Consider the following 72,089-nt stretch of genomic DNA (forward strand, 5'->3'; position numbering starts at 1 on the left):
CTCTTCATGTTTGTATTGAGTTCAGATCAGAGTGGGAAAGGTGCCACTGCAAGAAGTAATTCTAAAGTAAGATGAAATATAAATGGACTGCACTTATATAGCGCCTTATTCCGAAGCGCTTTACAACGGCCTCTCATTCACCCATTCACACACACATTCACACATCAATGGCGGCAAGCTACCATGCAAGGCGCCGACCGGCCCGCTCACTGGGAGCAATTTGGGGTTCAGTGTCTTGCCCAAGGACACTTTGACATGTGGCCAGCCGGGGTTCGAACCGCTGATCTGCCGACATTGTGATCATTAGACGCCGGCTCTACCTTCTGCACCACAGCCGCCCCAACTATCTTAAATCAAGGCAATATAGGCTTCTTTTTTGTCTGACTGCACTAGTTTTAAGTTATATTTGACTTGTTTTAAGGACATCTTGGAACATGAAATGTTCCTGTTCTGTTGGCAGATAATCTTGCTTATTCTAAGTAATATTTCCCCCATTTTATAGCTTTTTTTCTTGTTTTTGAGAGCTGACTTCGCAGTGTGTAATGGTTATGTATTGGCAATATGTGTGAAAGAGGGAACTACCCTGTCATACCGAGAATGTCAGTGCTGGAAGGAAAGTTGAGTATACAGGCGGGAATATATTGAAACCACAAACTTTACCCGGAGAAGAGCTTTGAATAGTGTGCTTACTTACACTTGTGAAGCTCACTGATTGATGGCTTATGAATTGTAACATGAGGTGCGTATGATACATGGTTAGTTTGTTACCATTTGATTTAAATGTTGTCGTTTTTTAAATAAAAACGAATTCTAGTCTCTCGTTTCTGCATTGGTGCCTTGGTGTCATCGTCTATCAGGTTGCCTGATCCTATTTTTGAATCGTCAGCTCCACCCAGAGGCCAATGGCTGTAACTGATTAGTTCTAAATGGTAAATGGACTGACTTACATAGACTGACTTATATAGATTGACTTATATAGACTGACTTACATAGACTGACTTACATAGACTGACTTATATAGACTGACTTATATAGCTCCTTATTCCAAAGCGCTTTGCAACGGCCTCTCATTCACCCATTCACACACCCATTCACACACCAATGGCGGCTAAGCTACCATGCATGGCGCCGGCCTGCTCACTGGGAGCAATTTGGGGTTTAGTGTCTTGCCCAAGGACACCTCGACATGTGCCCAGCCGAGGCTCGAACCGCCGATCTGCCGACCTTGCGATCATTAGACTCCAGCTCTACCTCCTGAGACACAGCCTGAGACACAGGGCCGGCGCCTTGCATGGTAGCTTGGCCGCCATTGGTGTGTGAATGGGTGTGTGAATGGGTGAATGAGAGGCCGTTGTAAAGCGCTTTGGAATAAGGAGCTATATAAGTAAATCTATATAAGTCAGTCTATATAAGTAAATCTATATAAGTCAATCTATATAAGTCAGTCTATATAAGTCAGTCTATATAAGTAAGTCTATATAAGTCAGTCTATATAAGTCAGTCTATATAAGTAAATCTATATAAGTCAGTCTATATAAGTAAATCTATATAAGTCAGTCTATATAAGTACATCTATATAAGTCAGTCTATATAAGTAAATATATATAAGTAAATATATAAGTCAGTCTATATAAGTACATCTATATAAGTCAGTCTATATAAGTCAGTCTATATAAGTAAATCTATATAAGTCAGTCTATATACGTCAGTCTATATAAGTAAATCTATATAAGTCAGTCTATATAAGTAAATCCATATAAGTCAGTCCATATAAGTCAGTCTATATACGTCAGTCTATATAAGTAAATCTATATAAGTCAGTCTATATAAGTCAGTCTATATAAGTAAATCTATATAAGTCAGTCTATATAAGTCAGTCTATATAAGTAAATCTATATAAGTCAGTCTATATAACTCAGTCTATATAAGTAAATCTATATAAGTCAGTCTATATAAGTCATCTATATAAGTCAGTCTATATAAGTAAATCTATATAAGTCAGTCTATATAAGTCAGTCTCTATAAGTCAGTCTCTATAAGTCAGTCTATATAAGTCAGTCTATATAAGTCAGTCCATTTACCATGTAGATGGCTCTGGCTGAGGAGGGGTGGCCAGTGGGGTCAGAGGTTAACCACTTGGACGCGGGCCGAGCTCTGGTCACCTGGTCTGTTGCAAGACCCGAAACACCCTGTGACTCCAGAATGAGCGGATCATCGGCTGCCCCCTGCCTCCCATCACAGACCTCCACAGCTCCAGATCACTGAAGAGAGCACGCAAGATTGTGTCTGACCCCTCACATCACATCCAGCTCACAGCTTGTTTGAGTGACTCCCTTCTGGACAGCGGTACAGGGCCACCAGGTCAAAAACATCACAACACTTGAACAGTTTCTTCCCCAAAGCCACAGCCCTCCTCAATAACTCCTGATCATTGCACCTTGCACTTTACATGTTCTTGCACTTAGTTGTACAGTAAGTAAGTAAGGAAGTAAAGCTTTATTTATATAGCACCTTTCATACAAGAAATGCAGTTCAAAGTGCTTTACAACAGGAATAAGAACATAAAGTGAATATAAAAACATATATAAAAACATATACATGCATAGAATTAATATAAAAGCAGGGGGAAACACTAAAAAGAAAAGGTAAAGATCTAACTTTCCATATCCCTTTCATCTCCCTACCTTACACAGTCTTTCTGTACTTCCCACTGGCTTTCCACCAGCACCACAAACAGTTTTTTGGAAAAGGTCTGTCTCAGTCTCTCTATACGTTCTCAGTCTCTGTGTACGTTCTCAGTCTCTGTATACGTTCTCAGTCTCTGTGTACGTTCTCAGTCTCTGTGTACGTTCCCAGTCTCTGTATACGTTCTCAGTCTCTGTGTACGTTCTCAGTCTCTGTGGACGTTCTCAGTCTCTGTGTACGTTCTCAGTCTCTGTGTACGTTCTCAGTCTCTGTGTACGTTCTCAGTCTCTGTATACGTTCTCAGTCTCTGTGTACGTTCTCAGTCTCTGTGGACGTTCTCAGTCTCTGTTTACGTTCTCAGTCTCTGTGTACGTTCTCAGTCTCTGTGGACGTTCTCAGTCTCTAGGCCCATTTCCTTCCTGTAAGGGATGGGCCAAGATCTGTGGCGCAGTGAATCATTCTGACTATGGACAGGGCCCATAACTTGTGCAATCACAGATTTGTATAATATGATTGGTTCCCAAGAATGGTGACCTCATGACCAAGGACAGTTCGATAAATATGAGTCCCACCCATCGTTGGGGGCTTTTTGGCTTTTGCTTCTTGCTTATTGGTCTGCTCGTTTCTCTCTGCGCTCATGTAACTTTGCTTAATAAAAGGCCTCTTTGGAGACAATTGATTTAAGATCTTTGTGCTTTATAAGTTCTACTCAATCTATTAAGAATCAATTAAATCCACGACAATACAACACTGATTTATTAAAAAAACAAACGTAATATAATTTGCACTACTGTGCATATAAATATTTGCAATCTCCGCTACAATTAATGTTATATTTGTGGAATCCTATAAAAGGCTTCAGGCTTTCATATCAGCTATATAATCTTTCATATAATCATTCACTTAGAGGGACACATGAGTAGATGACGGTCATTATAGCTTTACAATGGGGTGGCTGTGTATCAGGAGGTAGAAGAGCCGCCGTCTAATGATCACAAGGTTGGCAGATCGGCGGTTCGAGCCCCGGCTGGCCACATGTCGAAGTGTCCTTGGGCAAGACACTGAACCCCAAATTGCTCCCAGTGAGCGGGCCAGCCGGCGCCTTGCATGGTAGCTTGCCGCCATTGCTGTGTGAATGGGTGTGTGAATGGGTGAATGAGAGGCCGTTGTAAAGCGCTTTGGATAAAGGAGCTATACAAGTGCAGTCCATTTTATAGATATTAGTGTATTTATATTTCAGTTGCTTATCTACACAGCATTTAATTGGTCATTATGCCTCCCATGTGAAAGAGAACCATGTGTCTAATGTCTCATGAGCTTGTCTCCTCTCACCCTCGTGTCTTCATTCTCTAGTTTTCAGTAGGACCAGTGGTGTAGTCTAGTGTTTTCTAGTGGTTATAGGCTACTGTGATTTTTCCCTCCCATATCGTTCATTTCGGAACGCCATAAAAATAAATCTGCGCTCCCTGTCTAACGTTATATATCTACTATTATATAAGGCTGATCTGTGCATGATAGTGCTGCATTTTGACATATTTCATGTCGCATTTCCCCCCCGTTGATGGTATATGACGCTATAGTCAGTCCCAATGGTCCAAAAGTCAAGCGCTTCATAAGACAGACGGGGTGAATTTTATGAATGAAAGTGTGAAAGTTCTGTCACAAAACGCTGTTACGTATCCTCACACATTTTTAAGTGGGTATATGGAAATCCTTGGCCTTTCCCAGTGGGTATACGGCGTAGTCCTGCGTATCACGTAGACTACACCACTGAGTAGGACACAGGTGGGGGACAGAGGCAAGGATGTGAGGAAGCGTGGTACTAAGAATTGAGAAAAAAGGCCTTTAATTAATTTAATTAATTACAACCCAAGAGAGTACCTTAGGTAGAGCACAACACTCCCCATTTTAGCTCAATATTTCTGCTCTGGATTTTAAATCAAACAATGATCGCAAGGTTGGCAGATCGGCGGTTCGAGCCCCGGCTGGCCACATGTTGGGGTGTCCTTGGGCAAGACACTGAACCCCAAATTGCTCCCAGTGAGCGGGGCCGGCCGGCGCCTTGCATGGTAGCTTGGCCGCCATTGGTGTGTGAATGTGTGTGTGGATGGGTGAATGAGAGGCCGTTGTAAAGCACTTTGGATAAAGGCGCTATATAAGTGCAGTCCATTTACCAGTCCATTTACAATTACTATGAGGTTACGGTATAGATTCTCAGTCGTTCATTTGTGTGGTATTATGGACATATTGGTTTGATCATTTTGAAATATGACCATCCGGAAGTCTGCGACCTATTGCTGGAAGATATTATCTTCTCTGGTGACGCTCTGCCAGGCCTTTACTGTAACCATGGTGATGCACTGCCAGGCCTTTACTGCAGCGATCTTCAGTTGCTGTTTGTTTTGAGGTCATTTGCTTCATCAATTGGATTTAAATGTAATGTAGTCTCCTGAGACACCCGCTTTCCCCCTGTACTGTGTCCCCTTGTACTGTCTCTCTGTTGTCCAGTGTCTATATTTATTTATTAAAAAAAAAAAAAAAAAAAAAAAAATCCTTCTATCACTGAGACTGCCAGTGGCCCCGGGCCTGAGCTAGATTACTCTTCCTGCTACGACTGGAGGTTTGATGATTCACTTGCTGAGTCAAATGTTGACTGTAAGTCGCTTTTGGAATAAGGCGTCTGTCTGCTAAATGCCAAACATGTAATGATGCTCCGCCAGGCTTTTATTGCAGCCGTCTTCAGTTCTTGTTTGTTTTGAGGTCATTTCACATAATCACATTAATCAATTGGATTTAAATCTCAAGATTGACTTGGCCAGTCAAGACCGTTCTACTTTTTTGGCTCTGAAAAAAACTCCCTAGTTGCTATGGCAGCATGTTTGGGGTCATTGTCTTATTCTATTATGAAGGTATTTGCTTTTATTCAAACAGACTTGGGCTGTGTTCGAAATGGCATACTAACATAATGCCTACTACATACTGAATGAGTATGTACTGCATACTGCCTACTAAATTAATAATAATTAATTAATTAATGTTTGCCATTTAGCAGACGCTTTTAATCCAAAGCGACTTACAATTACGAATTACAGGGACATTCCCCCTGGAGTAACTGAGGGCTAAGGGCCTTACTCAAGGGCACACTAGTAGTGGTGTGGTTTCAGGCGGGATTTGAACTCACAACCTTCCGATCACAAGTCCAACTCACTATCCACTAGACCACCACTACCCCAATAATAATAATAATACCCACCACTACCCCAATAATAAGTATGCCATTACCAGCAGACTGTTCACACTGAAGTATGCAGCTCAGTGTCCCAGAATGCATTTCACACCGCCCGGCAGCAGGGATTTTAAAGCAGGTTAAACCTCCATGGGCTAAAAGCTGTTGTCATTTTGGCTCTACAAGTGTTACCATGTCATTTTATTAACTTTAATATGCTTTCAGGCAAGAAAGTAATCATGTATATTCCCAAAATGTGGCCCGTTTATATATCTGATTGGACAATTTCAATTTCAATTTCGAGAACTGACTCCGCAAACTTTTGCAAACTTCCGTGTGGCTGGAGAACCTTTGCGACGGTGTGAAAACGCTCGTGTGGCCAGAGATCAGATTGGCTCGGAAATCTTACTCTATTATGAAGGTCTTTGCTTGTATTCAAGCAGACTTGGACTGTGTTTGAAATGGCATAACATAATGTCTACTACTACATACACAATGAGTTTGTACTCACTGAGTATGTACTGCATACTGCCTACTAAATGAATAATAAGTACCGGTATGCCATTACCAGCAGACTGAAGTATTCAGCTCAGTATCCCAGAATGCATTTCGCATCGGCCGGGAGCGGGGATTGTATCGACGTTGTGTAGCCATGCCCTCAGACAAGTTAGTAAGTTCTAGTGGCAGGCAGCTATTCATAGCTTTCAGTCACGTGGTTTCTTCCCTAGCAACCACCGACCTGACGGGCAAAAAGTATCATAGCAACATCGCTCAACATGGCGATTTACCGGCTGCCTACTATTTAGACCACCTCACCCATGAAGAACTATCAAGATACACGACGGTGATAGGAGTAGAGGATCGACTCCATTCAAAAACGTTTGGATTCCATGTCTTCTCCTCTATCCGGACACGTTGGAATTATTTTCCTAACCCCCGGAGAATCAAAGTTATTAACCCGCAAAAGGTGCGTCCTTGACCGGCTTTCTCCGTGAATAACACCGGTTATGGAGGTGGTACAAATACAAGACTATTATTGCTAAATTCACCATCAGTATACGGTCATTTTGAGCCCTTAACCACCTCGCTGACACCCCGAGAAGATATACTTTTAATACGAAACTCGATCAACCGGGCGTTCGGGAGTTCTACCACTGCTGGACGGAACTCCCGCTGACAGCGGGTCGAGGGGATATTTCTACCCGGGAATTCGCTCCTTGCTGTGTCCACGGTGATAGGAGTGGAGGATCGACCCTATTCAAAAACTTTTCGATTCCATGTCTTCTCCTCTATCCAGACACGTTGGAATTATTTTCCTAACCCCCGGAGAATCAAAGTTATTAACCCGCAAAAGGTGCGTCCTTGACCGGCTTTCTCCGTGAATAACACCGGTTATGGAGGTGGTACAAATACAAGACTATTATTGCTAAATTCACCATCAGTATACGGTCATTTTGAGCCCTTAACCACCTCGCTGACACCCCGAGAAGATATACTTTTAATACGAAACTCGATCAACCGGGCGTTCGGGAGTTCTACCGCTGCTGGACGGAACTCCCGCTGACAGCGGGTCGAGGGGATATTTCTACCCGGGAATTCGCTCCTTGCTGTGTCCACGGTGATAGGAGTGGAGGATCGACCCTATTCAAAAACTTTTCGATTCCATGTCTTCTCCTCTATCCAGACACGTTGGAATTATTTTCCTAACCCCCGGAGAATCAAAGTTATTAACCCGCAAAAGGTGCGTCCTTGACCGGCTTTCTCCGTGAATAACACCGGTTATGGAGGTGGTACAAATACAAGACTATTATTGCTAAATTCACCATCAGTATACGGTCATTTTGAGCCCTTAACCACCTCGCTGACACCCCGAGAAGATATACTTTTAATACGAAACTCGATCAACCGGGCGTTCGGGAGTTCTACCGCTGCTGGACGGAACTCCCGCTGACAGCGGGTCGAGGGGATATTTCTACCCGGGAATTCGCTCCTTGCTGTGTCCACGGTGATAGGAGTGGAGGATCGACTCCATTCAAAAACTTTTCGATTCCCTGGCTTCTCCTCTTTCCGGACACGTTGGAATTATTTTCCTAACCCACGGGAAATCAAAGTTATTAACCCGCAAAAAGTGGGTTTTGCCCGTGGGTTTTGCCCGCAAAAAGTGCCTTTTGCCCGTCAGGTGGGCGTTTCCACTATGCTGTGACGTCACATGAAAGCTATGAATACATGACCAAACCTAGAACCCCCTGCACCATGCTTCACAGACAAGGTGGTATGCTGTGAATCTCGGACAGATCCTTTTTTTCCTCAAAACGTTCTATTGCAATCACGCTGTTACAATAATAATAATAATTATGGATTTTATTTATAAAGCACTTTACATTTCAAGAATCTCAAAGTGCTACAGTCAATAAAAGAAAAAAAAAAACAGCACAACACAATAAAGATCACTAAAAACATCAAAAGCAGAAAGGTTACAAAGACACTGTGGCATAAAACTGAAGAAAAAAATAAATACAAATCTGGCTACTGGAACGCTTTGTTAAAAAGATGAGTCTTAAGTCCGCTCTTAAAAGAGTCGACCGACTGTGGTGCTCTCAGGTGGGCAGGGAGGGCGTTCCACAGTTCGGGGGCGATGGAGCAGAAGGCCCGGTCTCCCATGGAGCGGAGGTGGGTCCTGGTGGGTTTGAGGAGGTTTGCATTTGATGAGCGGAGAGTGCGAGTGGAGGGGCTGTGGGATTTGACCAGGTCCTTGAGGTAAGGGGGTGCGTTGCCGTGAATGCATTGATGAGTTAACAGTGAGATTTTGTAAATGATCCGAGAGGAGATGGGAAGCCAGTGTAGTGAGTGGAGGATGGGTGTGATGTGATCGTATTTGCGCACTCTCATCAGGATCCTAGTTACATGATCATATTTGTCTTATCTGTCCACAAGATCGTTTTCCAGACCTCTGGTTTGCACCTCGCAGTGAATCAGACTGAAGAACAGCTTCTACCACAGGGCCGTCCAGGCCCTGAACACAGCAAAGACCTAAGTTCTGGGCCCTGGACAGTCTGGACGGATTGATGGCAGCTGCTGGACTGAAAAAATCAGGTGTAGTGCTGAGGCACAAACATGTACATTTCAAGCCTGCAAACTGTGACACTTTAAATAACGTGAAAAAAATACTATTGTGCAATATGACAACCCTAGTCGACTATCTGTACAGTATAGTATAGTGGATTGTGTACATAGCCTTTATTTATGTAAACCAGCTCCTTCCCTTCTTGTGATTTTTTTTTAAAGTGTTTTTTTTTTTTTTTCCTAACACCAGGGGAGCCACCCCTCCTAAATGTCGTTGTTTGGTACCTGTACTGTAGCAATGACAATAAAGTCCATAAAGTAATAATAATAATAATAATAATAATAATAATAATACATTAGACTTATACTGCGCTTTTCTAGACACTCAAAGACGCTTTACAAACTGAAAAGATTGAGTAGTAATAATAAAAAGAAACAAAAAATTAAAAAAAGAAAGTATAGGGGCCTAATTGAGGTAGTGCTGGGGACACATGGGAAGGGGAGGGGGGGAGAGGGTTAACTGGTGAAGGCGAGCTTGAAGAGGTGGGTTCTGAGGGCCTGTTTAAATGTTGGGAGGGTGTTGGCCTGTCTGATGTGGTTGGGGAGGGCGTTCCAGAGGGACGGGGCTGCGGCTGTGGAGGTTCTGTAGTTGGGCTGGGGATGTGTACTGCGGATGATCGTCTCTGACACACTCACACCTACCTCCTGGAGAGTGTTCCTGATCTGTAGGGGTATTTTTATTTTTATTTAACCTTTATTTTAACCTGGCAGGCCAATAAGAACTCATTCTTTACATTGGCGGCCTTGCAAAAGACAAAAGTCTCTTGGGGGGAGGGGGGGGGGGCTGAAAAGAAATCAGGTTACATGTTAAAAACCAAAGAACACACACGACAGACAGCAAGCACACATCCAAGCATTTCCAGCACAGTTAGAAGATAGAAGCATACAGACAATCTCCAACACCTCCTCCACTTACATACAGTCACAGCATCAGTTAGCTATAAGTTAAAAGGACAGCGTCACACATCCACATAAACCCGCACAAACATTAAGCACAACAGAAGCACACTAACGGAATTAAAGATTAGCATTGGTCATCCACTGTAGAAGTCTTCCATTGAATTAAAGCAGAGAATCTATCTCTACGTTAACCTCATAGTAAGTGTTTGATTTCAAACTGTTGGTGTATAGAGAGCTAAAAGAAGACAGAATGTTTTTTTTCCAATACTTATAGAGGACACTGTATATCCACTGACGTAGTAATGTTGAATGTACAAAGAAAAGAAACATAATTGACCCCACACTCCCCTACAGAGAGGAATTCCTCATACCATCAGTCTATTCAACTATCATCGTGCCCAAGATCTATTTTAGCATTCAGTTGATTTTAATCAATTTATTTGAATCAGTGCATCTGATGTGTCTCTTCACGACACTGGCTCCCCGCTGGTGGAATGAGCTTCCCACGGCTGTCAGAACTGCAGAGTCACTACCCATCTTCCGTCGTAGACTGAAGACCTCCATCTCTTCAGGTTACACCTTAACTGCACCTCCTGAGACATCTACTACCCAGCACTGCGTCTCCTGAGACACCCGCTTTCCCCTCTCCTGTGTCCCCTATGACTTCTATTGCCCCCCCTTGTACTGTTTCTCTGTTTCTCCAGTGTCAATATAAAAAAATTAAAATAAAAAGTCTAGGTTTAGAAGAAGATGATAGAAGAAGGTTTTTCCTTCCATCACTGAGACTGCCAATGGCCCCGGGCCTGAGCTAGATTACTCTTCCTACTACGACTGGTGGACTGATGATTCACTCGCTTAGTCAAATGTATCGATTGTAAGTAGCTTTGGAATAAGGCGTCTGCTGAATGTCAAAAATGTAAATGTAAAAATGTAGAGGAATCAGTCTCTTAAACTATCATCATGCCCAAGACCCATTTTAGCATTGACTAAGAGGTTATTTGAATCAGTGCATCTTAATAGCCTATCTTAAAAGGGATGTTCGCTGCCTGTTATCATAGTATAGTAAAGTATAGTCTAAAATTATATCGTTTCGGCTGTTAGTTTGTTTCATTTGACCAACTTGTCCACATCTCTCTGCCTGCACTGCGGCTGTGTTACAAGACACGTCAATCAAGCAAGGGGGGGGGGCTAACTTTCTTTTTAAATCACCTTCATTGGGTAAATTGTACATTGTAGGAAAACGCCGTAGGATCATTTAATATAATGTAATTGTTATACGCTAAGAGAAACATTGCAACGAATTGGGTAAACAATTTTAATGTTGTGAGATTTTGACAACCCCCCCCCCCCCATCCCCCGCAAACACTGAGAGTACTGGTGCGTTGGTCAATTAAAATTCGCTCTGAGAGCGCCGGAGCGCACACTGGGCGCAACGTCATAAAGGGAGCAAGTAATTTGATTGGACAAGAGGCGTTCCTTGAGTGCCGGTCAGATTTCCGGAGCGTATTTACGAACGCCCCCCGCGCCAACACTGAGAGTACTGGTGCGTTGGTAAAATAAAATTTGCTCTGAGAGCGCCGGAGCGCACACTGGGTGCAACGTCATAAAGGCACCAAGTAATCTGATTGGACAAGAGGCGTTCCTTGAGTGCTGGTCCAGATTTCCGGAGCGTGTTTTACGAACGCTACCCTGCGTGAGAATGACGTCGTGGACACCGGGTTGGTGCGTTGGTAAAATTCGCTCTGACACTCCACACTCCACACTGGGCGCAACGTCATAAAGGGAGCAAGTGATTTGATTGGACGAGAGGCGTTCCTTGAGTGCTGGTCTAGATTTCCGGAGCGTATTTACGAACGCACACCGGGTTAGGCTATTTAGCTTCCAGCTGGCGAGACAGGAGGACATCATCTCCTAAACGCTGCCATAGCTGACAGTCTCTGTCTCTCAAACTCCGCTTTCATGTTCTCTTTATCTACTTATCCACACCACACAACCTCAGAGAAACTGACGTTGTTTTGTTAAAGGTAAGCAAAGCTAAGCATTTTGTTTTTCCATAAAAGATTCGTTTCGTACCGGTTTTTTTTCTCTCCAAAATGGCGGCTGTAACTGTAACGTTATGTCCCATGTGATTATGCTAAGCTAACATGCTAGGTAGCCCGTTCAGTCCGTAGTCATGATGCTAAGCTAACATGCTAGGTAGCGCTAATGCTGCATTATAAAATGGCGTCGTGATAAAGCGACATGGTCATTCCAACGGTTTATAAACGGAAGATTATTATATTATTGATTATTATAAACAATTATTATGGACAGTGAAACATTTTTTTATGTTTCTTTTTTTGAGTTCCCTCGATGTGTTCTTACGTTACTGGCTTTAGCTGCTAAGCCGGGGTAAAAAAAAACGTGTCACGACTCAACATTAGGTTAGGGGCTAACCTAGCATGTTAGCTTAGCATCATGACTTGGACACAACGGGCTATCTAGCATGTTAGCTTAGCATAATCACATGGGACATAACGTTACAGCCAGCCGCCATTTTGGAGCTAGGCTAGGTCCCTAGCAGCTAATGCCTGGCTGCTAAACCACTGTTACACAGCTAAGCTAAGACTGTCAGCTATGCTAACAGCTAACCTACGTTGTAGGTTACACCACAACTATTAATCATTTTAAATGACGCCACACGTTGATTAACCAACCCCACACACATACACACAGAGGTAGCTTAGCTCACCTTAGCTTAGGGGGTTAGGTTTAGTTAGTTAGTGGGGTTATAACCTGCTAGCATAAAGACTGACACATGGCCGGGGGGTTGGTGATTGGTGAGCTAATGGGGCTAAGCTAAAGCTAACCAGGTCTGCTTTGTGTTGTTGTGACAAAGACAAACCACCACCACCACCCAGCCTCCATGCTCCTCCATCACCCAGGGTCAACTTATTACTAACTCAGAAATGTCAACATTTAAAAAATAACACCACACAGGCATTAATAAACACCTAATGGATCAGATTATGTAAAAAACTAAATTTTGACAAAAATGGAGATAGAACCTTATAATTCTAAACTCACGAACCACCAAGCCTCCATGCTCCTCCATCACCCAGGGTCAAACTGACCCGGCCAGACCTCACCACATGGAGGCTTAGATGGTGTCGCACATGTTTGATGATCTGAGTTAAATATCATCAGAAGAAGTAAAAAGAGAATATTTCTAACCGTGTCTGCCTTGGAGGGACTTCATATTATCGGAGGGGATTTTAACTTAACTGTGCCCTCGATCCACAGATGGACAGATCCACCCAAATTGATGCAACTCATGTACAAACTAGAAAAAAACTCTGACTACCTATAATATGAATGATCTAAGTTTAATTAGTGAAGTATGGAGGATGCAAGAATCCAAATAAAAGGGAATACTCTTGTTACTCAAGTTCATATAAAACGTTTCTCCTTCCCAGTTGTCTTGTCTTGTCCATTACGAGATGAGCTCGTCTGCTAAAGCAAGGCCATTACTTGGTGCCATTTCATTTGTGTTTAGATAAAAGAAAGTCGGCCTTCATTCAGAGAGGTAAAGGGCTAAAGCAAGGCCATAACTGGTGAATAAAAAGTCAGCTTTCTTTCAGCCTTCATTCAGAGAGAGAGGTAGCCATGCGGTACATACATGCATTTAGGCCTACATTTAACACTACTAAAAGATTAGGACCGTCATTGGCCTCAATGAGCTACTAATTATATGTTTTCTCCATTTTTTTTTCTCTCCCCCCAGCACCGTTTCCCCCCCCCTCCTCTGCCTATTGTTATACTTTTTTTTTTTTGAAGATTCTTCGTTGCCAAGCCGCCAAAGTGGATAGTGCGATCGCAGAAGGGGGTGCTTCTCGTTTCAGGTATGTGTCAAGAGCATCCTCTTTGGTGCACCTGATGGTACCCCCCCCACCCAACACCTGTGCTGTTACATAGACCCCTGGCCTTTTTATTTATTTGACCTCCTCTCTTTTAAACATGGGGCTGTGATCATTGTGGTCATGGCTGATAATCTAGGCCCTTGTGTCAGCTATTTCACCCAGGCATATTAGTGAGGAAGGCAAGGCCGTTGCATTAGGGTTCCTGCATCTAACATGATGGCGTTTGCCTGTCTGGTAATTTCACAAAATAGGTCACGTCACTTGATGTCATGTCATCCAAAGCCTTTGGTGTCTCAAACTCCACTCAGACATTTCAAGTCTAGGCCTAGCTAAATGTACTCTCTCGTTATAGAAAGTGGTTGATTAGATTGAGTCTGTTTGACAAATGCAGAAGTGTGTTCGTGCTCAACGGGCTCGTGTGACGGATGTGACAAAGGAGCGTTGGTGCCATCTTGTAATGTCGCGAGCGCTTGTTACGCCCCGGGCACCATTAATTTAATAAGGGTTTGTTAGGCAACGAGCACGTCTGCTCTGAACGCGCACGTTGAAACAATCGACACTGGAAAAGTGCTTTTCTTCACCCCCCTCTGTGACAATCGGCAGCATTTGTTCATAAACATTTCAGGGACACTCTTACACTGTCTTACACTCTGACACTGTCTCCCCGACTACCATCATTAAGGCAGATTTTTTTTTACTTATGCACTGACAGTGACACTTTTTGTTTGAGGTGATGGCTACCTCTAACACGACACTCCATATCATAAATGTCCGCTGGAAAATATTACTAAACACACTTCAACCATTCTGTTTTTTTTAATGTTGCTGACTTAACAATTTCTCTGATGCTAATTCGCTGTTCCGCTAGGTGAAAGATTGCTATTTAGCAAGGCTCAATTTGACTCTATTTTTCCTGACAGTATAGCAATAAATCATTGACTAATTCATTAATAATCATTGAATATTGCTATATTGAGTGAATAATATGTATTTTATTTTGGCCTCACTGGCTTATATATCCCAGTGCTGTGATCTGCAAAAAATGTGATTTAGTAATAACAATGTATGTACTTGCTTTCCAACAAGATTAAGGCCGTGGATATTATGCAACAGGATCAATGGCTTCAACAAAGCAAAAACACAGAAAAGTGGGTTACTCCTTTATGCTCCCAAATGTTGAATGTGTATAACCCCCTTGGTGTTTTCGGTTCACAGCGGTTTATTTATCAGTTCACTTGTCTTCATTTCCTGTTGGCTGTGATTTTTTTTAATTGTGATATCTCTGGCTGACACACGCCTTCCCAGATTTGTCCCGACAGTATCCATGGTAACTGCACTTGGACTGTTTAGACAAACGGATAACACTGTTATAACACACCTCTCTCTCTTGGGGGTTCGTACTGCGTTTTTTTGAAGCATGAGCACTAGGCTACTGTTTAGTCAGGGTTCGACAGTAACGCTCGCCGGGTTTATTTGCGAGAGCCCGACGACGCTGCTGGATCCTGGATATGTCGTCTACCTGTGTGTGCAGGAAGAACAACAGACCGGCGCAGGTGCCAGACCAGACTAGATGATCGCGGAGTGAAGATATTATCAAACCGTACGCGATGCGGCGGGCGCGTACGCTTTGATAATATCTTCACTCCACAGATCATCTCGTCTGGTCTGGCGCCTGCGCCGGTCTGTTGTTCTTCCTGCACACAGGTAAACAGATCCAGGATCCAGCAGCGTCGTCGGGCTCGAGCGAAACGAACCCGGAGTTGTTGTTTTTTTACTTGCTCCGGGCAGGCGGACAAGCGTCACTGTCCAACCCTGGCAACTGTTTAGTGGATTGGTGACATTTAAGGCTACACTTATGAGGACGGTCTGTGGAGGGGTGTGACGCCGGTGCTGCTGCTGCTAACTCTTCTCTTGGGATGCACAATTTGAGTAAAAAAAAAAAAAAAGCTAGACATGTCTTGTGTAATGATCTCAGGTTTCTAAACGTGTCTTTTTTTTAATTGACTGCTTTTGACAGTGCTTCTTCAGGGGGAGGCGGTGGTAGAGGTGCACCTCAGCACTATCCCAAGACTGTAGGAAACAGGTAGGCCTACGAACAAGTGTGTTCTCTCTGAAAACGTTCTTAACACTAGAACAGCCATGGGCGGGGGGGAGGGGGGGGTCATTTTGACCCTGTGAGGTATTTCTTTTTTTTAAATATCGTTAAGCACTCGATCAAATTTCAGCACCCTCCTTTCATGACTTGTCCTAGATATATATGTGCGCTCTACCACCCAGTATCCTGTCCACATTTTCCAAAATCACATCAGGATAAGCTAGTATGATGATATTTAGCTGTGTAGGAGGCAGGCTAATTTACAAGACGCTCCAACCAGTGGTCGTTGTGTGTAAATAGCAGCTTCCTATTCTAAAGACTAGGTCTTTATGGTAGGTGAAATAGGCACAGCTGTTCTAGTGTTAAACGCAGGGATTTTTTGTTGTTGCTAATCCCATTATGGAACTTTGTGGATCCATGCAGTTTTCCTTCCCAGAAAAGTCTAACCCCCTAACACTCAGTAGAGTCATCAGCTACAGAGCCTTTAAGTCCAATGTGTGTCAGTCTGATTGAGTAATGACTCCACTAAGGTCGTGTTCACACATGAAAGTCCGAATCAGGACCCGGAGCAAGTGGATGAGATTGCGACATTGTTGCATAAATTATTTCTCTGATTTGCGTTCTCACAGCCCTTTACGTAAACGAAGTAACATACGCGGTACTTGATTGGTCTGAACTTTTGTAAATTGCCCGTTCGTCCTGCTCTTATCCAGACCAACACGCGTGCGCTGTTTTCCTATGGACAGCCTCGATGCGTCGTTTCTAACCGGAGCGAAACCTCCCTTTTCAAGCGGAAAGCATCCGTCAGCTGTTTGCTCCGGGAGCGACTTCGAATGCGCGTTCTCACAGCTCCAAACGACGCAGAGCAAAGTGAATTTTATCCCAAACTCTGATTCCAAGTAAAGCAAATGTTCTAGTTTCTAGTCCCTCAGTCTTATTGATTAACGACTCCTCTGACACGTCTTGTTGCTTTCATGTAATTGCTCTGGTTCCGCGGTGTCTCGGTTTACTAACTGGTGTAACAGACCGTTGACACTGTGCCATGTATTTGCTCCCAGGTATTATAATCTGTAACTCTTGATTCGAGGCACTGTCACTTGAGTACACTGGCCGTGTGGTCGCTGTGTGTGCTGTAGCTCAGTCCTCCTCCTCCTGCGGAAGCTGTGTCTCAGGAGGTAGAGGAGCCGCCGTCTAATGATCGCAAGGTCGGCAGATCGGCGGTTCGAGCCCCGGCTGGCCACGTGTTGAAGTGTCCTTGGGCAAGACACTGAACCCCAAATTGCTCCCAGTGAGCGGGTCGGTGCCTTGCATGGTAGCTTGCCGCCATTGGTGTGTGAATGGGTGAATGAGAGGCAGTTGTAAGGCACTGTATACAGGGTTCCCGCGCTGGTCTTAAAAAGCCTTAAAGTCTAAAATCTAGCACTCTGATTTATAAGGCCTGAAAAGGGCTTACATTTCAGATATTCGGTCTAAAAATTAGGTGCTAGGTATTAAAAATCAGATTAGCTAGGAAATCAGTCCGACCACGTCTATTTACGCGGAAATTAATCAAGCTGGAACCCCAAAAAATGCCAATTCGCTTCCTTTTTTGTCTGTAGTTTTGTCGGCAGTGAAATCCCTAATTGTCACCTCGAGGATGACAAAAAGCTATCACATGGTGTCGCGAATAGGTCTAATGATATTCAAAGAGGTAAAAAAAAAAAAAAAGTCTTAAAAGGTCTTAAATTTCACTTGTTGAAACTTGTAGGAACCCTCTATAAGTCAGTCCGTTGACCGTTTACCTTTCTTTCTTTGTTCCTGCAGCGAGTTCCTGGGGAAGGCCCCAGGGCAAGGCTCTCAGAAATGGGTTCCTTCACGAAGCACTAGACGAGATGCCAACTCCAGCAATGAAAAAGAGATACACGATGCAATCTTCAGGAAAGTGAGAGGGTACGTGTCTATCTGTACTATACCTCCTAAGACTTCTATCCTTGTACTGTCTCTCCAGTGTCAAAAAACAACTACACTTTTCTTCTATCACTGAGTGTCACAACAGTGGCCCCGGGCCTGCGCTAGATTACCGTACTCTTCCTGCTGCGACTGGTGGATTGATGATTCACTGGCTTAGTCAAATGTATCGATTGTAAGTCGCTTTGGAATAAGGCGCCTGCTAAACGACAACAATTTAAATGTGTCAGCAAACGGTCGCTGGTTGTCGCATGCGTACTAGTCACCGCAGTGGGAGATATCGTTAATGTGTCTTGATGTCTTGACCTTGCCTGTGGCACACACACACAGCCCATATTTCAGGTGATGTTTACCACAGGGTCCCCGGGGAGCCTTAAAAAGTCCTGCAGTTACCCTGTACCAAGAGCAACCCTCCTGACTTGACCTCCTCTCTCCTCTCTCTCTCTCCCCCCCCCCCCCCTCTTCTTGTTCTGTTTTTTTCTCTGCAGCATACTCAACAAGCTCACGCCGGAGAAGTTTGACAAGCTATGCCTTGAGCTCCTGAATGCGGGCGTAGATTCAAAACTCGTCCTTAAAGGAGTCATCTTGCTGGTAAGGCTCCTCAGATCCCCTTGACCCCCCCCCCTTTCTGGCTTGTGGAAATAATAATATTAATACATTAGACTTATATTGCGCTTTTCTAGACACTCAAAGACGCTTTACAAACTGAAAAGATCGAGTAGTAATAATAAAAGTAAATAAAAGAAAGTATAGGGGGCCTAATGAAGGTGGTGCTGGGGACACATGGGAAGGGGAGGGGGAGAGGGTTAACTGGTGAAGGTGAGCTTGAAGAGGTGAGGTTTTGAGGGCCTGTTTAAATGTTGGGAGGGTGTTGGCCTGTCTGATGTGGTTGGGGAAGGCGTTCCAGAGGGACGGGGCTGCGGCTGAAAAGGCCCCACGCACCCCAGGTCCGTAAGGCTCCTCAGCTGCCCTTGACCCACCCCCATCCCCCTCTGGCCTGTGGAAATGTGTTCCTCATTCCTTCCTGGCAACCCTCATTAAAGTGACTCGTACCACAAAGGGGGTTTTAATGCCCTTTCTGACCTAATTAGGAATTCTTTTCCCTCCTTCCCTCGTCTCATTCTTTCCTTCCTTCCCTCCCTCCTGCCCAGATTGTAGACAAAGCCTTAGAAGAGCCGAAGTATAGCTCGCTCTATGCTCAGCTATGTCTGCGTTTGGCCGAGGACGCACCCAACTTTGATGGCCCCTCACCAGAGATCCACGCATCCCAAAAGCAGAGCACAGTAAGTACCGAACCCCCCCCCCCCCCCCCCCCTCCGATTCGACATGTAGGGTAGGTGGTGTTGCCCATGTTTGATCTGAGTTAAATATCAGAAGTAAACAGTTAACAGACCTGTTGGCTATTATACAGGGTTCCCGTGCTGGTCTTAAAAAGCCATGAAGTCTAAAATCCAGCAAACTAAATTCCGAGGCCCAAAAAGGTCTTGAATTCCAGTTATTCGGTCTAAAAAGCTGGAACCAAAAAAATGTCAATTCGCTTCCTTTTTTGTCTGTATGGCAGTGAAATCCCTAATTTCATCACCTCGATGGTGCTGCGAATAGGTCCAAAATTCTATTCAAAGAGGTCTAAAAAGGTCTTAAATTTGACTTGTTGAAACTTGTAGGAACCCTGTGTAGTAATTGCATATTAACGAAACGTCAATGTTTCTTCTCAGTTGCTTGTCTTGCTGTGCTGTTCATCACGAGATGAGCTAGTCTGCTAAAGCAAGGCCATAACTGGTGCCATTTCATTTGTGTTTGATAAAGAAGTCAGCCTTCATTCAGAGAGGTAGCCATGCGGTACATACGTGCTGTAGGCTGACATTTACCTGCTCAGCTCGGCCTTACCTGTATCGTTAGCCTCATAGCATAAGTCACATTTCGGCCACATTTAGATATCTGCCTAACTCTCCTCTCCTAACACTGCTGATTCACTGTGCATTATTGTGTTATCAGCCTATCAGAATGCTTGTTACATTCCAACATCACTATCTGCCCAAGTCATCTTTGACAGAGGCATTTTTGACACATTACATACAAAGATGGCTCGGCTGACCACAAGTGAAGCATGACTTGGGTGATTATGCTACGAGGGTAACGATGTGTATAGTTTGTTTTGGAAATGATTTCCAATTTTAAGGTAGTTTCTTTGCACAAATCATTGTCCTGCTCTTTCCTGTGTAAGAGTCTGGATATTTCTGTCGTGCCAGAGAGATGCTGGAGGTAAATTAACAGAGTTGGCTGTCCTGTGCCAACTCTGCCAGTCCCCTCCACACAGTACTACTGTGGCAATTATGCTACGAGGCTAACGACATGTTTAGAAATCTGTACGTTTTGTTGGGACCTTCATACTTTGTGTTTGCTCACCAGAAGGTTGTTGTACGTCCTCCTTGTCTCTGCATCTCTAGACCTTCAGGAGACTTCTGATTTCCAAGCTTCAAGATGAATTTGAAAACCGCACCAGAAATGTTGAGAGTGAGTACTCCTGCCTCTGTGGTGCTGCCACTTGAGAAGTCCCACCTTTGCCGTCCATATGTTCAGTTATAACAGAGCTAATCCTGAATGATCTTTATTGTCACTGTACGGGTACAATGAAATTGAAATGCAAATCCCAGGTGCTAACAATCAACACTGTCCTAAGATGATAAAAAAAACAAGAATAAAACAGACATAAATAGGGGGATATACCTAAAAGTAATCCGTAGGAATCTGAGTATGTATCTATTATGTAAACGTATATACTTATATACACTATATGGCCTATTCACAGGGGGGTATATAGACAGGGGGGGGTTAGCATGTAACTATGTACTTTTATAAACATATGAACTAGTAAAGTTATATACAGTATATGTAACCTGTTTTGTCTCCCTCTCTTCCTAGTCTGACAAACATGACAACCCTCTTACTTCTTCATGACACAAATGTTGAGTTATAATTGAGCTAATCCTGTTTTCTCCCCCTCTTCCTCTCTCTCTCCCCCTCTCTCTCCCCTCTCTCTCTCTCTCTCTCCCTCCTCTCTCTTCCTCTCTCTCTCCCCCTCTTTCTCCCCCTCTCTCTCTCCCCCTCTCTCTTCCTCTCTCTCTTCCCCTCTCTCTCCCCCTCTCTTCCCCTCCCTCTCTCTCTTCCCCTCTCTCTCTCTCTCTCTTCCTCTCTCTCTCTCCCCCCCTCTCTTCCTCTCTCTCTCTTCCTCTCCCTCTCCCTCTCTTCCTCTCCCCCTCTTCCTCTCTCTCTCCCCCCTCTCTTCCTCTCCCCCTCTCTTCCTCTCTCTCTCTCCCCCTCTCTTCCTCTCCCCCTCTCTCTCTCTCTCTCTCTCTCTTCCTCTCTCTCTCTCCCCCTCTCTCTTCCTCCCTCTCTCTCTTCCTCTCTCTCTCTTCCTCTCTCTCTCTCCCTCTCTCTCTCTTCCTCTTCCTCTCTCTCTCTCTCCCCCCCTCTTCCTCTCTCCCTCTCTAGTCTATGACAAGCATGACAACCCTCTTACTTCTGAGGAGGAGGAGCAGCGGAACATCGCCAAGTTCAAGATGCTGGGCAACATCAAATTCATCTGTGAACTTGGCAAACTGGACCTCATCCATGAATCTATCCTTCATAAGTGCATCAAAACAGTACGTCTGGCCTGGGTGCCCTTTGATCTTGAGATATATGCATATTTGATTCAAATCAATGTTTGTTGTCCAAAGATAAAACGTTGTGTTTTGAGCTAATTGACCTGGTCCTTAATATTTCTACAAGTGTTGCTGGATGTGGGCTAATTACCAGGCTAGCTAATTACCAGGCTAGCTAATTACCAGGCTAGCTAATAACCAGGCTGAACATGGAGGCTAGCTAATAACCAGGCTAAACATGGAGGCTAGCTAATAACCAGGCTAGCTAATAACCAGGCTGAACATTGTCTTGAAGTTCCAGCCTAGTGGCAGGGGCAGTACACAGGCCCCTGTGTGTTTCATATAACATCATCTTGTCCTCCTCCTCCTCCAGCTTTTGGAAAAAAAGAAGAGAATCCAGCTCAAGGACATGGGTGAGGACCTGGAGTGTCTGGGTCAGATAATGAGGACGGTGGGGCCGAGACTCGACCATGAAAAGGCTAGGGTGAGTTAACCCCGTCACGCTGTCTGAACCCTGTCACCTCTGCCTGCTCTGCCACGAGCACCGACAGCCAGGGACGGGACGATACACTCAACTCACCTTACGATGCACCTCTCCATACAGGGGTTCACCGTACCATACAGTCACGATACGATATCATAAATGAAACGAGATGAAAAAGTGGCTTCGCATAGCTTACACCCAGTGCGAGCGACTCTTATCGATGACTCTATTACCGTCGTCTTTTAAGACCGGAAACCCGAAGAACTGCCACACCGTTTATTTCGCTATCCATTTTTCTGCGACACGATGGTTATCGTCACGTTTTTGTATCGCGATATATATCGGCGTACGCTATTTCGTCCCATCCCTACCGACAACCTTCACCTAAACCTTAATGGTGTGGGTTTTTTCGGAGGTATGTTTGTTACTGACGCCACCCTCCTCTTCTCTCCCGTCCCTCCCCTCCCCTCCCCTCCTCCCTCTAGTCTTTAATGGATCAGTACTTTGGCCGTATGCGTTCCTTAACGAACAACAAGGAGTTGCCCGCCCGGATCCGCTTCCTGCTGCAGGACACGGTGGAGTTGAGAGACAACAGCTGGGTCCCCCGCAAGGCTTTCATCGACAACGGACCAAAGACCATCTGCCAGATACGCCAGGAGGCCGTCAGAGTGAGTTCAGTCGTTTGCAACACACCTGCCCTATTAGCATAATTGCCCAAGTCGTATTTTGGCCAAATTGAGATATCACGACACTAATAATTCATTGTATTTATATAGCAGCGCTTTTCCGGGGCTCAAAGACGCTGACAATTTGGGGAAAAACAGAAAACACAGAAACGACAAGCAACAGATAACATGAGCACACAGAACACAGAGTTAACAAACAGGCACAGGGAACAATTAACACAGCAACTCTACTCTCCTAACACTGCTGATTCACTGGGCATTATTGCCTATGATGCCATCAGCCTATCAGAATGCTTGTTACATTCCAAAATCACTATCTGCCCAAGTCATCTCTTTGACAGAGGCATGTTTGACACTACATACAAAGATGGCTCGGCTGACCACAAGTGAAGCACGACTTTATTGCAATTATGCTACGAGGCTAACGATATGATACTTTCTGTAGGCGTGGTCCCAGGTCATAGTGAAGTCGTATAGAACACTATATAATATAGTGTTCTTGCTTCTGTGGGTGTCGATGGTTGCGTATAAGGTTTTGCTGGTTTATTTTTAAAAGTGGTTGAAAAAAAGTCAGATTAGATTAAGGTTAGGGGGTTAAGTGCCTTGTTCAAGGGCACAACGGCAGTGGTAGGCGCCTTAGATATGATGCCGGCAATCCTCTAGTCACCATCTACTAATACTACAGCTGCTATAATACCTCCCTATCATGTGAGTTGACCATGGATTTCAGGGTATCCTATTATCCTGCCCCCCAGTAGGTAGCCTAGGGTCGCCTTTAGCCATGACAACATGGCTGACTGTCTCTCTCTCTGTCTTGCCTCCTCCAGGATTTGGGAGGCTTCATCCCCGTGTCTATGGGTCAAGGTATGAAGATGGACTTCTTCCTGGAAGGCCCCTTCATGCCCCGGATAAAACTGGACAGGGAGACTCTCGGGGGGCTGGCCGACATGTTTGGACAAATGCCAGGTATTCGTCTGTCTGTCTGTCTGTCTCACCACTGGTAAAAGCTGAATACGTTCTGTAACTGTCGAGTTGTATGTAAGTAAAGCATTATTTATATAGCACCTTTCATACAAGAAATGCAGCTCAAAGTGCTTTACAACAGGGACAAAAACATAAAGACAATATAAAAACACATACAAGCATAAAATGAATATAAAAGCAGGGGAAGTAGATAAAAAGAAGGTAAAGATAAAATAAAAAAAGGGAAACAGTGTACAACCTCTGCCTTAACGCTTAGTAACCGCTATCCATCTTCTCATCAGCAGAACACCTTTCCCCATCCCTTTCATCTCCCTACCTTACACAGTCTTTCTGTACTTCTCACTGGCACGTAGTTAAGTCCAGGTGTGTTATTACCTGTCTCTCCAGGTAGCGGGATCGGGACGGGCCCGGGGGTCATTCAGGACCGGTTCTCACCCACCATGGGACGCCATCGCTCCAACCCGCTCTTCAACGGCCACACGGGCCACGCGGCCCTCCCCGCGCCCCCCTCTCAGTTTGAGATGGGGGCCAACAAGCCCTTCATCAAGACCAACCAGGTAACCCGTCTGCCAGCGTCGTAGCAGCATAGAGTTCAATCTGCCAGCGTCGTAGCAGCATAGAGTTCAATCTGCCAGCGTCATAGCAGCATAGAGTTCAACGTCCTGATGTGTTCTGTATCATCTTCTGTAACACCTCGTTATCGTTAGCCTCGTAGCATAATTGCCTAAGTCATATTTTGGCCAAATGTAGATATCTGCCTAACTCTCCTCTCCTAACACTGCTGGTTCACTGGGCATTATTGCCTCTATGACATCAGCCTATCAGAATGCTCGTTACATTCCAACATCACTATCTGCCCAAGTCATCTCTTTGACAGAGGCATGTTTGACACTACATACAAAGATGGCTCGGCTGACCACAAGTGAATAGGGTTGGGTATCGTTTGGGTTTTATCCGGTACCGGTACCTAACCGATACTTTAAAAACGGTACCGGTACCGAAACGGTACTTAATTCGGTACTTTTGATTTTTAAAAATGACACGGTATATAATAATAACACGGTCGACAACATTAAACAGCTTTTCACTTTTTTATTGCTGAGGCACAATATATATTAGTTAAATATACACTCAAATTAAAATAAATGAAAATAAAACTCCTGCTGACTGAGGCACAATATACATATATATATATAATATTACAGTTAAATATACACTCAAATTAAAATAAATTAAAATAAAACTCCCACCTCAGCAATTATTTTGCTAAAAGACCAGCATATTTGCCTTCTCTGGCAAAATACGACACCTCTCTTGACTATGACTAGTCTATGACTAGTAGCATAGAACCGAATCTGCTCTCCCTGAAGATGCCTCCGTCACTTTCCCGTCCGTATCCCCCGACATCCACCATGGTAAACCGATATCTGGCGTCGCAGGTAGCCATCAGGACAATGGCGTGGGCACCCTTGTAGTTGAAGTAGTCGCTGCCGGCGTGCGGCGGTGCCTTGATCACGTGTTTTCCATCTACGCTGCCGACACAGTTCGGAAAGTTCCACGGTCTACTATGACTTTATCCCGTGCGTTGCCAGGTGTTTCATCAAGTTAGATGTGTTGCCTGCTTTACACGCGAATGATTTTAAGCATTTTGAGCACTTCGCGTTGTTTTCATCGAGTCGGGTGAAATGCAGCCACACTTTAGAACGCTTCATTAGGGCCTTCGGCATTCTCGGTGACCTCGTAGCTAGGCTAGCTAGCGAAATTCGATAATATGATTATGATGATAATAATAATAATACAATTCAGATAATATAATAATTTAGTATAAATTCACTAACTATATTACTACACTTACTATAAACTCACTCTTCTTAACTCGTAACACAACTGCTCAGCTCACTACCACGACACGCACTGATTGGAAATTTAACAGGCGATGTCACGTCACGACTCAGTCACGTGTGGTTGACTGTTGCATGACACCGGACACCAGGGGGAAAAAAAGTAGAAAAGTACCGAAATCTCCTTTGCAATTCGGTACGGTAAATACCGAATGTAAAGTAACCGGTACCTACCGGTACCGATTTTCGGTACCCAACCCTACAAGTGAAGCACGACTTAGGTGATTATGCTATGAGGGTAATGGTGTGTATAGTTTGTTTGGAAATGATTTCCAATTTTAAGGTACCGTATTTTCCGGACTATAAGTCGCACCTGAGTATAAGTCGCAGCAGGCCAAAAATGGGCCATGAAGAGGAAAAAACCACATATAAGTCGCACTGGACTATAAGTCGCATGGTTCAAGGGAACGGGCTTGGCGGAATCAGCGGGGAAAGAAGACCCTGTTGAGCTTGACTCTAGTCTGGCACTGTGAAGAGACATGAGAGGATTTGTAAGCCCAGGAAGGACATAATTCACGTTGAAACTTCTTCTGAAAGGTTAAGGAATACTTGTATTATCGAGTGTAAAGTCCGCTAGCTAGCGCGGGGCTAACAACATGGCGTCGCGGAGGAAAAATGAAACTTTGAACAGCCTCTAAAAGGTAATAAATGACTTTAATATCGTTTCTAACGTCCATAACATTGTGTATAAGGTCCATAACATCATGTTTAATGTCCACATTGTCGTGTTTAATGTCCACATTGTCGAGTATAATGGCTATTCTATCGCGTATGAAGCGCTACCGGAAGTAGCAAAATGCTACTCGCGGGTACAACATTGCAACGTTAAACAGCCTCTGGAAGGAATAAATGACTTTAATATCGTTTCTAACGTCCATAACATTGTGTATAAGGTCCATAACATCATGTTTAATGTCCACATTGTCGTGTTTAATGTCCACATTGTCGAGTATAATGGCTATTCTATCGCGTATGAAGCGCTACCGGAAGTAGCAAAATGCTACTCGCGGGTACAACATTGCAACGTTAAACAGCCTCTGGAAGGAATAAATGACTTTAATATCGTTTCTAACGTCCATAACATTGTGTATAAGGTCCATAACATCATGTTTAATGTCCACATTGTCGTGTTTAATGTCCACATTGTCGAGTATAATGGCTATTCTATCGCGTATGAAGCGCTACCGGAAGTAGCAAAATGCTACTCGCGGGTACAACATTGCAACGTTAAACAGCCTCTGGAAGGAATAAATGACTAGCGGATTTACTCCTTGGTTCATGTCAGTCAGAGATTACCGTATGTCAGTTCATGTCAGTCAGAGATTATGAATTATTGATATATAAGTCGCACCTGACTATAAGTCGCAGGACCAGCCAAAGTATGAAAAAAACCGCGACTTATAGTCCGGAAAATACGGTAGTTTCTTTGCACAAATCATTGTCCTGCTCTTTCCTGTGTAAGAGTCTGGATATTTCTGTTGTGCCAGAGAGATGCTGGAGGTAAATTAACAGAGTTGGCTGTCCTGTGCCAACTCTGCCAGTCCCCTCCACACAGTACTACTGTGGCAATTATGCTACGAGGCTAACGACATGTGAGATTAGTGATTTTGAGGGCATCCTGTTATGAATATAAGTTAACTTAGGGCTGACGTGATGTTTCTGCTATGACTACTGTAAACGTAGTAAACCTACTATACTAGTACCAGTGCTGCTTTTATTGAAACAGATCAAACAGTGGGAGTGTAAACATTTGTTTTGACATTTACAGATATAGACACTTGAAACTAGTGTATGTTGCTGGTATGAAAACAGATAATAAGTCCGCTTGTCCGGGACAAGTACATTTTATGTTCGGACAAGTGGACTTCCTCCTGCAGTTGTCCGACAGACAAGTCAAAACTAGGGCTGCAACTAACGATTATTTTGGTAGTCGACTAATCTGTCGATTATTTTTTCGATTAGTCGCGATTAGTCATGTGGCTTCGCTGCGCGTAAATGGCGACGCAGAAGCATAAATCCGGCTTAACTAGCTATCTAACCTAACGTTACGCCAAGCTACAGCTGCTCACAGAGCTAGTTGATTGGCTAGCTAGCATTGCTGGCTAGACTACAGACAGCTCACGTTAGTAGGCTACGCTTGGCGCTGTTTATCTTACAGACAGCTCGCTGGTGGACTCAACATAATTGAAATAGCATTCACTTATCAAGCATCATTCATGATCATCCACCATGACTACCTGGTATTTTAATAGCGACCACCCCTCACTTCATTTCATCTCGCGTTCTCCTGGCTTCAACATGGAAAACCCCTGCTACGTAACGTTACATACAAGCGCCTCTGTCTGTCACATGCGTGCCACAGGGCAAATAAATTAATAGCACAAACGCTCATAGCATGTACAGCCCTGTCCATGAGACGTTGTTTTCCAACATGTAACAGTAAAGCTAACATAAACATTACGACCCTAACAATATAACGTTAGCTAAAACTTACCCAGCTGATTCTTGCATGGCTCCCGTTTAAAAAAATAAATAAAAAAAAAATATTTTTTTTTTTTTAAATCCCGTTTTTTAAAAATATATCTTTTTATGCGATTAGTCGACAACAACATTTCACGTCGACGAATTTTCGTAATCGATTAGTCGTGACTAATCGACTAATCGTTGCAGCCCTAGTCAAAACAAAGAGAAAAATAAATCAATCAATTGCCGGTGTTCTGCCAAGGTATGCTGCCTTGTCAATGTCTGCTGTTTCTCAGTTTCTCCAGTAAATAATAATACATAAAAAAAAAAAGTTTTAGAAGAAGGTGATAGGGAGAAGGTTTTTCCTTCTATCGATGGCCCCGGGCCTGAGCTAGATTACTCTTCCTGCAACGAATGGTGGATTGATGATTCACATGCTTAGTATTCAAATGTATTGATTGTAAGTCGCTTTGGAATAAATGCCAAAAATGTAAATGTAAATGTTGTCAATGTCTGCTGCCTTGTCAATGTAGCTGCCTTGTCAATGTTGCTGCCTTGTCAATGTAGCTGCCATGTCAATGTCGCTGCCTTGTCTATCCGCTGAGTAGGGGAGCGCGGGGTATGTTGTCATGCCTAGATAATCTGGCAGATCATGCCTTTTAATCAAAACATTAATCCTGGCATGACCCCTTTACCTTAAACTTTGAAATCGAACGTTCTCTGGCGTGCACGTAGATCCACAGTAATTGTTGGAATTGTAATGTATTACTGGGTTGTAGTGTGTTAGCAGACACACACACACACGCGTCGTCATATTTGGACAAGTAACTTGAGCTCTCGGACAAGTAAAAAAATAAGTTCACTTGTCCAAAGGACAAGTACCTGAAAAAGCTTAATGTCAAGCCCTGCTCCGAATCTGTAGATGACGTGTGGGTGCTCTAACATGGCCGCCGAAATGAAAAGCAAAAGCGCGCAGTATGTCCGTCCCCGGGCTTTACAAACTCTTCCTGTGTCCTCTATCCTCGCCGCCGCCTCAAAAATTTGCGTTGGTTGTATATGTTCTCCGATGTGTGTTGAGGGAGGTGGTGAGGGGGAGGAGGATACGAAGGATTGAGGAAATACTTGACGGTTGTTCCCCTCTGACGCCCACCTGCTGATGTCGGGGAGTCTGTGTCTCAGGAGGTAGAGTCTGTGTCTCAGGAGGTAGAGGCTGGTGGAGATAGAGGCTGTGTCTCAGGAGGTAGAGGCTGTGTCTCAGGAGGTAGAGTCTGTGTCTCAGGAGGTAGAGGCTGGTGGAGATAGAGGCTGTGTGTCAGGAGGTAGAGGCTGGTGGAGATAGAGGCTGTGTCTCAGGAGGTAGAGGCTGGGGGAGGTAGAGGCTGTGTCTCAGGAGGTAGAGCCGCCGTCTAATGATCGCAAGGTTGGCAGATCTGCGGTTCGATCCCCGGCTGGCCACATGTCGAAGTGTCCATGGGCAAGACACTGAACCCCAAATTACTCCCAATGAGCGGGGCCGGCCGACACCTTGCGTGGTAGCTTGCCACCATCGGTGTGTGAATGTATGGGTGAATGAGAGGCCGTTGTAAAGCGCTTTGGATAAAGGCATAGCTATACAAGTCAGTCTATACAAGTCAGTGCATTTATGCCCCCCCCCTGCAGGTACAGAACCAGCATTTCAACCAGAACCACTTGGCCCAGCAGCAGGTCCAGTCCAAGGACCTGGCGCCGCGGTTCAGCAAGAAAGGACAGCTCAACCTAGACGAGGTAACCCCCCCCCCCCCCCCCCCGCCAGGCCACGCCCCCACCGGGCCGAGACCAGAGACCTCCTGAAGATCACCTTAACGCTAGAACAGCCCTGCCTTTTTCACCTGGACCCCGGAACCCAGGCCCCCAAGACTAGCTAATCACTCAGTCATGGCATTAGCTAACGGGGTTCCTAATAAACAAACAAAACCTACTATAAGAGCCGCCTCGGGGGTCAAATGACCTCAGCCATAACCCCCATCTTTACAATGGGAAGCTGCTATTTACACACAACGACCACTAGTTGGCCGCCTTGTAAATTAGCCTGCTTCCTTCCTACACAGAAAAACTGCAAAATAGCTTTATACCAGCTTATCCTGATGTGATTTAGAAAATGTAAGGATACTGGGGTGGTAGAACGCACATATCTAGGACAAGTCATGAAAGGAGGGTCCTGGAATTTGATCGAGTGCAAAGATATAAAAAAATGGCCCATGGCTGTTCTAGTGTTAATGTCCTTGGAACACGTAACGAGGTCAGAAACACGTGGCCGTTGTTCTAGGTCTTTCCGAACGAACGCACTCATGCCCGGTGATTATAAAAAAGACGCGTTATTCTGAGGAGTCCAACCTGCTGCCGGTCTCTTGTCTTTCTCTCCTCCTCCCTTTTCTCCTCCTCCTTCTCCTTCCTGTGCTCCTCTCCTCCACTCTCAAACTGGTATCTGGGCCGTTGACTGCGATTATGAGAGATGAGGGCGTGATCTCTGCTCCGGCCGAACTCTCTGTTTTCAAGGAGCCGTGCTAATCGCTATGCTTATGTTTGTGTCCTCCCCTCCTCCCCCCTCCCCCGCCTCACAGATCAGCCTCAGACCAGCGCAGTCGTTCCTCCTCAACAAGAACCAAGTGCCAAAGCTGCAGACCCAGATCCCCCCCAGCGCCCAGCCCCCCCGCACCCAGACCCCGCCCCTGGGGCAGGTAAGAGAGAGGCAGTCCCTGTTTTAACCCCCAGCTGTTGAACGTGCTTTAAACTATACGACATGGTCATTAAATGGGGAAGGTTAATCCACAATGCATTTTCGTATTTACGCTTAGTGTATATCATCATCATAGCATAGTAGCCTATGTATATCAGGCCATAATTAGGTGACTGGTACCTTACAGGCGCCTGGTCCTAGGGTACTTCATAATATCATAGCTTAGTATATCATGAGTTCAACTTGGCCCGTATTAGGTGAGCGGTCTACCCACCTGTCTGTAGGTCTACCCCCTATCTGTCAATCTACAACCTGTCTGTAGGTCTACCCCCTATCTGTCAATCTACAACCCGTCTGTAGGTCTACCCCATATCTGTCAATCTACAACCTGTCTGTAGGTCTACCCCCTATCTGTCAATCTACAACCTGTCTGTAGGTCTACCCCCTATCTGTCAATCTACAACCTGTCTGTAGGTCTACCCCCTATCTGTCATTCTCACCCTATTTATGGTTATGGGGGCATATCTGTAGGAACACGCCCCATTGCCGCTTGCGGTTATATATATATATAGTTTATATAGTTATATATATTTATATGTATATAGTTTTCCTTTTCCTGGTTAGTGTGTTGACGTTGTCCTCTCTGGTCCCCCAGCCTCCGCAGCTCGGCCTCAAAACAAACCCTCCTCCTATCCAGGAGAAACCTCCCAAGACCAGCAAGAAGCCCCCGCCCGCCAGGGAGGAGCTGCTAAAGATGACGGTAGGTCTCCTTCTGCTCATTGGTGCGTCTGTGTCTCAGGAGGTGGAGTCGGCGTCTAATGATCGCAAGGTTGGCAGATCGGCGGTTCGAGCCCCGGCTGGCCACATGTCGAAGTGTCCTTGGGCAAGACACTGGACCCTAAATCGCTCCCAGTGAGCGGGCCGGCGCCTTGCATGGCAGCTTACCGCCATTGGTGTGTGAATGTGTGGGTGAATGAGAGGTAGTTGTAAAGCACTTTGGATAAAGGCATAGCTATATAAGTCAGTCCATTACCATTTACCCTTCCTTCTCACCCTCCCTCCTCCTCCCCCTCCACAGGAGACGATGGTGACGGAGTACCTGAACAGTAAGAGCCTGTCTGAGGCGGTGGAGGTCGTCAGGGAGATCAAGGCGCCCAGACACTTCCTGCCTGAGCTGCTGAGCCGCGTCATCGTCTGCTCCCTGGACCGGCCCGACGAGGACAAGGAGCACGCCAGCACCCTCATACACACGCTGAGGACCGAGGGCCTGGTCACCGCTGAGAACTTCATGCAGGTACACACACACACACACACACCCTCATACACACGCTGAGGACCGAGGGCCTGGTCACCGCAGAGAACTTCATGCAGGTACACGCAGAGACCTAGAGACACACACACACACACACACACCCTCATACACACGCTGAGGACCGAGGGCCTGGTCACCGCAGAGAACTTCATGCAGGTACACACAGAGACCTAGAGACACACACACACACACACACACACACGCTGAGGACCGAGGGCCTGGTCACCGCAGAGAACTTCATGCAGGTACCCACACACACACACACACCCTCATACACACGCTAAGGACCGAGGGCCTGGTCACCGCTGAGAACTTCATGCAGGTACACACAGACCTAGAGACACACACACACACCCTCATACACACGCTGAGGACCGAGGGACTGGTCACCGCAGAGAACTTCATGCAGGTATACACACACACACACACGGAGCACGCCTCCACGCTCATACACACTCTGAGGACCGAGGGCCTAGTCACCGCAGAGAACTTCATGCAGGTTCACACACACACCAAACTTTAGGACTGAATTTAAAACCACCTGTTTGGGTGAGACAGGCTAAATAGAATTTCATCCTCCCGTGTTTTGAGGTAGATCTCTTCACGTTGGGTCTCAACCTCAGAATGATAACAGCAGTTGTCTGAGAGGGACCCGAGTACACAGAGCTCTGTGCCTCCGCTCTGGTACTGTTACCGGTTTCCTTGTCTGAACGGTAAAAAAAAAATCCCTGAGTTTTCATGTTATTGGACAGATGTAGTGAAGACAGACAGGAAAGTAAGGAGAAGAAGGGAGAGAGAGGGCATGTCAGCAGGGCATGGGTCAGATACTAACCCATGCCGACATGGGTATAGTGTGTGCACTGTAGACCGCGGTGCTGGACCACTGGACCACCCCAGGCCACCAAAGGTACCGTGTTTAAAGTCTCTCTCTGCTGTCCCTGCAGGCCTTCCTCAGCGTTCTGGACCAGTGTCCCAAGATCGAGGTGGACGTGCCGCTGGTCAAGTCCTACCTGGCCCAGTTCGCGGCGCGCGCCATCCTGGCGGAGCTGGTGAGCGTGGCGGAGCTGGCCGCGCCCCTGGAGAACGGCACCCACTTCCCCCTCTTCCTGCTCTGCCTGCAGCAGGCCGCCAAGCTCAAGGACCGCGATTGGCTCACGGACCTCTTCCAACAGAGCAAGGTCAACATGCAGAAGATGCTACCTGGTAAGGCTTCCTTCCCTGTCCGTCTCCCTGACCGGTGTTTACATGCACACCATATTCCTGTATTCAGGGTTCCCACGGGTCCTTGAAATCCTTGAAAGTTTCAGAATTTAAGGGGGGAAAAATCAAGGCCTTAAAAGTTTTTGAAAATAGACATGGGTCATTGAAAGTGCTTGAATTCCCCCCCCTCCCTCTCTCTCTCTCTAAAAAAAATAAATATACCGTATATAAAAAAATGTTTTACTTAACCCTCGTCAACTAGTAAATACGTCTCTGTATTGCTTAACTTTACATATTTCACAATATATTGTTTTGCTGTTCTGTGGTAGAGAAGGCAAGAGACCATCTAGTGTTCACACATTCAAGCCTCTTTTTAATTGTTGTCTGTGAGCGGATAGTTCCTATTATATCAATTCTAGATCTGTCTCAAACTATGCCGTGTTGGGTCCTTGAATTTGATGGAATTGAGTCTTGAAAGTCCTTGAGTGCTTGAATTTGATGTTTCAGAAGGTGTGGGAACCCCGTGTATTAATCGGAATATGCTCAATATTCCGATCGGGCAAGAGTCATGTAAACGCGTACGGAACTGGATTACGGCCATATTCCGATTCGGCAATATTCCGATTAAGATCCCTGGCATATGCCTGTTTGATTCGGAATATTGTGACATCATAAACACCTTAATGACCCTTTTCAGAATATTCAGTTAAGTCTGCGCACGCTCGATTCTCCTCGAGCATGCAATCCTGGTTTGTGTTGTTGCTAGGGACCGCAGGTTTGTGTTGTTGCTAGGGACGGCATAGCTCTGGCTGGCGTGAACGGCATAAGCTGGAAGGCGATACACTCGTTCGACATTTGTTCTCGCTCTTGTCTTCCAATGTCGAGGACCAAGTGGATCAGCAGGAGTGTTGGAGTTAAATTGTGGTTCAAAAGCGCAAGTAGGAGAACACACTAACGGAGGACTATGTTGGAAACAAGCATTATGGCTAAGCTGTGGGTTAACGCCAATAAATGTGGTGTTCAGTGTCCTGTCTTGTCAATGATGTTTACAATACAAATGTCTGAACATATGAATTTCAGTGATTCTATTTGTTGGCTGAGACAAGATGTTCACGTTTCTGAACGAGACACATTGTGCAAAATACGCTCACAGACTGGTCCCAGACCTGTGTGGAGATACACCTGTATGGAGATACAGCGCTGCTTGTTCCAGAGTAGTGGGAGCTACAGATCTGCTGCTTGAATGAATGAATGAATGGTCTTTATTGTCATTAATACAGTACAGGTACCATACAACGAAATTTAGGAGGGGGGGCTCCCCTGGTGCTTGGAAAAAAGACTAAAAACAAGAGAGCCAAGGGTAAAATAAAAAAGGGAAAAGCTGGTTTACATAAATAAAGGCCATGTACACTATCTACTATACTATACTACTATACTATACAATAAAACACTGTGCTGTACTCTATGCTATAAATATCCTATCTTTTTCCTGTATCTGAACACCTTATTCAGAATATTACAATAACCTGAATATTGACCTTAATCGGAATATGGTGTGCATGTAAACGCAGTCACTGTAGCTGTTCTGACTGGGGGTGAGGAAAAAGATGAATTGCGCTGAAACTGAGAACGATTTTGTTTGTTTTCTTGCGACACGAATGTCCAGTCCCTTTCATAGCAAAGGACAACATTGTATTGAACTAGAATTTTAGAATTCGCCATTTAGCAGACACTTTTAATCCAACGCGATTTAAAATGATGAATTACAGGGACCTTCCCCTCTGGAGTCACTTGAGGGCTAAGGGATTTTGAACTCACAACCTTCCGATCACCAGTCCAACTCACTATCCACTAGACCACCACTACCCCAAGGTGTGATGCTTGATGCCCACTTGAACTGTGTTTGGTTTATGCTAAGCTTGTCAGATAGTCAATCTTTTCCGTTTGTAAAGTGTCTGAGTGTCTAGAAAAGCGCTATATAAGTCTAATGTATTAGTATTATAATTATTATTATTATTATAATTATAGTCACTGATGGAATAATAGAGACTATCGAACAGCGCAGCAGCAGGTTTGTCTTGTCGTGAGGATGTCCTCCATCACCCTGACTGTTCACCCTCCATGTCTCCTCTCTCTCTCCCCCGGGGGACCCAGAGATCGACCAGAACAAGGACCGCATGCTGGAGATCCTGGAGGGGAAGGGCCTGAGCTTCCTGTTCCCGCTGCTGAAGCTGGAGAAGGAGCTGCTGAAGCAGATCCAGGCGGACCCGTCCCCCCAGGCCATCTACAAGTGGATCAAGGACAACATCTCCCCCAAACTCCACACCGACAAGGGCTTCGTCAACATCCTCATGACTAGGTTAGGCTCCCGGAGATTTATTATTATTATATCAGTCATATTCATGATGCAACTCGTGAGCTTAGAATGATGAGGTTCTATCTCCGTTTAGAATGATGAGGTTCTATCTCCGTTTAGAATGATAAGGTTCTATCTCCGTTTAGAATGATGAGGTTCTATCTCCGTTTAGAATGATAAGGTTCTATCTCCGTTTAGGGCAGTTCAGAGATATTGAGCGTCAACGTTTTTACATTCCATTATGTTTTGTGAGATGGAACCTTTGTATTTTATGAATTACTAACTCAAAAATGTCAACATTTTAAAAATAACATCACACAGGCATTAATAAACACCTAATGGATCAGATTATGTAAAAAAAATAAAAAAAAAAATGGCAAAAATGGAGATGGAATCTTATAATTCTAACGTCACAAACTGTGTACTCTCCCTAACCATTAGAAGGAGTCACTTAATTGGAATCACAACCTACAACAACACTGGTGGTCTAAAACCACGTGGTTCTCAAACCTCTCCTCTCGGACCCCCAGCCGCTCCACGTATTTGATCTGTTCCACCACCAAGCACGCCTGATTCAACTAATCAAGTACAAAGCATGATTGCTGGGTGTCGCCGAGGAGAGGTTTGAGAACCACTGGTCTAAATAAAAACCCAAATGAGTTGGTTTGGCCGACACACCACTTCCCAGGTGCTCGAAATTGGGACTCTTTGTAAAAAATAAAAATAAAATACAACACAGTTCAGCCTCAGGACAGATGCTTGTGTTCAGGGGGCCGTTCCACTAAAGGTGGCTTAGTATATCGGCGATTGAAATAAATGCGGCGATCAGGCAACTCGGGATTGGAATTCAAGCCTCAGGTGAGAGCCCCGAAGAGTCGATCTGTCGAAATGAAGATACTCCACTCTGCAGGGGTTCTACATTTGCGCAGCATTCCGAATTATTGATCTTTATGAAGACGGAAAAATAAGATGTAAAATAGTGCAATACTGCCGCAATTAACAAGGCGAGGGAAATTATTTGGCAAGAAATTGCTGACCGATTAAATGCGTAGGTCATACTAGCCCCAGTTATTGTTATGTTCATATTTTAATAAATGAATATTACTACTGTGGTGATATCAGCAGCAGGCTACAAACCGTCATATCGCCACAATGGCCTAGTGGTACCGACCGCTGCCGTGGTATTTATTCGTCATTTTTAGACGGTGGTTCGAATCCCTCTTCGGACACACTTTTTACTGCATTTCGTTGTCTGAATCTAATCTAAAATCTCATCTAAAAAAGTATGTAGGCTATAAAATGATGGTGCAGGCTAATTTACAAGAACTGACACGATTACAATGGTGTTTAAGCCTTTGCATGAAGGCTTCGGTTAAATGTAAAAAAAAAAAAATATATATATAACTTAGTCAAGTCTCGAACACGCAACCTTCGGAACTCTAGCTGGCTGCCTTAACCACTGCGCCAGCCAGACGCTGTGATGACAGCAATGCAAGTTGAAACAATTACTTTTTTTATTTTTTACACTCTTTTATTTATTGATCTATCGATCTATCACACTTTCAAAATATCAAGTTATCTATCACACAATCAAACTATCTATCGATCGATCACACTTTTAAAATATCCAATTATCTATCTATCACACAGTCAACCTATCCATCTATCTATTTCGTGTGAAGTGGGAACTAATATTTCCTAAAAGAGGAACTGTCGTTCGGGATGTAGTTTCCGCCTGTGAGCCTTTTTTGACGCGCGTCTTACTTTAGCCAGTGTTTTAGCCTGGTCGCGACCAGGCTAATTATATCTGACTCAGAAGGAGCTCAACCAAGCAGCGAATTATTTGAGCCACATTGATGGAACCGAACGCAAGCTAACATTATCGAGGCTTAGAACTTTATCGAGGCTTAGAAGATAATCGACCTTAGTGGAATGGGCCCCTGATAAGGCTCGACAGAGAGACAGACACACACAGACACATCATGATGTCTTTCATACTTGATGCTAATGTCATCATCTTTGGTCCAAATCTGGAAAAACTGTGATACGCAATCAAATAGTATTTATTGGACTGACACTTAAACGTGTATGTGTGTGTGTGTGTCTCTCTCTCTCCCTCCCTGCCTCCCTCCAGCTTCCTGCAGTTCATCTCCCACGAGGTGTGTCTGGAGGAGGGAGAGGAGCCCTCCAAGGAGCACCTGGACCAGGAGAAGGCGCTGCTGCTCTCCTTCAAACCCGTCATGCAGAAGTTCCTGCACGACCACACCCAGCTGCAAGTCAGCGCCCTCTACGCCCTGCAGGTGCACTGCAACGCCAGCAGCTTCCCCAAAGGTGGGTACACCCCCCCCCCCCCCCCCCCCGACCCTCAGCCTCCCCCCAAAGGTGGGTTCCTCCACCTACAGCCCCCCCAGTCCCCCCCAAAGGTGGGTTCCTCCACCTACAGCCCCCTCTGTCCCCCCCAAAGGTGGGTACCTCCACCTACAGTCCCCTCAGCCCCCCCCCCCCACACTCACGTCAACGGTTTCCTGTTGAACTGTCGTTCATTTTCTTTCCTGTTGATTGGCTGTTATTCTTCAGCTCGGATATTAAAAAGGCTGAATGTTCTGGGTTACTTTGGGGGGTTTTTAGCTCTTGTCTATTCTGGTTAAAAACTAAATGGTTGTCGGTATGGGTTGGAATCCGGCCCATGCCCTCTCTCTCTCTCCCATCTCCTTACTTTTCCTGTCTGTCTTCACTGTATATGTCCAATACAATGAAGAAAACACACCAAATGAGTGGGACTGCCCTACTCAGAAAAAAGTATTGAAAGTAGGGGTGGGCATCGACGATCGATAATTGATCGATAAGGATCTTGGTCGATCACAAAATAAAACATTTGGTCGACCACAAAACCAAAAAAACAAAAACAAAATTTTTTTTTGTGATCGACCAAATGTTTTATTTTGTGATCGACCAAGATCCTTATCGATCAATTATCGATCGTCGATGCCCACCCCTAATTGAAAGTAAAATAATCTAAATGTTGTGTTTCCAGGCATGCTGCTGCGCTACTATGTCCACTTCTATGACATGGAGATAATAGAAGAAGAAGCCTTCCTCGCATGGAAAGAAGATATCACCCAAGAATTCCCTGGAAAAGGAAAAGCTTTATTCCAGGTAATTTTAAAAGGCCTTCACTTTTTAAAAGTGGTGTTTAAAAAAAATGGCCCCGCGGTGGCGTAGCGGTCTAAGCACTAGCCACTAGTGCAAGCTGCCCACCGGGGACTGGGAACGAATCCCGGTCTCGCCAGACCCGGATATGGCCGAGGCACACAGGGAGCGGCATATTGAGCGGCCGCTCCAGAGGGCGGTATAGGACTATTTCCGGATAAGGATCCGTCGCGCAACAGCGCCCCCAGGGTGCCGGAATAACGGTGCTGGTCTCGAGGAGCCAATCAGCTAGTCTGCCTGGCGATCTCCTCTGGGGCTGCCGGCCACGGGGTCGTGCGGCGGATCCTACACAATAGGCAGGGGATAATTGGATGCTAGGATGGGTTCAATTGGATACCAAATTGGGTGAAAAAGGGATAAAATCTGAAAAACAAATTTAAAAAATGCCTCGATCGAGGTCACCACTAGTGGTCTGCACAGGCCTGAGATGCCGGTTCAGTTGGCCCACAGTTCGGTATGAACCTCGGTTTGAGTCACGGTTTCGGTATGTGTTTTGTGCTTAAGGAGAAAGAAAATGCTACTATGTATTTACAAACGTTACTCGGCACCAAATCCACCCTCAATAAAACCGGACCCATCACACTCACCATTGATGACACTACCATCACCCCCTCCCCCCTGGCTCGCAACCTCGGCTTCATCCTGGACCCCACCCTCTCATTTGATCCCCACGTCAGCTCCATCGTCAAGACCTCCTACTTCCACCTCCGCAACATAGCAAAAATCAGACACTGCCTCTCCCCGCCCGCTGCTGAATCCCTCATCCACGCCTTCATCTCCTCCCGCCTTGACTACTGCAACTCCCTACTCACCGGCATCACCTCCCGCTCCCTCCATAGACTCCAGATGGTCCAAAACTCTGCTGCACGCCTCCTTTCAAACACCTGCTCCCGTGACCACATCACTCCTGTCCTCCACTCTCTCCACTGGCTCCCCATCAAAGAACGCATCCAATTCAAAATCCTCATCCTCGCATACAAAGCCCTCCATAGCCTGGCCCCCCCTTACCTGACTGACCTCCTTCTCCCCCACCGCCCTACCCGTACCCTCCGATCCTCATCCATTGTTCCCCTCACTGTCCCACCCTCAAAACTCAAAGGCTTCGGTCACCGTGCCTTTTCACGAGCTGCACCCCGCCTCTGGAAACTCTCTCCCCCAACCACTGAGAGACTCACCCTCACTCCTCACTTTTAAATCCCACCTCAAAACCTACCTGTTCTCCCATGCCTACAACCTCCCCTACCCCTAGCCATCTCCCCCATCCCGGCGCCCCCGCCCCCCTCCCCCCTTGACACGCATACAACCTCCCCCCTGATATGCATACCCCTAACCACCTCCCCTGCCCCTACCACCCCCTCCCCGTTCGCTGACTCTGTGTTCCATGTTACTTGTTGTTTTTGTGTTTTCCGTATCCCCCATATTGTCAGCGTCTTTGAGCCTCGGAAAAGCGCTATATAAATTCAATGAATTATTATTATTACTTTATTTAGCTTATACTTATGAAACTTTAACATTTAGACACATTCCAGAATGTGAGTGGTATAATGTTATATGTTTGTATAATATAAATATTACTTACAAATGTAAAAGTCCCTCTTAGGCTTGACTACTGGTATAGGAGGAAGAAATGAAAGTAAAAATGCACTTAAGCCATTACAGCTGTAGCTTATATACACATTATGCGGATATACGACACGCGTGAAGCATTTCTGCGACACGCGTTTCGGTTCACTGTTTTCGTTCCCTCATCATCGCTGTATTCAATGCCAAAACCAGAATGAACGACCCCCACAACGCAGATTTGTAGCAATCCGGGGCTTCCTCAAACTGTTGCCGTGTTCTCAACTCCGCTCGCCATGAACAAACATTTGAACAAGAAGCAACTGCGTTCCTGACCAACTCCACCTCCGACTTCCAATGAAACGCAGCGTAAACCGAAAACCTCCAGGGTTCACTAGTGTTTTGAATCGTGGATGGCGGACCGTACGGGTCAATACAAGACCGAGAACCGTTGCACCCCTACTGACCACACAACTCCCTCCCTCTCTCTCTCCCACCCCCCCTTCTCTCTCTCTCCACCCTCCCCTTCTCTCTCTCTCTCTCCACCCTCCCCTTCTCTCTCTCTCTCTCCACCCTCCCCTTCTCTCTCTCTCTCTCCACCCTCCCCTTCTCTCTCTCCATTCCACCCTCCCCTTCTCTCTCTCTCTCTCTCCATTCCACCCCCCCTTTTCTCTCTCTCTCTCCACCCCCCCCTTTTCTCTCTCTCTCCACCCTCCCTCTTCTCTCTCTCTCTCTCCATCCCACCCTCCCTCTTCTCTCTCGCTAGGTCAACCAGTGGCTAACGTGGCTGGAGACAGCAGAGGAGGAGGAGTCAGAAGAGGAGGCGGATTGAGAACCCAACCGGACCCAGCCACCATAGTGTAAAAGAGACGACCTACCTTGACTTACAGCCATGTTAACTTCCCTATTAAACCCTCCTACCCTAACCACTGCCCTACGGCACTCGGCTGCTTACGTCTCGCAAATTATAAAGCCAAGCTTCTTTATCAGGGCATTAGATCATGTACCATCTGTTTCGGTTAGCCCTTACATACATAACTCACGCCTCCTCTTGTATTATAGGCTGAGAAGCGTCATTTCACCCTGTTGCTTAATGGTTTGATTGTTTTTTTGGGGTTATGTCCAGTTTTTTTGCGACATGATTTTAACCTCTGGACTGGCTCGACCACCATCTTTGTTTTTGCTCTCTTACTGTGACAGTGTCGTTAGTTTGGCGGTTATTTCCTCATCCCCCCCCCCCCCCAGTATTGCGTTTTTCGATTGATTTTTTAAATCCCTCTCAAAAATAATGTTTGTACATCACACCTAGTATACAAGCTCAAGTATTTTCCAAAAGGACATCCAAAAGGTACGAGAGAGAATGTCCAATCTAGAGAGAAACATGTGCCATGGCTAAACCTACCATGGACTTAATGGGGCTTGGGTCAACCAAGGCTTGCCCAAGGAAACCCTATTCTCCAATATATTTAAAAAACCAAAGTGCTCTTCAATGCCCTGTTGTTTGAGGAGCATGTTACCTTTCTGTGTTCTAGTACGTTCTAGAACATTCTAGTTGTTGAACATTCTAGAACATTCTAGTTGTTGAACATTCTAGAACGTTCCCTCCTAGTACGGCTATTAGAGACGCCCCTTCCCTCTGTTATCCTTCACTTGTTACAATATCCTAGAGAACTGTAATCATTGGTGTGCTGCCTGTTTCTACCTCCTTAGCTAGATGGGCTTTGTTTATTTGTGCTGGGATAATGACATCATCTTTATGAAAGGAAACGACCCTTGAAAGCTCAAGCAATTGCAGTTCTTTGATTAAAAAATAAATAAATAAAATCCTGGTGTACTTGCACAATTCTAACCATTTAATTGGAACTTCCAATGAAGCTCCTGATCTGGTTTACTAGTGTTGATGACTGAAGAAAAAGGTCACTTTTTAAACGAACATTGGACAACTCACCAATGTAACCCCCCTCCCCCCCAGCCCTTTTACTTGTAACAACATACCTATGAGGAGAGATTCAGGAATATTTTCTCCCCAGCATATTGAGTGACAATGTATATGTGCCCTGTTAAATTGCACCATTTTGTCCGGAACCAGAAAGAAATGTGTAACCACGGTAATTTTATCCTGTCTTTTTAATTGGCAAATAAAAGTTTGACATGAGTGAGTAATCTTGCATTGAGCTTTCCCTCGTAAACATGAGAACGGCTTGTTAAAAGAGCCCAACTACGGAGTCTTAAAACGAATCATGAGAAATTAAGTCTGTTTTCCTTTGCCCAACAAAATTAGCCGCTGTGCTCAGGAGACATGTGTATGTAGAAGGCAATGGATTTATCATGTTGTTATTCAAGTGATGAGTATTGTGCACCTCTATTGCTTCACTGTCAATAAAGTCCAATACTTGAGCACTGAAACTGTATTTTGTAGTCCTTTTAACAGTTGCACTGTTATGCGTTATGAATGTCCGTCCCTCTCAAACTGCAGAATGTAAACAAAGCTGGAGACACTCGTCGTTTTTGAAGATGTCCGTGTTATGATTGCTAGTAAAAGTTAGCACAGTAGTTAATTAATGGTATATTCCATTCCACATTCAAGTACTCCTCCTCACATACAAAGCCCTCCATAGCCTGGCCCCCCCCTTACCTGACTGACCTCCTTCTCCCCTACCCGTACCCTCCGATCCTCATCCCCGGTTCCCCTCACTGTCCCACCCTCAACTCAAAGGCTTCGGAGACCGTGTCTTTTCACGAGCTGCACCCCACCTCTGGAACTCTCCCTCAACCACTCAGACTCACCATCACTCTCCACTTTTAAATCCCACCTCAAAACCTACCTGTTCTCCCACGCATACAACCTCCCCTACCCCTAACCCCATCTTCCTGTCTGCTAAACTCGTTCAAACTGTCGTAATTCTTGAACTATATGTGCAATCGCAAACATTCCAACAGTTTCTGAAGGCAGAGAAGTTGCACTTTCTAACCATTTTAATGTTGTAAAAGCGGGGGTTGAGGAATGTGGTGAACTGTGAACGTGGACTTCATCATCATTCTTCGTCTGTTGGGATCCAGAAGTAGTCCACCACCTTCCTGCTCCTCCGGGGGGGGCCGGCCTCGGGCGTCTCCCCCCCGCCCATAGGAGACAGATCCCCGAAGTGGGACGGCCCCAGGTCCTTCCCGGCCCGCGGGGCCGACACTCTCAACATGCTCCTGGAGAAGGAAGCCATTACACGTGAACGTTAAAAACATCCCACAACATCGATGTTTATGGTCAATAGACTTCAGTACGCTGAAGTGAAACAAAGTGCCTTCAAGTTTATTTTAATGCCAGCACACTGCTATACTAAACTCCTAAAAAAAGAAAAAAGTTCAGAAATGTTATTTTCTGTTGATTATTCCTCCCCTTTAATAATACCAATTGGTATTGTGTTTTATATCGTTGGAAAGCCTGATTAGTCACCTTTACAACGAGGTACAACTTGTAAGGCTCATGCATTCGTGGAATGAGCAACACAGCTAAACGTGTGGATAGCTGCCCAAAAATATTTGCCAAAATCCCCTGCAATATTCTTCTGTTGGTATTCACTCTCGTTTTGAGCTTCAACTTTTTTTGAGGAGTTTATATGTTTGACCAATGGGTTCGATGCCTGTTGGCTGTTCTGGTTACCTGCTGTCAGCGTCCTCCGCCCCACCAGGCTCTGGTGTAGAGATGTAAACTGGATCCCCCTCCTGACACCAATGACATGAGTAATAAACACTGAGGTAAAAACATTGTAGAGTTTCACAGTACACTGATATCAGCGTTTCTATATAGGACTTCACAGTGTTTAAAATGTGTCTTGTATGAGATGCGGACAAGGAAGAACTACTTTGGAATTACCTAATTTTCTGCATTAGTTGGTCATAAAATGTGATATGATCTTTGTCTAAGTCAAGACAAGTATAGACCAACAAAATGTGCTTTAAAGCTAATAACACACAAACAATTATAATCGTTCGTGTCTTTGTTGAACACATCCATTAAACATCCACAGACAGTGCTGGTGGAAAAAGTAAGTGGAGCTAGATTACTCTTCCTGCTACGACTGGTGGATTGATGATTCACTTGCTTTAGTCAAATGTATCGATTGTTAAGTCCCTTTGGAATAAGGCGTCTGCTAAATGCCAAAAATGCTTAATGTTACGTATGGTAGAGTCATGAACAGAGATGTTAACCACTTACAATAATTAATTCAAGCCTTTAGCTGTTACTCTAGGGTTCTTTTTCTCCTCACTGTGCATTCTGCCTTGTGCCTTTGGAGTCGTCTTGGCTGGGCGCCCAGCTCTAGGGAGAGTAGCCACAGTACTAAAGCGTCTCCACTTACAGACATTTTGTCTGTGAACTGTTGAATATCTAAAGCTCTTTGAGATTAATTTTTTTAATCCTTTCCAGCTTTATGCGGATCAACAACTCTAGGTCTAGGCATGGCTCACATCAGCAGATGCTTGTGAACAGGAAACTCAAAATGTTTCAGTGTTTTTTACAAGGCAAAGTATCTCTAACCGACACCTCCTCATCTTGTTTCATTGACTGGAATCCAGGTTTGCCAACTCCTACCTCCAATTAGCTTGTGTAGAAGTCATTAGCCTAGGTGCATACTCGCATACTTTTTCCAACGAACTCTGTGAATGTTTGTATGATGTATTCAATATGGACAAGAACAGTACAATAATGTGTACGTTATTAGTTAAAAACAGATATTGTTTGTTCATTATTGTAACTTAGATGATCAGATCATATTTTAAGACAAATTTATACATAAATGCAGGTAGTTCCAAAGGGTTCACTTACGTTCTCTTGCCACTGTAGGTGCAGAGTAGCAGAGAGAGAGAGAGAGAGAGAGAGAGAGAGAGAGAGAGAGAGAGGGACAGAGTGACAGAGTAGCAGAGACAGAGAGAGACAGAGAGAGAGAGAGAGGCTAGCAGGGCAAGGAGTGAAACATGTGTAATTCTGCACTACATCATTCATACTTAACCTTGTGAAATGAACCACTGGGTTTCCTCTCACCGTAAAGTTCCTGGGGGTGCCGTCTTGGTTCTTTAGGATCTTAACCCTCTGGTCACTCTCCGTCATGCACAGGAAATAGCTCTTGATGTTGGCTTGACACTGAGGGGAGAAAACATCCATACACTTCAACAGATATACACACAGACAGATCAAAGCACATGCTTGATATTCCCTTGAACTCAATCTGTTCTTAAAACTGCCATCCCCCCTTCCATCCCTTATGTCATTTTATAAATGAATGTGGTATTACTGCTATTTCAACATTTAGTTTTGCGCATATTGAGTAAAATACTGTGGGCGGGGGGGGGGGGGGGGGGGGCACGCACACATGCAATGACATTTGTATACCAAGTCACTGACACTGAAGTCACTGACGCTGTGGGGATGCTAAAATTGTCCCCATATGATAAAAATCCACCATCCCCCCTGGTTTTCTTTCACAACTTGAGTACTGTGTGTTAAGCCACAGACCACTAGATGGCAGCAGCACTCATTATTGCAATGCCACGGCGATCACTGTGAGTATACCTGATTACAACCTTAATTAATCATGTGTCTGAGAAGGAGAGGAGGAGAGAAGGACAAAAGGAGAGAAGGAAAGGAGAGAAGGACAGAAGGGTGGAGAGAAGGAGAGAGGGGCAGAGGGGTTCTGACTAACAGCCTTGTTCTGCCTCTGAGCGCGGAGGTCGTCCTGGGCCCTGAGGAGGTCCGCCAGGCCCTGGTGCTTCTCCCTCCAGCTCAGACACTCCTCCGTGCGCTCCTGCCTCCCCCTCTCCGCCAGGCTCCTCCCCCGCTCCGCCTCCTGCTGCCTGCGGGCCGCCTGCTCCCCCTGCTCCTCCGCCTCCACCGCCCTGCGCCTGGAGATCACCTCCCTAAACAGAGGAACAGACATGATCACCTCCCTAAACAGAGGAACAGATATGATCACCTCCCTAAACAGAGGAACAGACATGATACGCCTGGAGATCACCTCCCTAAACAGAGGAACAGACATGATACACCTGGAACACACCTCCCTAAACAGGAACAGACATGATACACCTCCCTAAACAGAGGAACATATATGATCATATTTTGTTTGTTTGTTTATTAGCAGGGTATATATATATATATACAGGAATCTTGAGGTTAATTTCAATACATTTCTAAGACTTTTTAAAGACCGTGTCAATATTTTTCCAGACCTCACCGCCACTTCGAGCTGTAACCGTTTACATCAGTGACACCTTTAACTTAACAGGTTTAGTTTGCAATAGACTAGACCACTATCATGCAACAGAATTTCCGGTTCATCTTTGTTTTTTAATACAACTAATAAATTCACAAACTTTTACTAAAGGTTTTTAGGACTCAAACTCTTTGGACAGAGTCTAATTCAGAAAAATACCTATAAAATTCAAGACCTCATAAAATCGTGATAAGACTTTTTAATACTTATTAAGGGTCTTGATTTTCCCAAAACTGATTTATCAACTTTTAATACTTTTCAAGACACCACGGATACCCTGGTTAGGATCCCCATTCCGATCCACGCAGGAGGTAGAGCTGCCTTATTTGACTGTTGTGATGCATAGAATTAAATCCTTGGCATATGTGACACAGTCTGGTCATTTGGTCCGCATGTCGGCAACCAATCAAAATGTTCAGACTTTTCTTTTGAAACACGGAACTACGTTTCAACGTTGTTGAGAATCACAACACAAACTCGCTAGTCGAGCCAGAATACTGCAACAACGCAATGGATTGGGTGAGTAATCCCCACTGCTACCTAGTTAACTAGAACACTACTTTACATTGTTACCTAGTTAACTAGAACACTACTTTACATTGTTACCTAGTTAACTAGAACACTAATTTACATTGTTACCTAGTTAACTACAACACTACTTTACATTGTTACCTAGTTAACTACAACACTACTTTACATTGTTACCTAGTTAACTAGAACACTACTTTACATTGTTACCTAGTTAACTAGAACACTACTTTACATTGTTACCTAGTTAACTAGAACACTACTTTACATTGTTACCTAGTTAACTAGAACACTACTTTACATTGTTACCTAGTTAACTACAACACTATCGTACATTGTTAGCAGGCTCACAAAACAAGCTGTGTTAGCTGACTAGCGACGTGTCGTTGATTTTCAACAACGGGGAAATGTATTCAAATTTCTCGAAAGAAAAGTCAGATCATTACATCGGATCCCGACATGAGGACCAAAACATTAGACCGTGTCACACATAGCGTACCACAGCGTACCGCACCTCAAGCCTCTTACTTCTCTTTGACGTTGACGTTGTCCTCGGTCAGCTGTCTGAGCTGCTGCCTGAGGACGGTCCTGTCCCCCCCCAGGCGCTGGGTCTCCTCCAGCAGGGAGAGCTTCTCCGCAGACACGCGGTCCAGCTGCAGCTTGGCCTCAAAGTAGTTCCTTTCTGTCTGGACCAGGAGCAGCTGCAACTCTGTGTGCTGGTGGAGACACAGGAGGAGGAGGAGGAGGAGGAGGAGGAGGAGGAGCAGGAGGAGGAGGAGCAGGAGGAGCAGGAGGAGGAGGAGGAGCAGGAGGAGGAGGAGGAGGAGGAGGAGTAAGGACCTGGGAGTCTTGCATGGGGTCCCGATATTGTACAATTTAGATTAGATTAGACTAGATTAGATTAGACTAGATTAAATTAGATTAGACTATATTAGGTTAGATTGGATTAGGTTCAACTTTATTGTCATGGCAGAGTACAATAAGTACAATACAATGAAATGCAGTTTAGCATCCAACCAGAAGTACAAATAGTGATATAAGGACATGATATAAATAGAACAAGAGGTAGTGATAGGTAACTATGTCATATTACAGTATGTACAGACAGACTAGAGGTAGTTTTGTAAACATCAGTATAATTTAGAGCTATATACAGCAAGAGCTATATACAGTTATGGGCTATATACAGTTATGAGCTATATACAGTTATGGGCTATATACAGTTATGAGCTATGCACAGTGGGGTAGTTTATGTACAGTATCTAATGTGCAGAAGTATAAAAGAAGCTATGTCAGGAGCCATGTGCAATATACAGTGGTACAAAGGTAGTAATGTGAACATCAGTAGTGCCTACAGTAATAGCCTACAGTCTACTCTCAGAACGTATAATCACAACACACAGGCATGTACGTAAGTCCCTCAGATCCCCCTCCGTGTGCGTCCCTAGTGTCAGGTCTGTGTTTACTGTGTGCGTGTGCTTGTTTGGTTTCATACTTGTTTCTTGAGTAGCTGCAGGTCCTGGTCCAGCCTGGTCCTGTCGGCCTCGGCCTGGTCTCTGTCCTGCCGGCTGCCCAGCGCCCGAGCCTCGGCCAGGGCCCGGACCTTCTCCGCCTGGCCCCGCGACGCCTCCGCCTCCTCCGCCGCCCGCGAGAACAGAGTGGCCCGCTGCTGGCTCAGGTACAGCTTCTGCTTTACCTGGAAATGGAGATCGTTTTTGGGGCGCTTAGGTGGCGTAGCGGGTTAAGCGCTGACCATGTAACCGCAGGGTCCCCGTTTCGATTCCGGCCGGGGACATATCCTGCATGTCATCCCTCCTCTCTCTCTCACCCATCCTTCCTGTCTAAATCTCTACACTGTATCTGTCAATAAAATGAAAAAATATGAGTGGGACTGCCCCACTCAGAAAAAATAACTTGAAAAAAAGGAGATTGTTTGCAACAAACCCCTCCCCCACAGGGTTCCCGCGCTGGTCTTAAAAAGCCGTAAAGTGTAAAATCCAGCAATCCGATTTACAAGGCCTAAAAAGGTCCTACATTTCAGCTATTCGGTCTAAAAATGAGGTGCTAGGTCTTAGAAATGAGATCCTGCAAGGAAATCAGTCCGACCACATCTATTTACGCAGAAATGAATCAAGCTGGAACCCCAAAAAATGCCAATTCGCTTCCTTTTTTGTCTTAAATTTGACTTGTTGAAACTTGTAGGATCCCTGCAACCCCCCAACCCTCCCTCTCTCATGTTTCTTGATCTACAATCACGCTCTCACACACATGTCGTTAGCCTCATAGCATAATTGCCATAAAAGTCATATTTTGGCCCAAACTTGAGATATCTGCCTAACTCTTACTCTCCTCTCCCCTTTGAAAACTCGGACAAACAAACAACGCTTCACTGACAATGACTGACCGACCCGATCGTGACTGAATGACATTCAATGACTTACAATGGCGAGAGTTGGCACATTTTTGATTTCTGATTTACCACCGCAAATTAATAGACATGTTTATTTAAAGATGACAAGAATATTTCGTCTAGAAGCTTTTCACCATCAGATATTAGCGAGTTGTTTGTCCGAGTTTTCGGCCTGTCGTGGCTTAGCGATAGGTCCATTATGCTACGAGGGCTAACGATATTCAGCTTTCCCCCCTAGTTGTCTAGGTGCTACACGCACCTCTTTGACCTGGTCTAGGCGGTTGTCTAGGTGTGTACCTCTTTGACCTGGGCCAGCAGCTCCTGGTTGAGGTTGCGGAGGTTCCTCATGGTCAGCTCGTTCTCCGTCCTCATCATGATGCGCTCCATGTGGATCTCCCCTGACAGGTACTTGTTCTCCTTCTTCAGGTCTTCACACTCCTACGGTGCCGTTCAGACAGAATCCAGAAAGATCCAATTTCGCAATTCCGCATACGTGTAATAATAATAATAATAATAATAATAATAATAATAATAATAAATGTTATTTGTAATGCACTTTACATAAGGAAATCTCAAAGTGCTACAGATTAAAAACAAGAAGAAGAATAAAAAGAATAAAAATGTAAATAAAAAAAGGCTAATAAAAGGCTCTATTAAGATGTTGCGTACACACACACACACACACACACAGACACACACATTCTTACACACACACACACACACACACACACACACAGACACACACATTCTTACACGCACACACACACACACACACACAGACACATACATTCTTACACACACACACACACACACACAGGTAGACACACACACATGCACTCACACATACATACACCTACACACACACACACACACACACACACACACACACAGTCCAACAACTCTCTGTTACCCTCACCTTCCTCTTCCTCACCAGCTCTCCCTGCAGGTGGTTGATCTGCAGGAAGGAGCCGCTGCCCCCCAGTGCGCTGACTGGCCGCACCGCGCGCACGGGCCTCCTGAAGGGCTTCTGGAAGCCTCTCAACTCCTCCACCACCCCCCCTCCTCCTCCTCCTCCTCCTCCTCCTCCTCCTTCTTTCCCAAAGAACCGCCCGCCCGTCCCGTTGTGGTGCACGTTGCTGCTGCTGTTCCCCAGAGAGAAGGAGGACCTGAAGAAGCCGCTGTCCGACGCGCCGGGCTTCGCCGGCAACGACAGAGCCTGCAGGTCGCCGTGAGAGGTGGCTCTCAGCGCCATGTCGAGTATTTGTGTCCTGCGAGAGAGCGCAACCGTAGATGCGGTAGTCGTCTTTTAGACTAAAAGGATCATGGAACTCCTACTATGACAACAATGCGAGCTGTGTTCTTCATTCCGTTACTGCCAACGGAATGAAGTTTTCCAGGCTTGTGTTTACTGGTCTGACTGAAGCGCTGGGAGGGTCGTCCGTCTCATCGTTAGCGGAGGAGATTAAATATTCATCGGGGAGGGGGTAACGTGATAGGTCTTCACAAGGGGAGAGAAGGCCGTAGCAGGTCGTGGTAAGACACCGTTAGAGCAGGGTGTAGTAGTCCGGCTGGTCTGGGTAGCATGCTGCTATAGCTTGACTAATTACTCTGCCGGCTTACACAGAGAGGACGTCACCTGAAGTCAGCCTCCATAAATAAATTGCCATAGCCGTTCGACTGTGGTGCTTTTGGTTTGGCCACCATACCTACCGTCACTTCTAGCTGTATCACTGTCATGACTTATCTTCTTCAGGAATGTCATAAATGACAAGAAAACTACAGTACTTTTCTGACCAGGTAGTGTATATCAGAAATGAAAATAAGACAGACAGGCCATTTCAGGATATCTCTTACCACCTAGACCTATAGGACAAATCTACTACCACCTAGACCTAGGACACATAGGGCTCTATTATGCACTCATAAGTCTTAAGCAATAAGACGAGGCGGTAGATCTAAACTTAAGACGTGGAGGCGTGGTCAAGGCCACTTTGCTATTATGCGTGCGGTAGTGGGCGCCTAAAACCCGGCGCTAAGCAAAGAAATTAGTCATGGGTGTGTTTTGGGCGTCTTCTCAATCAACCCAATCAGCGTGCCAGGTGCCATTCCCTTTAAGAACCGGCTGCGTTAAGTCATTAGCGCTATGCTATTATGGAAGTCCTAAGAAGGAGGTCAGCGCGCTTCTCTGCAGAAGAAAGTAACAAGCTCGTGCATGAGGTCAAGGCTCGTCAGTTCGCAATCTTTGGAACAGCGCGAAATCCTCCCCGAGCCCACATGCATGCGCAAAACGAGCAGGCGCGCTCGTGTTTGAAAACGTGCATGAAGTCTAGCGCCTAAGAACTTTTCAAACCACTTCTTAGCGCTAGGCGCAAACTCATATCGCATAATAGCAGGGGCGCCTAACGCACTTCATTAACATATGAACACTCCCACAATGAGTAATATATGCACGGGAGTCTTACGTCTTATGTGTGGGCGCCTAGGGACACCTGCATAATATCAGTAGCGCGTATGAAGCGCATAATAAGGGTGGCGGTAGGTCTTAACCTGGCGATGCGTCTTAATTAAGACTTAAGACGGCAAGTTAAGAAGTGCATAATACACTACCACCTAGACCTAGGACACATCTACTACCACCTAGACCTAGGACACATCTACTACCACCTAGACCTAGGACACATCTCTTACCACCTAGACCTAGGACACATCTACTACCACCTAGACCTAGGACACATCCACTACCACCTAGACCTAGGACACATCTACTACCACCTAGACCTAGGACACATCCACTACCACCTAGACCTAGGACACATCTACTACCACCTAGACCTAGGACACATCTACTACCACCTAGACCTAGGACACATCTACTAACACCTAGACCTAGGACACATCTCTTACCACCTAGACCTAGGACACATCTCTTACCACCTAGACCTAAGACACATCTCTTACCACCTAGACCTAGGACACATCTACTACCACCTAGACCTAGGACACATCTCTTACCACCTAGACCTAGGACACATCTACTAACACCTAGACCTAGGACACATCTCTTACCACCTAGACCTAGGACACATTTCTTACCACCTAGACCTAGGACACATCTACTACCACCTAGACCTAGGACACATCTACTACCACCTAGACCTAGGACACATCTTCTCAGATCTCCTGTAGTTTACAGAGCCATTACAGGATGGAACTCTTTACCCAAGCATGTTAGTACAACTAATTCTAGATGCACCTTCAAGAAAACAATAAAAGAGCAACTTAATACAATTAACTCTGAATGAACAGTAGATTATTTATCTTGTTTGCTGATCTGTTATTTCATTTTTATTTATTTTGTATTCCTTTCTTGTGTTATTATGATGTATGTATACGATGTTTACAGTTGTCTGTATGTATATAATGTTGACAACTGTCCAAATATGAATTCTGTGTCGGACCCCAGGAAGACTAGCTAACGTCATGGCGTTAGCTAATGGGGATCCTAATAAACAAACAAACAAACAAACTCGTGTCTACGTAACAGTATTACACCACTGATCCTACGCTGACACTGACTGACACAATAAAGGACTTGGACACGACACTGACGGTCACTGTGTGTGACCAATTACCCTCTCCTCTCTGTCTGGCACCCTAGTAGGCCGATCTCTTACAGCGACGGAGGCCCAGTGATCCGTTCCACCCCCGAGGCAGGACGGACAGGAAACTAAACCTCCTGTCAGACATGTATTATTAACAGACATCCGCTGAAGGAGGGTTCCACACTACTACTCTGCTTTGGTTGGGTTGTTTGCACACAAAGTGCCACATCTTCTTTTTCGACTACTATGAGAAACAACGAACAATGAACGTTATCATAGATAAGAGATAGTTTCATCAGTGTGATTTGGTAACAGTCTAATTAAATGAAAAGCAGCAGGGGTGTGGTTTAGGGAGATGTCTGTGTCTTCCATTAGAAAACATTTCATACACACTCAGACAGGCAGGAAAGATTCCAAAGTATTTGGGGCCCATTCATAAAATATCTGGAGGACAAGGACTTATCACACTTGAGGGAAAATCTGGGCGTGAACAAATGTAAACTCTGTAATAAGCCATTTAGTTGTTGTTGTGAATTGACCAGGAGTAGTGTAGGAGTTGGATATAATTAACGTATCTGTTGCAATGTACCCTTTTCTTTTGTTTTCTCTCCATTTTCTTTTCCCCTTTTCTCTCCTTTTTATTTTGTATGTGTATTTATGAGCTCAGATATATGATTGCCTCTCCATCAATGTGTGTACCATATATACATGTGTATGGTAATTCTGGTGAGTTATTTGCTTGTATGTACGGTATATATACTATAATTATTACTATTTATTTATTTTCAAGATTTGTTTTATCTTTTTCAAAAACGTAATTTTCACAAACACATTTTTTAAAGGAGATTGGGTGACCATGCTGGTCCAAAGGGGCGTAGAAGGATGACAGAGAGACGGACCTGCAGGACCCACAGACAGACAGACGGAGGTCAACTTCTCCAGTGACGTCCCCCTAAGACTGAGAAACTATAACCAGTGTCAGCTCTGCCTGAGACATTGGTGACTATTGTAGACACTACAGACATAAGAGGTTCTGATGAGATAACGGTTGTCTCTTTTTGACCAGTGTGAGTCAATGTTCTCGCTATGTCTATAGATGTGCATACGGTATATATGCACCTGTTTTAACAGTACTATCTGTGTCTATAGATGTGTATACGGTATAAATGCACCTGTTTTAACAGTACTATCTGTGTCTATAGATGTGCATACCGTATATATATGCACCTGTTTTAACAGTACTATCTGTGTCTATAGATGTGCATACGGTATATATGCACCTGTTTTAACAGTACTATCTGTGTCTATAGATGTGTATACGGTATAAATGCACCTGTTTTAACAGTACTATATGTGTCTATAGATGTGCATACGGTATATATGCCCAGTTTTAACACTACTATCTGTGTCTATAGATGTGCATACGGTATATATGCACCTGTTTTAACAGTACTATCTGTGTCTATAGATGTGCATACGGTATATATGCACCTGTTTTAACACTACTATCTAAATAAATAATCAAACGAATGGTTTCCATTGCAGATCCCTCGTCATCTGTTTACTTCAGTGTTGTATCACATATCGTTATGATGTGTGTGTCCAACCGGCACATTTTAAATGTCTTGTTTCCTGCTGTGTGTTACTTAAAAACGACCTTGACTTTTTCAATAAAAGGAAAAAGCGGCTCAATATCTGATTCCAAGCAATGCGGCAGGGCTGGGCTGCGACGCTTCACTGCCCTCTAGTGGTGATATGAAATGTGTGCAGTTTTTACCTTAGAAATGGAATGGAATGGACTTTATTTGTCATTGCTACAGTACAGGTACCAAACAACGAAATTTAGGAGGGGTGGCTCCCCTGGTGTTAGGAAAGGAAAATAAAATAAAATAAATAATTATAATAATAATAAAAAAATAAAATAAAAATAATAATAATAAAAAAAAACATTTTAGAAAAAGCATAAAAGCATAAAATCACAAGAAGGTAAGGAGCTGGTTTACATCAATAAAGGCTATGTACACAATCCACTGTACTATACTGCACAGATAGTCAACTAGGGTTGTCATATTGCACAAATACTGTTGAATGAATGAATGAATGAATGGTCTTTATTGTCATTGATATAGTACAGGTACCAAACAACGAAATTTGGGAGGGGGGGCTCCCCTGGTGCTAGGAAAGAAGAAAAAAAAAGAAAAAAAAAAGAAGGGAAAAGAGCTGGTTTACATAAATAAAGGCTATGTACACTATCCACTATACTATACTGTACAAATAAAACACTGTGCTGTACTCTATGCTATGCTATACCTATTCTAACATTTCCTATTCTCTGCAACCTTATGTACCCTAGGGTTGTCATATTGCACATAGTGTTTATAACTGCTCCCGTTTGGTATTCTTCTGATAGACAGACAAGCAACCTACGATTCTGATACTGATGGTTTTATTTTGTGTGCACACCGTACACACAAACACCGTGAAAAACTGTGAAGTGAAACAAACACCAATTACACATTGAAACCAGCCAGCACGGCGTTCCGACCTCACATACATGTGAGAAATTACTTTAAATCAAAATGCACAGTAAAACAGTGACAAACAAAACAACAACATACCGTGTGCGCCTTCTACTCAGAACCTCTGGTGCAGCTAGCATAGTCAAACACCGTCTTACACATCAAACTTCTCTTCATGAGTGACGGAAAACCCCTACACGAGTTATATATATATACATCCCGTCTCATCGCGAGACCACGGTACGTGAACAGCGAGGTGACGTCAACACGTACACGTTTAGATAAACAAAATAAACACATACGTCAACACGTACAAGTTTAGATAAACAACATAAACAATAATTGTACAACAATAACATATACATTTATATAAAGAATCTTTTTACAGTAAGAAAATAAGAACATCTTTACTATGACAGTTACACTGCCACCAAAATTACAAAGATTTTCTTAACCAAAATGTTTTACCTTATCAATAAATCCTGTAATTTTCCTATAAGATGGAAATTAACTTTCAAATAACCAACCCATTATTTCTAAATGTTTACGGCTTCCGTAAAACATAAACTCCGTAAACATTTTTTGGTTTTAGGAACTCTCCACTAGTACTACTAATTTTTGAACTGGACGCTCAAGAAAAGATGGTTGCGTCAAGCGTTCACCTTTCTTTCCTAAGTTGCTTTGGCCTACTTTTTAACCTTTCGCACCAGACCATCTTCATCTTCACTTGTCTTAACAATTCTGACTAGCTTCCACTAATTTCTGGGAACATTTGTTAACACAGTGTTAAGAGAATCATGAAGCACTGTGATATATTTTCTTATGTGCAGTCACATTTTGGACATAATTCAGTTGGCAGGAAGTTCTCTTATTAAGCACGTCTGATTGTGTCCTTTCACCCGCTCCTTCACTGCTTGCTCTTTTGCTTCTCTGCTTTGTTTTATTTTATTTTTTATTTTATTTTTTCGTTTCTGCCTGCCTAGCTGTCTGAAGTGCAGCCTCTTGGGGTTTAGTCCGTAGGCCCTCAGCCTCTGTCCTCTGAACTCTCGGCCCCCCATCTTCACCCTGAAGGGCCCTGGCATGAGGCGTCCTCCGGACTGCCTGTGTTTCTTCTTGGGCCATTTTGGCCTTTCAGTCCTAGGCTTGGCCGTTGCTGTTGTCTCCTTGACGACGGTCTCGGCTGTCTCCTCGACGACGGTTTCTGCTGTCTCCTCGACAGCTGTGTCTGCTGTCATCTTCTTCTTGGGGACCAGGAAGTCATCCTCGCCCTCCTCTCCGGCCTGTCTCAGGGCCTGGTCCACAGGGCCTTCAGCAGAGTCTAATGAGGTGGCCAGGCTGGGTCCAGCCTCACTGTTCTTGCCTTCTGCCTGGTCTTTGTCCTCCTCGGAATAGAAGGAGCTCAAGATTTCTTTCTTTTTGCTTTGATTTTTGGCTATAACGACCTGCTTGTTGTTCGGAAGCTGAGGACGCTCTCTGAAGGGTAGGGGCATTTCCAAATGTCCTTCCTTGTTGTGTTGAACTTTCCCATTCAGGAGCTGGCAGATCCCTGTCGCATCCCTTGAGCTTGTGCGAGGTGTTTTTGATCCTACTATGCTCCAGCCTAAATCCGTCTTGACTGCGTATGGATCGTAGTCTTCCCCTGATATCACTTGTTTTGGTTTCAGGGCCCTTGCACAGTCATAGCCAATTAGGAGTCCTACAGGACAGTTCAACAGATCTGGCATATCTTCTGCTATGCTGAGAAGGTGCGTCCACTCTTTCGCACTTTCACGAGTGGGTATACTATTTTGCTCCAATGGTATGTATTCTTGAGTGTATGCGGGTGGTAGCTTGATGCACTCTTGTGACATGTACCCTCTCACTTTCAGCCCAACCACTCTTTGACAGTTCACTATTGAACCCCTGTCAGTCATTGTTGACAACTTCAATTTGATTGGTTCTGTGTCTGCTTGTATCTTTTCACAGACCTCTTGGTCAATAAATGTATTACTGCTCTGTGTGTCCAGTAATGCATACACTAAGGTTTCAGGGCTGTTTTTTGCCGCACAAGAGAGCCACACCGGAACAATCATTGAAGTGCGATCACTGTTGTCCACTCCCACGCTGCATAAGGCAGTGGAAGTACTTTCTTTTGGTGGACGTGCTTCTGGTCTTTCTCCTTGCACATGTTCTTCATGAAGCGGAGAGGGATGGCTCCGCTTGCAAATATTGCAAGTAGCACTTTTTCTACAGTTTTTGGAGACATGGCCAACTCTGAGACATCCGAAGCACATATTGTTGTCGAAGATAAACCTTTTCTTTTCCTCCAGAGGCATTGCTGCAAACGTTTCACATTTATATATGAAGTGGTTTTCTTGACAGCAAATGCATTCTAATTGCCCATTGCTTTCAGTGGCCGAAGGGCTGGTTTTGAAACCTGTGTTACTTTCTGCTCCACTTGAGTGCCTTGAAGTGGCATTTGGTTTTTGTGACACCTTTGTTGACGTCGCCATGGAGCTGGCTTTGTGACGCTTCTGTTCCCTCTGTTCTGGTTTTTCTTCTGTCTGCTTTAATGCATGAAGGGAGGAAACTGGATTGCATGCAATGCGTGCCTCATCTGCCACAAAGTCCGAAAACTCCTTGAAACCTGGATATGGCTTTCCTTCATCCAGTGCTCTAGTGACGTAACGGTTCCAGCGGCTTGTTGCCCAGTCAGGAAGTTTCAGTAGTAACTTCTGGTTTTCTTCACAGTCGTCTAAAACCTTTAGACCTTGTACATGGGGCATTGCATTCTTGCAGGAGATGAGGAAGTCACTAAACTCCCTTAGTTTAAGCGAGTCTCTTGGACCAATCTTTGGCCAACTACTCAGCTTTCCCCGGAATGCTCTTTGGACCACGAAGGAGTGGCCATAGCGCTTGTTCAAGGCATCCCAAGCCTGTGTGTATGCTTCCGCATCAGTTCTATAGAATGCTCCTTCTAACACACTAAGTGCTTCCCCACCTATGTATTTTTTCAAATAGAACATCCTATATGCTGGGTTTGTACAGCTTGTTTCGATTAAAGCCTTGAAGCCATTACTCCATTCAATGAATTTAAGTGGGTCTCCTGTGAACATGAACGGCTCTGGTGCTGGAAGTCTAGTCATTGCCAGGGATTCTTTTAATGCATGAAGCATCGAGGCTTCATTCTCCTTTGGCTCTGGGTTGCTTTCATAGCAAGGAGGGACTGAAGCACTTTGGGAAACTTGAGCACATGGAGTACTGTCATGCTGTATTGGAAGCTGACTTGTTGGAGGCCAAGTGGTTATTACTTTAATATTTCCTATTTCAGCATTACCTCTTGATTCCTCTTCAGCATACACATTGTATTCAGCCTCCATGGCTTCAAGGTCCCTTTGATCTTCCAGCATCTTCAACCTCACTTGCTGGGCTAGCACCTCCTTCTTTGACCTCTCTTGCTGGGCTAGCACCTCCATCTTTGATCTCTCTTGCAGGGCGAGCACCTCTATCTTTGACCTCTCTTGCAGGGCTAGCACCTCCATCTTCTGAGTGGAGACGTCTCTTTCCCTGTTTATTTCAGCGCGTTTTGCTGCCAAACGTGCCGCTACATCTGTCTTCTTCTCTGAGACATGACTTCCTTGATGACTACTCTGCCTATCTCTTGACACAGTTGATCCATAAATTGACCTAGCATCTTCTCTTTGGAGTAACTGTTGTAGAGCCTTGTTTGCATCCACTGCATCAAACTTCTTAATATCAGCTTCTGTATAACGCTTTTCAAGGTGTGCAGTTATTTCAGTAGTAACTGAGGTGCAGCTATCTATTTTCCTTTTTATATCTTGAGTTGGAATGGCCAGAGCACGTAAAATCTCATATACTTGTTTTAGTTCTGACTCATATTTGACTACGGCTGTGATCATTTCACTTAACTCAATTTTAGAGCGTTCTTCCTTTAGTTTAGATCTCACGAGTTGAACCTCTGCTTTGAAGTTTACATATGAGCGCATAAACTTTCTTTCTTTGTTTGCTATCTCATTCTTTTTTAACTCAAGCATTTTCTCTGTTGGGCGTCTTTCCCTTTCTGATCGCCTCAGCTCTGATTCAGATTCAGATGATAGCTCCTGGAGCCCTTCTTTATTTGTTTCTAAATCTGCATCAATTTCCCTTATGCGATCTTTAATTGGTTGTATTTCTGAGTCGTCGATTTCGGTATCTAATCTCTCCTCTAATTGTGCCTTTTCAATTTCTAGAGACAGCATTATTTGCTCTAGTGTACACATTTCTGATATACTCTGGTCCATTTTAGCTTAACTACTTTGAAACTATATTATTTCAATCCCAAATGACAAGGCAAACTATAGAACCATTAGGTCAATGCACAATATCAATTAAGTTACACATTTCTCTGATCAACTTACAGAATTATCAATATGCAATAATTACATTTTCTACATGTATTATTAGTATGACATCAAATATAGAAGAGACTGTGTTTCCAAACTCAAAGATACATTCTTTCTGACCTGGTATCCCAAAGGTGTAATGAATTGTCCAAGGGAAATGTCCAAGGGTGTTGAAATACTGCCACCTTGTGCCTGTCCTCGGCAATGGCAGTCTTTTAATCTTCAAATGACGCAAACAGTCACGTCAACGAACGCTGGGAACCCTGGGATATGTAGGCAGATCTTCCACGTGGAATGCGGCGATGGAGTCTTTCATGGCGCAGGTTTTGCTCTATCCTGGCAGGAACGCTGGCGACCCTCGGTGCTCAGTCCATGGCTGTTGAGATGATTCTTTCACTCGTCCTAGGTTTGGCCACGTTTTCACTCCATGCCATATACGACGTTACGTTTTTCACTATAACTGCTCCCGTTTGGTATTCTTCTGATAGACAGACAAGCAACCCACGATTCTGATACTGATGGTTTTATTTTGTGTGCACACCGTACACACAAACACCGTGAAAAACTGTGAAGTGAAACAAACACCAATTACACATTGAAACCAGCCAGCACGGCGTTCCGACCTCACATACATGTGAGAAATTACTTTAAATCAAAATGCACAGTAAAACAGTGACAAACAAAACAACAACATACCGTGTGCGCCTTCTACTCAGAACCTCTGGTGCAGCTAGCATAGTCAAACACCGTCTTACACATCAAACTTCTCTTCATGAGTGACGGAAAACCCCTACACGAGTTATATATATATACATCCCGTCTCATCGCGAGACCACGGTACGTGAACAGCGAGGTGACGTCAACACGTACACGTTTAGATAAACAAAATAAACACATAGTCAACACGTACAAGTTTAGATAAACAACATAAACAATAATTGTACAACAATAACATATACATTTATATAAAGAATCTTTTTACAGTAAGAAAATAAGAACATCTTTACTATGACAGTTACAGTGTTATTGCACATTCATTTAAAGTGTCGCAGTTTGCAGGCTTGAAATGTACACATTTGTGCCTCAGCACTACACCTGATTTTCAATCCAGCAGCTGCCATCAATCCGTCCAGACTGTCCAGGGCCCAGAACCTAGGTCTTTGCTGTGTTCAGGGCCTGGATGGCCCTGGGGTAGAAGCTGAGCTTCAGTCTGTTTGTCCTTGCGAACATGGTCCTGTACCGCCTGTTCGAGGGCAGCCGAGCAAAGTGTTCGTACCCAGGGTGGGATGGGTCTCTGGAGATCTTGGAGGCCTTCCTGAGGCAGCGTGTGTTGTACAGCTCTTCCAGAGAGGGGAGGGGGGCGCCGGTGATCTTCTGGGCCGTTCTCACGACTCTCTGTAGCGCATTCCTCTGCGGCTGTGCAGCTGGAGAACCAGTTGCAGATGCAGTAGGTGAGGATGCTCTCCACTGCGCAGCGGTAGAAGGCCACCAGCATCTCCTGTCTGATGTGGTCTTTCCTGAGGACTCTCAGGAAGAAGAGCCGCTGTTGTGCCTTCTTGATGATGGCTGCTGTGTTGTTCTTCCAGGACAGGTCATCCTGTATGTGCACCCCCAGGAATCGGAGGGTTGAGACTCTCTCCACGCTCCCTCCATCGATGAGCAGGGGCTGGACCTCAGATTTTTTCCTCCTGAAGTCCACGATGATTTCCTGGGTCTTTGACTGGTTCAGCAGCAGGTTGTAAACCTTGCACAGCTTGCTCAGCTGCTCTACCTCATCCCTGTACGCCGCCTCGTCCCCCCCCGAGATGCAGCCCACCACGGTGGTGTCGTCTGCAAACTTTACGATGGAGTTGCTGGGGTGGACGGGGGTGAAGTCGTAGGTGTAGAGGTTGTAGAGGATGGGGCTTAGCACGCAGCCCTGGGGCGACCCAGTGCTGAGTCTGAGGGCTGTGGAGGTGTGGGAGCCCACCCGCACCCTCTGGGGGCGGTCGGACAGGAAGTCCTTGATCCATGCACATATAGAGTGTGATAGTCCCAGGTCTAGTAGTTTGGTCACTAGCCTGTCTGGAAGGATGGTGTTGAAGGCAGAGCTGAAGTCCACAAAGAGCAGTCTCGCGTAGCTGTTTCCCCTCTCCAGGTGGGATAGAGTGGAGTGGAGAGTCGTCGCGATGGCGTCCTCTGTGGACCTGTGGGCTCTGTAGGCGAACTGGTATGGATCCAGGTTGGGCGGGAGGCGTGTGACTATGTGGGCCCGGACTAGTTTCTCGAAGCACTTCATGATGATTGGTGTGAGTGCCACCGGGCGGTAGTCGTTTAGGCAGCTCACCGTGCTTTTCTTCGGGACTGGGATGATAGTTGAGGTTTTCAGGCAGGGTGGGATGGTGGCCTGGGACAGGGACTGGTTGAAGATGTTGGTGAAAACCCCGGCCAGCTGGTCGGCGCAGTCCCTCAGCACCCGTCCCAGGACGCCATCCGGCCCTGAGGCTTTCCTGGGGTCCACCGCCTTCAGCACGCGTCTCACTTCATGCTCTGTGAGGGTGAGGCTGCTGAGAGCTGGAGAGAGGGGTGATTGTGTTGTGGTTACCTCCGTTCGCCCCTCGTCGAACCGGGCGTAGAAGGAGTTCAGCTTTTCCGCCAGCAGGGGGTCGTCCTCTGCGGCTGTGAGCCTGTTGGCTCTGAAGTTTGTCATGTGCTGAACCCCCTGCCACACCCGCCTGGAGTCGTTGCTCAGGAAGCATTCCTCAATCTTCTCTCTGTGGTCTGCCTTGGCCTCCCGGATGCCGCGCTTTAGGTTAGCCCTGGTGGAGCTGTACAGCGGTGTGCGCTTCCCTGCGAAGGCGTTGTCCCTCTCCTTGATCCGTTTTTGGACCTTCCCAGTCATCCATGGCTTCGTGTTGGGGTAGACCCGGACCCATTTGTCCACAGTGGCTGAGTTGGTGCAGTTCACTATGTGGTTCAGAACCGACGACGTGTACTGTTCCAGGTCCTCATGCTCATATTCCTGCCATGGGGTGTCATTCAGGCAGATCTGCAGTGGAGCGGACCCTGCTGGCCAGGTTCTGACAGTCTTAGTGGTGATGGGAGCACTTTTCCTCATGGGAGTGTAGGCTGGGATCAGGAGGATTGACACATGGTCAGACATGCCTAGATGAGCTAGCGGTCTAGCCTTGTAAGCAAGCTTGATGTTGGTGTATACCTTTTCCAGTGTTTTTTCTCCTCTTGTTGCACATTTAACATGCTGATAGAACTTCGGTAGTACTACCTTCAGGTCAGCATGATTAAAGTCCCCGGCGATTATATGAACTGCCTGTGGGTCTGCGCTCTGTCCACTACTGATGACGTCATGTAGCCGCGCCAATGCTAAGCTACCATCCGCGTTAGGCGCAATGTAAACAGATGTTATGTACACTGCGTTGAATTCCTTCGGGAGGTATGTGGGTCGGCATTTAACAGTCAAGTATTCCAGGTCTGGGGAGCAGTGGCTACTTACAGTTTTTGTGTTTAAGCACCAGCTGTCCTTCGTAGATATAATGAGGCCGCCTCCTTGCGTCTTCTCACTAAGCAGCGTCCTGTCCGCCCGGTGTAAAGTCCTTCCTTCCAAACCGACCGCGGAGTCCAAGATGGTGTCATTTAGCCAGGTCTCCGTGAGAATAATCACACAGCTATCTCCCACTATGTTGTTAGTAGCGACCTGCAGTCTCAATTCGTCCATCTTGTTAGCCAGAGACCTGACGTTGGATAGGAAAATACTCTGCAAAGCAGGTTTATCCGGGCTTCTCTTTAGCCTAGCTAGCAGGCCTCCCCTTCGTCCTCGGCGTTGCTTGGACCATACGGAATGGAAACAGTGTGCACTACAATATTATGACAACAGTGTTGAGTGGAAACATGGGTGGGAAGTGTGATTTGTGTGTGTGTGGGGGGGGGGGGGGGGGGGGGGGGGGGGAAGCAGGGTCGGAGTGGGACTCATTTTCAGCTCTGGAGTTTCATGCCTCAGACCGGCCCACTTTAGTTCACAACCGATTACAGTATATGACAATCATGTAATTACAACCTTGGTATTTTAGTCTGTAATAGCGGACTCACTGTTCTCTACAGTCTTCTCTACATTTACAGGATGCTATGTCATGGGTTTGCTTCATTGTTCCCACACTGGTACAACAGCTCACCTGTGCCTTCTACTGTGATAGCAGCAATCCCTTGCTGGACACCACTAGGGTAACCAGGTCCCAACAAACCAAATGTGGGACAAGGAGTATGTTTGTGTGGGACAATGTGGGACACCCTCTCAACAGGCCCGGACCGAACTTTAGGTGCCCCTAGTAGCATCCGCTTCCCCTGGCCGAGTTGAGAGCTATGTCTATCCATTTTTTAAATATATACTGTATATGCATTTCCATTCTGTTTCCTATTCTGTTTGGTTTATTCAGTAGCATCCAATAATAGACAATGCAGATAAAAACTTAACAAATATATAACAAATATATTTTATTTGAATGTGAACCTCACAATAAAGTATCTGTATGGAGCAGAAAGTGAAGTCAAAGTGCAGTATCAATTTAGTATATTAATAAAGAAAAGTAGCCTGACAGTGTTAGGCCTGTAGATGATTGAGTATGTTAAAGGAGTTAACTTATGGAATACTTTTGAAAAGGAAATGAAAATAAGATGATTAACAACTATAAAACAGAGGTATAAATATAGTTATTGTTTGGTATTTCTGAACTTTTTGTTGACATGCGTGAGTGAAAATGTGTTTGTAAAAGTTTCAATGTATTGATTATGCATTCATGGGGGAAAAAACATACATGTAACAAGGGTAGGCGCAATAAGCCATGGCTTCAGCCTGGTCGGCAATTAGGTTTGGCCTCGGGCCAATTTTTTTTTGAGCCACTAGATGGCGGGCCCGAACATAATCAAAGGCTAATTTAAGTAATTGATTGTTTAAAAATGTGACACGTTATAATGCTTTGACTTTTCTTTCGACTGTACACATCGCTAGTCAACTAACACAGCTTGTTTTGTGAACCTGCTAACAATGTAAAGTAGTGTTCTAGTTAACTAGGTAGCTGTCCAATCCATTATGTTGCAGTATTTTGGCTTGATTAGCGAGTTTGTGTTGTGATTCTCAACAACGTTGAAACGTAGTTTCACACTTTTCCATATTTTTGAATAATAAATGTGTGGACTGACGATGTAGCGTAGCCTAACTTATTCTAATAATTATGTAACATAGTTTCATTCTGATAATTATTCCCCCCTCCTCCCAGACAAGGTCATATTATTATTATTATTATTGGATTGGTTGTTTGCGTGCCGGGTGAAGTTAGCCAAACATTTAACCTGCTAGCAAGAGAAACATAATGTCACTCTCCAAAGGTCTAAAGAGGAAAGTTGACGGTGGAAACAGGGCATTTAAAGAGGAATGGACAGCGAACTATACGTTCATCCTACCTGGTTTCATCAATGCAAAGCCGTTGTGAGAGACATTTTCAGTGCTCACAATGTTCCCTTTCTATACGCGAGTCGTCCTTTTCGTCAATGAATGCGATAAAGACGCACGAGAGGAATCGATGGATGCATAAAAACCTTGAGAACTGCCTGTGGATGAAAGTGACGTCAATATCACCAGATATCAAGCAAATACTGACCAATGGGAGATGCTTTTTGTTTCCGCCGATTTTGTTTTCAATGTTTTTCAGAAAATTAAACAGAATTTGCGTTGTTACCGTTCATATGTGTGTTGCAGTCACATATACGTAAACATTACGTTTGAATGGCTTACTGAGCTCGTGTTATTTTGTTCAAACCACACACGGTATGTCGGCTATTTCAGCACCGTGACGCGTTGTCCACCTGCTTATGATTCACTCTGAGGGGTTCAGCGTCAGTGCGCTTCGGTGCACCTTGCTGCCTGATTGTCTGTCCCTGTGTCATTCACTCTCAACATGGATAAAAGTACAATAAGCATTATTCAGGTGGAGTTCGATTCTCTATTCGGACATTATAGGCGCTATATGTGGGACTGTCGGTCCGATATTATTATAAAAAAAAATAAATAAAAAAAAGTGGATTCTCAAAATAATCTGGTGGGCCAAATATTATTGGTGACGGGCCAGCAATGGCCCACGGGCCGCCTATTGCCGACCCCTGGCCTACACCTTTGTGGTCCTGGTGTTATGCATTGTGACTGTGTACATTTTTTATATCTGTATTGTGAATTGTATAGGGGACCAAAATAAACATTCTCAATCAATCAATCAATCAAAGAAGAGGAGGATGTGAAATTATTCACTCCACTGAAAACAGCCTCCTTCCTCATTGGGGTTTCAAAGTGCATCATGTGATATGAATGAACCTATAGCTAAGCCACGCCCCAAAATAGAAATTGTCCAATCATATCACATCACAAATCACTACAGGCAGAAAACTCTGACAAACAACTCGCTAACATCTGATGGTGAAAAGCTTCTAGACTAAATATTCTTGTAATCTTTAAAAAAAAACATCTATTACTTGCTGTGGTAAATCAGAAATCAGAAATTTGCCAACTCCCGCCATTGTAAGTCATTGAATGTAATTCAGTCACGGTCGGTCAGTCAGTCACTGTCAGTGAAGCGTTGTTTGTTTGTTTGTTTGTTGTTTGTTTGTTGTTTGTTTGTTGTTCGAGTTTTCAAAGGGGCCGTGGCTTAGCGATAGGAGGGGGCGTGGCTTAGCCCTAGGAGGGGCGTGGCTTAGCGATATAGTGCAGCAGATTAATGAAATAACCGTTCGCTTGGTGATACAAGCACCAAATTTGGCACACAAGTGCTTTGGGACCTACTCTCTCAGAAAAGTACGGTTTCCACTTGATAAAACAAAATGGCCACCATTTTTCAAGATGGCCGCCATTCGAAATTGATTCAAACAGCGTTTTTGACTGAATAATCCTATTTTGATGGCCTATACATTGAAATATATGTTTTTGAGTGTGAGAAATCCAATTCTGCATTTAGAATATCAAAATTATTGAATATTATGGTGATAAAATGGGAATTAAACTAAAAACACTCTCTTGGTGTTGTTTCCGATACGCAAAATACGCATATTGCATTTAAGCAGTGCTACAAATTCATTTTATTTTCTCATTTCAAAAAGGACACAAAATAACCAGAATGATTGAGCAATTTCCTAAAAGATGCATTAAAGACATTAGTTTCACTTTTGGCTATTGGACCTGTAAGCTACTTATCAAGGACCCCAATTGAAATAAGCCAGTGGCTTTCTTGGGTTTTTATCCTGTTAGTTGACCTTGTATGTAATATGTACTTTCATGTACCTACTTCTGCAAATCTTCTAATAAAGTTTTCAATCAATCAATCAATCAAGGCCACGTAGAGGCTGTCTTTGTCTCCCCCCCAATTTTTTGTTGTTGTATTTTGTATTATTATTATTATTATTATTATTATATTATTTTTTTCATTTATACTGTAGTTAGCGGAAACACAGAAAACATGTCCAAGCATAGGCTGCATTGTACAATTCTGAGCAAAACATGGCTGGCAATCATGGCTGTTTCTTCTTTTAGTCCTCACATTCACAGGCACACAACTGGGTACACTTCAGGCCGAATCGATAACATTTGCATCGTCCTCTGCATTCAGTCTTGCAGCCGCATTTCGTCAACTGCTCACACGTCTGAACAATCGGTGGAAGGGTTGTCCAGACCACTTGCCAGACCTCACCATCTTTTTTCCAGCCCCAGTTGGCAGGGCTTTCAATTTGCATTTTGCACACTGTTGCCTGGCCCCATATGCAGGCAGCTTGGAAGGCAGGCCGTTTCACATGCTGAACGAGGGATGCGCTTGTCGGTGGAATGGCATCATAAGACCTTTGCTTCCGCGCAAATAATTCTAGTCTTGCCTCATCAACCTTGCCTGTAGTGCTCTGCTTGTCATACATGGTGATGACAAACTTCTCAAGGATGTTGAGGTCTGCATCTTCTATGATAGGTGGGTACTGACTGAGCTTTTTGAAGACAGGGCTCACTTCAGGGCAAACCTCCCATGCTTGCCATGCCGTTTTTTTGCCTTTGCCACGAAAAGCTGACACAACATCACAGCCAGTGAAGGTGTGAAAGAACAGCATGCCACTGGATTTCTCTGGGCCAAGAGAAAGCACCATGTCATGGATAGGCAACCACTTAATGGACTGACCTTGGCCAAATTCTACCCAAAGCCTTACTAAGCCTGCATCCTGAAGAGTCGCAAAAACATTGACTGCAACAACAAGAATATCTGTGTCGCATGCCTTGATCAACACAGACTTCATCTGTTGCTTGGCTGCATGAAGAGTATGTATGAAGATTCTGGAGTCAGCTTCCTCATGGTTACATGGACTTAAGCCTTCAAGGCTGATGGGCTTGTTTGATAGAGCCTGCTCCCCTTTGGTCACAACTATGACATTGTTGAGACACAGGGTCACTATCTTGTCGGCTAGGAACATGAAGAGCTCAGTCTTGTTGTTGCTGTCTCGCAGGAAGCTTTTCCAGTTGGGTGGCAGTTTGTTTTTGTCTGTCACTCTTCGTCGACCTCCCATACCTCTGTTTGACCTAGTTTCAGCCTTCAGGCTTGAAGTCCAGTAGACATCAAAAATGATATCTGTTCGCTCATACTTTGATGAGTAGGTCTGGATTTTTGGAACTACATCCTGGACAGCATATTCCTCAAAGGTATTTGATGTCGTAGGAGACAATGAATGCACAAGAGAGGAACCATCAATGATAATGGCATCACATTCTGGTTGTTTGTCAGGAGGAGAAATGGTAGCTTCCAGAATTTTTGAAAGCTGAGACTTCTGGCCAGAGTGGAGTTTCCCTGTGTCACTCAGTGCAGCAGGGAAAGGTTTATTCTCATGCTTAAAGAACTCAAGCAGGTCACACTCTCGTGATTGGCACGATATAAAAAGCTGCGAGAACAGACGACAGTCATCTTTGAGTACCTGCTTCTTCATGTCACTGGAAGCTGCAGCTGCCTCTTGGCGAAATAAGTCGGCTTTGTTCTTTTTAATGGGCTTATAGAAGGAACCCTCATCCCCCAGACCATTGAAAAAGTCTCTGAAGGCAGCTTGACCTTTCTCAAAGTGAGTTCTTACAAGCTCAGCAGCACTGGGATGTGCGATGGTTTTTGTGTCCAATGTGAGCAGATCTTTGGACTCTTCCTGGAAAGGATTGCCCAGATCCTTCATCACATCAAACAACTTTTGGACCTTGTCAGTGAAGGACTTCTGAGACTGACTGGTCTGCTCATGATGCCTGACATCTTTGTTTGCTTCTTTGACTTGAGATGCCAACTCATACTGGTTGACTAACTGGCTAACTTCTGGTCCAGACACCATCCACCGCCTCAATGCAGATGGATCCTCTGTAAGGCCAATGGCACCACCATCACCTTTAACAACTGCATTGGCCTGCTCGTGAGCTTGGTCAATGGGTAAGCCTGAGAACTCCCTGTGAGTCTTGTGGACCACAAACTTTCCAAGCTGAAATTCATGGAAAACCTGAGGATGAGTTTGCTCCAAAGACGCCAATTGACACAATTGAGTTCCAGTAAGGATACATTCATTTTGATGTTTGGACCATTAACCCATTTCTGTTCATTCAAGTTCTACTCCAAAAAACGTTATTTTGCATCTGATGAGGCGGCCATCTTGAAAAGTGGCAGCCATCTTGGATTTTCAGCTGGAAACCGTACTTTTCTTAGAAAGTACATCCTGGACATCATTTGTGCCAAATTTGGTGCTTGTATCACCAAGTGAACGATTCTTATGAAATATTGATTTAATCTGCTGCACTAATAGGAGGGGGCGTGGCTTAGCGATAGGAGGGGGCGTGGCTTAGCGATAGGTCCCTTATAAAGGCCGGGGCTGCAGGGAGATTTTTAAACCTTTTTAGCATTCAGCAGAAGCCTTTTTATCCAAAGAGACTTACAACAAACACATTTGTCTAAGTAAGTGAATCACCTGTCCATCAGTCAGCATAAGGAACAGTCATCTATGCCAGGGGGGCATTGGCAGTTACAAAGAGAGAAGAAGTAAGTAAGTAATGAATGAATGAATGAATGAATGGTCTTTATTGTCATTGCTACAGTACAGGTACCAAACAACGACATTTAGGAGGGGGGGCTCCCCTGGTGTTAGGAAAGAAAGAAAAAAAGTAAAGCTTTATATTATAGCACCTTTCATTACAAGAAATGCAGCTCAAAGTGCTTTACAACAGGAATAAGAACATGAAAGAAGGAAGAATTACTCTTTTTAATTACTCTTTTTAATTATTATTATTATTATTATTATTAAGTTATATAGTAGAGAAACTGTACAGCAGGGGGGTAGTTGAGGATGAGGAGGTCTTTAGGATGAGATGAGCCCCTCTCTACCTGATAGGGCTAGGCTACCTAGATAATAATAATATGTATAAAATAATAATAATAATAATTATTATTATTTAATTAGCACAGCCTTTGGTCACACAGCCATTTGTACACATCGCTCAGACGACGTCATCACACAGCGACTGTTTTGTGAAGGGCTGTGTTTGAAATGGCATACTAGCATACTGCATACTAGCATACTCAATGAGTATATACTGCATACTGCCTACTAAATTCATAATAAGTATGCCAATACCAGCCGACCGAAAATCTAGTATACATTTCTCGCATACTCAAATTTCACATAATCTACAGTGTGAACGCACTGCATACTCTAAATCTACGTCACATCTAGTATGAGTAGTATGCTAGTACGCCATTCCGAACACAGCCAAGGAGTCACTCTTCTCACGTGACGTCATCACGCAGCGACTGTTTTGTGAAGGCTTCACTCGCCCTCTTTCTCGTCTGAAGAAGAAGAAGGGTGATTGATTGTAGTCTGTGTGTTGCCAGACTGGCAGGATGGTTTTGGGTGGATTCGGCGGTTTCTAGACTTGTTGGTCGGGCTGGAAATTGTCAATCCTATCTGGCAACCTTGGAGTGTAGAGTTATAGAGTATGCTGACGTCACTTACTGTATCAACAAGAACCCATAACAACAACCCGACTGCGCATGCGCAACATCGATGTTGATGACACATAGTTCATAGTACATGGTAAGCTTTTCATGTTTATTTACAAAATACTTCTATGTAGCTATGTTAGCGTTTAGAGACAACGTTTGATCTTGTTGTTGTTGTTGTTGTTGTTGATGTTGTTGTTAGTCTAACTAACTATGCGACATAGCAGCTGTGGTTGTTGGTTCATTTGATCACAACTGATAGAACTAACAGTACAGGACACTAAATATAAGTACAGTGTTAATTCATAGTTATCTAAAGAGCTACGGGGGGGGGGGGGGGTCCTTTAAGGGTTTGGTTGAAAATATGATCTCCAATAAGTTGAAAGCCATTGTTAGGCTAGGTAGGGTTAGCACGCTACTGCTGCCCTGATGACGTCACCGCCCAGCCTGTCTGACGTCATGAATGAATGAATGGTCTTTATTGTCATTTATACAGTACAGGTACCACAACGAAATTTAGGAGGGGGGGCTCCCCTGGTGCTAGGAAAAAGACTAAAAACAAGAAGGGAAAAGAGCTGGTTTACATAAATAAAGGCTATGTACACTATCCACTATACTATACTTCTATACTATACAATAAAACACTGTGCTGTACTCTATGCTATGCTATAAATATCCTAACTTTTTTTCCTATCTCTGAACCTTATGTACACATGGGTTGTCATATTGCACATAGTGTTATTGCACATTCATTAAAGTGTCGCAGTAGCAGATTGAGAATGTTCACAGTTGTGTTTCAGTATTGCACTTATGTTTACAATCTAGTAGCTGCCATCAAATCATCACGGGGTTCAGGTGGTGTTGGGGTGATCAGGGGTTCAGCGAGTCATCTTTCTGAATAGGTGACAACATGAAGTCCTTTGATGTGATTGTACATAAACCCCCTGCTCCTAAATATGTTGGAGACAGA

General features: G+C 44.7%; 2 protein-coding genes across 5 annotated transcripts in view; both read left to right on the forward strand.

The window, feature by feature from the left end:
- The first annotated feature begins 11,835 nt into the window (after positions 1-11,835).
- eif4g2b (eukaryotic translation initiation factor 4, gamma 2b) lies at positions 11,836-41,696 on the forward strand. Of its 3 annotated transcripts, XM_080539349.1 has the most exons (22): positions 11,836-11,958; positions 13,698-13,815; positions 14,920-14,981; positions 15,851-15,916; positions 17,732-17,857; positions 18,364-18,466; positions 19,027-19,158; positions 20,323-20,389; positions 21,368-21,519; positions 21,893-22,003; positions 22,489-22,671; positions 23,517-23,655; positions 24,061-24,230; positions 29,697-29,801; positions 30,638-30,754; positions 31,409-31,513; positions 31,832-32,047; positions 33,010-33,268; positions 35,420-35,624; positions 37,756-37,952; positions 38,656-38,777; positions 41,158-41,696. In XM_080539349.1, exons 3-22 carry the CDS (start codon positions 14,938-14,940, stop codon positions 41,221-41,223), a joined length of 2,685 nt encoding a protein of 894 aa, XP_080395475.1. In that variant the 5' UTR covers positions 11,836-11,958; positions 13,698-13,815; positions 14,920-14,937; the 3' UTR covers positions 41,224-41,696. The 3 variants fall into 3 exon arrangements, with proteins under 3 accessions (XP_080395475.1, XP_080395476.1, XP_080395477.1); XM_080539350.1 differs by lacking the exon at positions 29,697-29,801; XM_080539351.1 differs by lacking the exons at positions 11,836-11,958; positions 14,920-14,981; positions 15,851-15,916 and having other exon boundaries at positions 13,764-13,815.
- A 29,267-nt stretch (positions 41,697-70,963) lies between these two features.
- The window catches only part of rnf141 (ring finger protein 141), a 10,753-nt gene continuing 9,627 nt past the window's right edge, over positions 70,964-72,089 (forward strand). For both annotated transcript variants that reach the window (XM_080538836.1, XM_080538837.1), the window contains exon 1: positions 70,964-71,213. The gene's annotated coding sequence lies outside the window, so the exon portion shown is untranslated. The remainder of the gene's footprint in view (positions 71,214-72,089) is intronic.

Source organism: Nansenia antarctica (genome assembly GCF_963989245.1).
Source record: "Nansenia antarctica genome assembly, chromosome: 9".
Classification (NCBI taxonomy): Eukaryota; Metazoa; Chordata; class Actinopteri; order Argentiniformes; family Microstomatidae; genus Nansenia; species Nansenia antarctica.

Excerpts from the sequence above, each read along its gene's own strand:
- eif4g2b (XM_080539349.1), top strand. The coding sequence starts at position 14,938 with ATGCAACAGGATCAATGGCTTCAACAAAGCAAAAACACAGAAAA. Across the intron at positions 19,159-20,322 it reads CATCCCAAAAGCAGAGCACA|ACCTTCAGGAGACTTCTGAT; the intron begins GTAAGTACCGAA and ends CTGCATCTCTAG. Across the intron at positions 31,514-31,831 it reads AGGAGCTGCTAAAGATGACG|GAGACGATGGTGACGGAGTA; the intron begins GTAGGTCTCCTT and ends CCCCCTCCACAG.